Raw genomic sequence first — 70,671 nt, 5'->3', positions numbered from 1 at the left:
TGAGTATATCCAAATTGCCGCGTTTGCATATGGAAGGGGATAATGGAATACTACAGGGATAACGCGGTGATTATTTCTTCTCAGATGTGTTGTATTGGAGGGCAGAGCCAGAGTGCATGAAGGTAGTCACCAGTTGTGTTAAGTGTACAATGAGTGCATATGTCTGATCCGGTTAATCCCATTATACACATCTTGTGTCGTGTGATGTGTGTTCTATGAATGATCTTGTGTTGGGTTAGCCTTACAGAGATTATTGTGTTTAGCGACAAAGGGAAGAGAACTATTATAAATGAACAACTCAAGTCTCGAGCTCTAAAAACCAAAGACCAAGTCTGAAATCTGGGTCTTTTAATAGACCCAGATCTCACATTCACCAGCCATATCAAAGCAATCACTAAAACAGCCTTCTATCATCTTAAAAATATAGCCAGAATCAAGGTTCTGGTATCCCAAAATGACCAAGAGAAGCTCCTCCATACTTTTATTTTCAGTAGAATTGATTACGGTAACAGTCTCTTAACTGGTCTTCCCAGTAGTTCCCTGCTAGTGGAACGAGTTACCAACTCCATTCGATCTGCTGAGTCCCTCTCAATCTTTAAGAAGAAGCTAAAGACCCAGCTCTTTCTCGAACACCTCCACACCTGATGGTATTTTTAAAAAAAATTGCTTCTATGCACCTTTGCCTTTGTGCACTGCCTGTTGACACGTGTGTCCTATCGGACTTCAGTCTAGTTTTTTTTTTACACTTAATTGCGTTGTTACCTCCTGACTAGATCCTTGCTTGTGTTGTATTAACTCTCAGATGTACGTCGCTTTGGATGAAAGCATCTGCTAAAGGAAATTGTAAATCTGTAGATTGTATTAAAGGTGATTTATTTGCAGTGAAGTCTGGATGCCATATGGATGTTTGTGTAGTAGGTGTCATTGTAGTGTTTTTTATTGTATTGACTTTCCTCCAAGCTGTCAGGAGTTGTGGTGATTGCAGTGTTGTTGAAGCAGTTCTGGTGTTTGACAGTGTCACTGAGGAAGGGTAGGTCTGAGATTGCTGTGTCTTGGCATTCGGTTTGTTCTATATCAAACCTTAGGTGGTGGTGATGGGTTGCGTGGATCCATTTGATAAGGTATTGCAATTCATTTGCTAAGTAGTAGTGTTGGTACTTGTGTGCTTCTAGGCCTCCCTGGTGTTTTAGTTGTTGTAATGTGGTTAGTTTTATTCTAGGTTTTTTTGTTTTGCCAATAAAATGTTATTTGTGTTTCCAGTGTGTTGAACCATTTTGCTGTAGGTTGGGATCGTTGTGAATAAGTAATTGATTCTTGGTAATACCATCATCTTTATTGTGGCAATGCGCCCGCCCTATAATGGAAAGCGGCATTGTCATCCTTTGATTTAAGTAATCTTGTATTGTTTTTACTTGTGCAGTGAAGTTAAGGAGGATAACTCTGACAGCTTGGGGGAGAATTTTATACCAAAGTATGTGATGTTGCCAGTAGTGAGTGGTAGGTGAGGGATTTGTGATACAGCATGACAGCTATCTCCATGTATTGGTAGGGTGGTGGATTTATTCCAGTTTATAGTATAATCAGAGCTGTTGGAGTATGTATTGACTTCAACACAGTGTGACTTCAACACACCGCTCTTGCATGGTATGTTGAAGTCATATATGTGTCCCTACATGCATGTTTCCATATGTAAATCAGTATGAATCTAATTTTCTTGCTAATTTCTAATTTTGTGGTATTCATCAAGTGATCTAATTATATGAGCATACTACTACTATGATTGTATTATCTTAATACAATTGTAATAATACAATTGTATAGTATTGTATATGTGAGTGTATGTATGTAGTGTATGTCTGTGGTGGTGGTAGTAGTAGTAGTGCGGATGCCTGTGATATTGTTGATTTAGCGTATTGCTGCTGCTAATATATAATATATACGTATAAATTCTTTACAAGATTTTACTTGACTCACTGGATTATTTTGCTCCTTGTTTGTTGAGCACTTTCCCTACCGTTGAGTGTTTCTTTTAACAAATGGGGCGAGAGCGAGGGGGGGGGGATTCTGGTGCTTTTATCAGTGCAGTGGGCTATTTCGGAAATTTTGCACATGAGAGCACTGCACAACCAAGCTTTTACATGAACATTTTGTTTTCATTCGCCTTAACAATTTGGCTCACCTCAAAATTCTCCTTGATCCGATGGGGTGTTGCAGACTTTGGAATGACAACCACATTCCTCTGAACATGGAACCGGATAAGAACCTGGCGAGAAAAAGTTTTGGTAGTTAGAGGATGCTCACTAAGGTAAAAAATATGTGTCAGTAGCGGTTCTTTACTGGTGAATTGCTTCTGTGCTAATAATTGACATGAGAGCTGCCACATGCCAAAAGGCTAGATGGGGGCTTGTTTCATGGAAGCTTTTTCTCTATGCCCCATGGCCATGTAGTCAGACCAAATTTTGTTGTGCGTCACCCGTTTCCAACTTTGATTGACCACGGTGAAGCCTGACGTGGAGCCTCTCAGCCCTGCTAATCTGTTTTTCTGCCAATCGTGCATGGCGTTTGTGTCAAGCTTCGTTCCTCTAGATCAGTGGTACTCAGACCACCGCTCTTTGATGAATATACTGCAGCTCTTGTAAGTCTGCAATTTTGCGTTGTCTAACTCTTTTTAACCAAATATTTTACCAGATATTGTCTGAGACACTTGCAGTAGTAATGTTCTTTTTCTTCTGAGGAATTTGTGGCAGACTACACATGTATTGCTGCCCTCCACAGGTCATTTGTAGAACTCCATTGAATGAGCTAAATTCTGATGTAGAGTCCAGTGTGATGGAGAAAATTAATGACAGTTCTTGTTGTTTCACAATGTTCTGCACCTGGTATTGATTTCAAAGAATGATCTGTAACTCCATTTCCTGACAGCTCTGCTTGCATGAGGCCTCTGTCTGTGCGATAGCTGGTGCATTGCATCAAAGCATGAATCAGAGTTTCCAGCAGTAATGTTAATAATCCTATTTCCCAATAAGAGCAACCTTTGACCCAGCAAAGGTCGGGTGAGGAAGCATATTTTTTTAATGTGACTCTTTCAAAAAAAATACTGTCACTGTGGCATCTGAGTTGGTCAGGTCTGAGTAAACAGACCATTTTAGTGATATGGCACTCCGTACTTACCCCCCCCCCCACCTGATTACCTCTATTCTGAACATACACCATTTGTGCTTTGTCTTGCATTCCTGGAAAGCTAACAATGCTAGAGATTAAATAGACACTATGGCCTCACCCAAAAAATACAAAGAGACTTATGGTATTCGTTTTTTGGGGGATTTTTTTTCTCTCTCTTTCTCCCCAATTGTATCTGGCCAATTACCCCACTCTTCTGAGCCATCCTGGTCACTGCTCCATCCCCTCTGCTGAGCCGGGGAGGGCTGCAGACTACCACATGCCTTCTCCGATACAGGTGGAGTCGCCAGCTGCTTCTTTTCACCTGACAGTGAGGATTTTCACCAGGGGGATATAGTGCATGGGAAGATCACACTATTCCCCCCAGTCCCCCCCCCCCGAACAGGCGCCCCGACCGACCAGATAATGTTTTAATGTTGGACAAACAATATCGTACTATAGTTATAATTACTATATAATTAAAGCATTAATATATCATCATTGTTGGGCAAAAACCACATATCTGTAAATTTGGCAATATTCTATTATATAAACTAATATATATTTACCCCCTCAAGGTTTGTGAGGGCCTCAATTTGAAGGTCAGGCTTAGCCCCAACATAGGCGGTGACAAGCCTTGAAGGGGTAATTATACATATTACATTTGGTTTATATAATAAAAAGAACATTGTTAAATTTGCAATTGCACGTTTTTTGCCTGACAGCCACTAATATACATATATATTTGATATACTCTATAATATATCTAATATAAATTAATACTAAAGTTGTGCTTTAATGTCACCTGTGCTGGCGTCTTTTTGTATTTATTAGCAATGGCCTTTATCTTGGGATCTTCGAGCAAAGATGGATCATCAGGTGTCGCCCTTTTTGAACAGAATAGAACAGAGCAGATCAGAGTATTCTGTAGTTAACACCTGTAATACATAGTGTTGCTAAAATGTACACAATACGTGTAGCCTCCTGCTCAAAAAAGGGCTGACTGTCCCTCTTTGGCGTGATGATGAGAGATGTAGTACTATTGCCTCTCACCAGGGTCTGTTAGGGGAGCCCAGGGGGCTGTAGGCCATCACTGAAATGCCCTGAGAGTGGCAGTAGTTGATGAGCTTCTCCTGGGTCAGGTATGGGTGGCACTCAATCTGGAGGAGCATACGAACATGCATACACTAATGTATTTGCACACGTACACACAGAGTTTATCTGTATACAATTATAGTGAAAGATAAAGGTACACAATAAAGTGCAGTAATAGTAGTACCTGGTTGGTGGCAGGCTTGTACTTGAGGCCTGGCTTGTTCAGGATGGCCTCGATCTGTTCCTTGTTGAAGTTAGAGATGCCAATGGCCTTGACCAACCCAGCATCCACTAGCTCCTCCATAGCCTTACCACACATTGCAACAGTAGGTAAAGTACTGTTACTTGCTTTAAAAAGGTATTGTTTCCCTAAATGTGACATTATGCACAAATACACTGCAGTAGTTTTAAACCTTTTCATCTGTCCACACATATAGACAGACAGCTTTTTTCTCACTCACACCACTTATATTGCCTCATGCTGTGAATCCTTCAGTACGTCCCCCACCCCCTTTTTCTACCTAATTGTATCTGGCCAATTACCCCACTTTTCCGAGCCGTCCCGATCACTGCTCCACCCCCTCTGCCGATCCGGGGAAGGCCTACAGACTACCACATGCCTCCTCCGATATATGTGGAGTCCCCAGCAGCTTCTTTTCACCTGACAGTGAGGAGTTTCACCAGGGGGACGTAATGTGTGGGAGGATCACGCTATTACCCCCAGTTCCCCCTCCTCCCTGAACAGGCGCCCTGATCGACTAGAGGAGGTGCTAGTGCATCGACCAGGACACATGCCCACATCCAGCTTCCCACCCGCAGACATGGCCAATTGGGTCTGTAGGGATGCCCGACCAAGGCGGAGGTAACATGGGGATTCGAACCGGCGATCCCCATGTATCCCCGTGTAGGCAGACAAATGGAATAGACCGTTATGCTACCCAGATGCCCGTATCATTCAGTAAGTTAACAGTAGTAGAGCGATGGTTGCTCTTTACAGTGTTTAAGCAGCAAGCGCATGCTCAGCCCTCTAACAGCTGGTTTAGGTGGTTTAGTAAATGATGTTGCCTTTAAAATGGGCCTCTACATTCATGATGGTGTAGCCTGATGTCCTTTACGGTTACCACTGATACCTTAGCATATTGACTCAGGTCACTGTTTAATACGTTGGTTGATTGTCTCAGCCGATCTTCAGGTGGGAATGCTCATTCTGGAATATGGCACAAGGGTGGTTGCACTCTGTTTATCAATTTAAAAAAGGGCTCTACTCCTTTTTTTGTACCCAGTCTCTTCATTTACCTCCCAGGTGTCCAAGAAGTTGCTGCCATCAGGGATGACTTTACCATCCTCATCAGGAGGGAACAACATGTCTCCTGGCTGTAGTGGTAGAAAAATAGATACAGAAAACATCAGAGAGATAGTAATAGACCAATGTATGGGATAGCATATTGTTATTTCTGTATATTTGGGGATGCATCACTAATGACAAATGTTAGGAATTCCTACATGTGATAATAATGTATGGATTTACAGCCTCTATCTGTATTCTTTTTTTCTTTTTTTTTTAAATTAGCTTTTAACTTCAGTGTGCCATTTGTTCATCTGGCCAGATACAGCAGATACACATTAGCAAGCATATCCACAGTAATGTCCATAAAATTTGACAAAACACACAAATTAACCTAATAGGATGTAATTATTACTAAATATTCTACTCCAGTTTGCTGTGCACTTTGTAGTGCACTTAGAAAAACAAAAAAGTAAAAATTATTTCTTATGGACCGGGAAAGCATCCAGGTTTGCAGCTACCTGGAAGCCCATAGGGAAGTGTATCAGGTAGAGGTCCAGGTAGTCCAGTTTCAGATCGCTCAGTGTCTTCTCACAGGCTCCCCTGACCAGAGATGGTATGTGGAAGGTGGACCACAACTATTAAGCAGAAAACAGGGCCTTTATAAGACTAACTGTTGTTTATTGTAGGTGTGAGGGTAATTTGGATGTAGATCTGAGTAGCATTTAACAGGACTCAAAGATGGGCAGATGTTCCAGCTGACTTCTCTCAGGTAGTATCTAGGGCATTATTCAGTAAAATATCTATGATGAGATCCACCCACATTTCATTTTAACACCCAAGCCAGGATCCCACATTGGCGCTTACCTTAAAAAGCACGTACATTTATCTCACAGTTTTCTTGTTTCCTATCTGTGTTGTATAGCATCATGCTTGGCGATATTGACAATATCTCTCAAGATAATCATAGGAGATTTTACGCAATATCTGTGTAGATATATTTCACAATATCTGCTCACACATGCAAAAATACAACATTTACGTATCCAACCTGAGGTTTATCACATTGAACTGTTCAGAAATGTTAAGTATAATATCAAACCTAAACTAGTTTTGAAATTATACTCTTCTCAAATACTTCAAACGTCATTTTGAAACAAATCTTGGGTCATAGATTCTTATCATTATTAATTAAGACAACAAAATTGTGTATTACGATATGCCAATATACAGATTTCATCCTGATACAATACCCTGAAAGATAATAAACGATAATAATAAATTATTGCTCAGTCCTAATATAGCCACATCTTTTCAGAATGTCCGTTTTCCTTCCTGGCTCTTCATAGAGAGAGAAAGAAGACTATGAAGTTTACCATAAAAACTAGAGTTGGGTCCGATCCAATATTGATATCAGGTGCCGATACTGACGTAACTCATTAATCGGATATCGGATTGACGTTACTGATCCCCAACCGAACCAGATTCCATGGTCTGATATGTAATAATGCAATTTGAAGCTCATTGTGAAAACGGCATGTTAGTTCAGGTAATATAATAATAAATCAATCTTATATAGCGCTTTTCTAGTACTCAGTGGCTTTACAATAAATGGAGTGAAACAAGACGACAGATGAACATAATACAGACATACAGAACATAACACAGACATACAATATGACGTGTTCTGAGTGCAGGGACGTGGGACATAAGTGCTACGCTTGCCTGCATTGAGAGTAGGGAGCAGAGGATGCGGAAGCCGCTGACCAGGCGGCTGAAGCGGGGGGGAGTAGTGGGGGAGGGGGGTGACAAGGCCGATGGCCATGCGGAAAAAAACGAAACCCAACAAAATATAAACCTGGAGTCTCCTAAACTCCATAGTGTTTTGGAGACTGATTAAATGGTTTTAGATGACATAGTAACTTGGTGGCGCAGTGGTTAGTGCGGTCGCCTCACAGCAAGAAAGTCCTGGGTTCGAGCCCCGGGGTAGTCCATCCTTGGTGGGTCATCCCGGGTCATCCTCTGTGTGGAGTTTGCATGTTCTCCCTGTGTCTGTGTGGGTTTCCTCTGGGGCTCCGGTTTCCTCCCACAGTCCAAAAGCATGTAAGTCAGGTGAATTGGCGATACTAAGCTGTCCCTAGGAATGAATGGGCCTGTCCAGGATGTCTCCCCACCTGCCGCCCAATGACTGCTGGAATAGGCTCCAGCATCCTCGCGACCCTGAGAGCAGGATAAGTGGTTAAGACAGTGGATGAATGGATGGATAGTAACTGTATCAAGAGGCCCAGTGTGCGTGGAGTTGGCGCTGCTGTGTACATAACCTCCCTGCAGCTGAGTCCGAAAGGAGGCACAGAGTGACGGAGAGGAGGCAGCGGTGGAACTACCCACATACAGAGCCAGGAGAAGGAGGATGATGATGTTATCCTCCTCCTGACTCTCGATGATAAGTGATAGGACAGGACAAGTGAAGAATCACATTTACTATCTTCCATCACTTTATCAAAGTTATTGTCGTAATTTGATTTAATTGATGCTGGGTGAATATAACCTTCAAACACCAGACAGTACACATAGGTAAAGGTTTCAGGGAACAGGGTCAGTGCTGCTGGGCTTGACAGGGTGTATATCACCAGACATCTTAAGACCAGGTTAGTCAGGAGCAACATATTTCCAGATGGTTTTACAGATCACTGCTCAATCAATGTTGTTTTATAGCTTTCATCAACAAAACAATATATATCTTTCTGGCACGTCAATGTGAAATGACTACAGGATGCAAATTTTTGTAAAAGAAAATTTGAATTATTTTGGGTAATTTGGAGAGGAACAAAAGCACAGTTTGACTCTGTAAGTCAATTAACACATTGAAGGAGTTGCCATTGCAATTTGCACTCCTACACTTGTACTACAGTTCAAATAAATTGCTTTGGAATAAATTTAAATGTAATGCATTTTTGTATATTTTTTGCTCTTTTAATAAGAAGTGCTATGTGGCTTACTACAGCCTCATGTAACCTTACACAATATCAACAACCACAACAATAATAATAATAATAATTCCAAAAAAAAGCTATTGTATCATTATCGGTATCTGCAGATATCCAAATTCAGATATCGAAATCGGATCGGAACTGAAAAAAAAGTGGATCAGTGCATCTATGTGAAGGCAATTTGTCTGCCATATAATCATACATGGTGTTTTCTTACTTTTAATATTTGATCATATATGACCGATACTGCGTTTAACTTTGGTCTATGTTGCCTAGATAGATGTGTGTAGCAGAACAAATGCAGTGTTATCAAGCGTCTTCTCCATATGAACAAATAAAGGCCCGTTGTGAAGTGTTTGCCGATAGCAGAGGAATGTATGGAATTTCATTTGAGTCTAACACGGTCTGAAGGAACGTTCCTGGAGAATTACAAGCTGGAAGATTAGGACAATAGGAGACCTGACCTATGAACTCTTTGAACAATACGCAAGTTCTGTTATCCCTTAGGATGTCAGTCCAGCTATAAAATCAGCTTCTCCCTCCAAACAGGATGAGGTAGAAATTCTGGGTACATACCGTTGTGACCGTTACTCAGACTTGTTTACAACAAGCATGACTTGGCAGTTTGTGCTCCGCCCCCTCTGCCGATCCGGGGAGGGCTGCAGACTACCACATGCCTCCTCCGATACATGTGGAGTCGTCAGCCGCTTCTTTTCAGCTGACAGTGAGGAGTTTTGCCAGGGGGACGTAGCGCGTGTGAGGATCACGTTGTTACCCCCCAGTTCCCCCTCCCCCTTAACAAGCACCCCGACCGACCAGAGGGGGCGCTAGAGCAGCAACCAGGACACATACCCACATCCGGCTTCCCACCCGCAGACACGGCCAATTGTGTCTGTACGGACGCCCGACCAAGCCGGAGGTAACACTGGGATTCGAACCAGCGATCGCTGTGCTGGTAGGTAATGGACTAGACTGCCACGCCACCCGGACGCCCCACTCTAAGAGATTTTTGTCTCACTCCTCTTTTATTGTCAGTGTGGAATTAAATAATTGCCACGACAATGTTTAATGAAAACCCCTGATTCTTTTTTTGGGGAAGGGATTTTTCCTCCCTTTTTCTCTCCAATTGTATCCGGCCAATTACCCCACTCTTCCGAGCCGTCCCGGTCGCTGCTCCACCCCTTCTGTCAATCCAGGGAGGGCTGCAGACTACCACATGTCTCCTCTGATACACATGGCGCGCCAGCTGCTTCTTTTCACCTGACAGGAGTTTTGCCAGGAGGACGTACCGCGTGGGAGGATGACGCTATTCCCCCCAGTTCCCCCTTCCCCTTGAACAGGCACGCCAACCGACCAGAGGAGGTGCTAGTGCAGCGACCAGGACACATACCCACATCGGGCTTTCCACCCGCAGACAAGGCCAATTGTGTCTGTAGGGACGCCTGACCAAGCCGGAGGTAACAGGGATTCAATCCGGCAATTCCCATGTTGGTAGGCAACGGAATAGACTCAAGGTTATGTGAGACTGCACTGATTATGCAGAGTAGTTAACATGATGTGCTATGGAGAAAGCAGTGACAATGTCCCATGACCCTTGTCACATACCTTGCTGACAATGAATAGTTCCTCTCTTTTTACCACTCCTTGGTCAATCATGGCATGGATGCCAGCTCCAACTTCGTCTTCGTTCTGGTACACATAGGCGCCATCAATCTGTTTGTAGCCAGCAGAGATAGCCACTTTGACAGCCTCTGCCACCTTCCCTGGATCAGCCTGGGAGGAAGGAGCCGATTCAGAGGAAGGAAATTACACAGATAAGGATCTCAGATATTTAACATGTTGTTTATGCATATGCTGTTACATATGCTGTTTTGTCCTAGTGCCAGTGAATGGTCAGCTTGTAGAAAGGAAAATAAGGCATATCATGATGTGAGCACCCTGTCTACAGGTGTCTCTATTGAGAACAAACCCAACATTGAACATGCAAATATACTGTACTGTGTGTCACCAATATAAAGCAGTCTTATCAATCAGCATTGTTTCTGTTAAATTCTCAGCTATTTGGATAACTTGTGCTCATCAGTTCATACAATTAAATAACCAGCTGGACTAGTTAAGCATTACTGCATGCACTTATTGCAAAGTTAACATTGAACATAGCTCACACATACTCCGAACATACTAGCTCCTGTACGTCTCTGCCTCCGTCTGGCAAGAGGTACTGGAGCATCAAGTTTCGGACCAAAAGGTTTCGAGATTGCTTCTATTCCCCAGCCATAAGACTCAAACTAATTACTCACTGCTACGGGCAAAAATTTACTTTTTACTTTTCACATTGTACTGTTTACATTGTGGTTGCTGTCACCGACTGTGCCATCTGTTATTTTCACTTTTAATGTTACAATACCTGTTTGTTAAGGTTACTATTACCAACTGCACAACCTGATATTTGCGCAAGTTTACTATTCAAAATATCATTGCGTATGTCACCTACAGACATTCTGTACTATAGCACTCTGTCCAACAAGTGTTTTTTGTACATATTTTTTATACATATCCCGTTCTTGCACTTTGACTTCTCTAATTACTCTTATAAGTACTTCTATTTCCCACGTGTGTGTTGAGCCAGCAAAACAAGCATTTCATTATGAGAATAAGTGTAAACTTGCTTTCATATATGACAAATAATCTTGAAAAAACCTTAAGCCTATTGACAGTGGCTGAACAACATGTCATGCATCCGGCAGAGTTGAATGAACACGAGACCAGTGAAACACGTGTCATGTTTGAAAGAAGATAAAAGAGGTTAACAATGAAACATCCGGTCTTACATTCCATGTCCCCAGGCCCACAATAGGCATCTTGGCTCCAGTGTTAAGCGTCACTGAAGGCACTGTCATGATGATCTGTAGGTGGTTCAAAGCAGCAGCTTCAGCACAGGCTGTCTCTCTGTGCTTTCAGAGAGGAGGGTGAACGTAGAGGTCTTTGTGCGGAAAGCTGAGCTTTAAAGGAGGGGCCAAGGAGGGAGAGAGAGAGAGAGAACGAGAGAGCAAGAGAGAGAGAGAGAGAGAATTAGTAAAGGGCTGTAACACGGGCAGGGAGAGCGTCTGTGTTTGATTAGCTGGTTTGTCTCCTGCCCAATGGTTCAAGTCCAGTGACAAGGAAAAAAGGGAAGAATGACTCAGCATTTCAGCCGTGACTCGGCAGTTGAATTGAACACATGAAATTACATTTATTCTGTAGAAATTGTTTATTTACACACTTTCACATCTCCGCTCTTTGCTGAAGAATTTACTGTGGATTTTAGTCCTGTGGACCTTAAAGGGGGGGGGGGGGGATTATTGTCATGTGCACTGCTTTCTTTTGACAGAAAATGTGAACGAGCACTCTGCCTGAGGGTGATTTTGATGAGGGCGAACAGAACAGTCAGATTCTGTGTTCAGTTGAAGAATTTTCAACGATTTTAGATAAAAGGTCACTGGAGCCTTCATTCGTGTACACTGATGAGCCAAAATATTATGACCACTCACAGGTGAACCAAATAACATTGATCATCTCCAAACAAGGCCACATGTCAAGGTCTGGGTAGATTAGATGGTAAGCAAACAACCAGTTCTCGTAGTCAACGTGTTGGATGCAGGAGAAATGGGCAGGAGTAAAGATCTGAGTGACTTTGACAAGGGCCAAATTGTTATGGCCAGAAAACTGGGTCAGAGCATCTCTGAAATGGCAAGGCTTATGGGGTGATTCCGGTTAGCAGTGGTGGGTACCTACCAAAAGTGATTCAAAGAAGGACAACCGGTGAATCGGTGACAGGGTTATGGGCACCCAAGGCTCATTGATGTGCATGGGGAGCAAAGGCTAGCCCATCTGCACCAATCCCACAGAAGAGCTACTGTAGCTCAAATTGTTGAGAAAGTTAACGCTGGCTATGATAGACAGATTCAGAACACACAGGGCATCGCAGCTTACTGCATATGGGGCTGCGTAGTCCCAGACCGGTCAGAGTGTCCATGACGATCCCTGTCCACCACCGAAAGCGTCTACAATGGGCACATGAACATCGGAACTGGACCTTGGAGCAGTCTACCTACCAACAATAGTCGGAGGTGGGAGACAAACCAACAACAGGGTGTTGGGCGCCCAAGGCTCATCGATGCACAAGGGCAACAAAGGCTATCCCATCTGGTCCAAACCGACTGAAGGTCTACTGTGGCACAGGTCACAGAAAATGTTAACGATGGTTACAGGAGGATTGTGTCACAACACACAGTGCGTTGCACCCTGGGAATACTGTTGCCATGACGGGGTGTACTTGGTGTGCAACAATGTTTAGGTAGGTGGTACGTGTCAAAGTAACATCCACATGCAGGAACCAAGGTTTCCCAGCAGAACAATTTTCAGAGCATCACACTGTCTCCGCCGGCTTGCCTTCTTCCCATAGTGCCTCCTGGTGCCATCTCTTCCCAGGGTAAATGGTGCACACATACATGGCCATCCACGTGATCTAAAAGAAAACAGGACTCATTGGATCAGGCGACCTTCTTCCACTGCTCCAAGGTCCAGTTCTGACACTCCCGTGCTTATTGTAGACACTTTTGGCAGTGACCCACTCGTCTAGTCATCACAATTTGGCCCTTGTCAAAGTTGTTCAGATCTTTATGTTTGCTCATTTTTCCTAGTTCCAACACATCAACTTCAAGAATTGATTGCTCACTTGCTGCCAAATATATCCCACCCCTTGACAGGTGCCATTTTAACAAGGTATCAGTATTATTCACCTCACCTGTCAGTGGTTTTAATGTTATAGCTGATCAGTGTATCTTACTGGTACTAGCTGCATAGATAGTTCAGATAAACAGTCTTTAACCACTGACTATAAAGAAAAATAGTGCTGCCTATTAAAAATGGCCAAGTGGGATATTTTCAGTATCCGCAAGGATCTGTGAACTACCAGTATTTTGGGGCTTCCGATGTAGCTGCTAGCTGCTCGCCTCCGTTTCCGATGAAGACTTCCTCTTCCATGTGCCCGTCATTGTTTACAGTCAGATTAGCAACTTGAGACGCGAGAATGGAGTTGAAGTTGAGAGACGACGTTTACGACTGGTAGTTGACATAAATCGAACGTTTCTCCAAACAATAAACCAACATCAATAGGTCCAGATGACATTTCGGCCAATGCTTTTCGCTTCTTTCGCTCGTCACATGGATGGTACCAACATGCAACAAAAGGGGGCGTCCGGGTAGCGTGTTGGTCTATTCCATTGCCTACCAACACGGGGACACTATGGGGATGGGGATCGCTGGTTCGAACCCCCGTGTTACCTCCGGCTTGGTCTGGCATCCCTACAGACACAATTGGCCATGTCTGCAGGTGGGAAGCCGGATGTGGGTATGTGTCCTGGTCGCTGCACTAGCACCTGTTCTGGCCGCGGCGCCTGTTCAGGGGGGAGGGGGAACTGGGGGGAATAGGCTCGACGCATTAATGTCGTGCTGTAGAACTTCCGGGTGTGTCTGTTTGCATAGGAACTTCCGGTACAACCGGATGCTTACGTCCTACTGAATCATTAGTTAGCTGCTAAGTTGTCTGTCCAAAAGCTTAATTTCATCCAAAAAAATCAATGACTCAAACAGGGCAAAAAGGGGCGTTCAAGTATCAACGCCATGAATCAGGCTCCACTGAGCACTGTTGTGTGCCACAGTGTGTGAATTTTGGTCAACCAAATCATACCTTCAAATACTGACTCTTGTCTTTTCGTCATTGTTTGGGGATGTAGAAGAATGAGGGAAGGAAAAATGAGATATGTGAGTGCTTCGCAATTGTCAGTTATTCTTTTTTCCCCCCAAGATTCTTATTTAGGCTAGGATGGGCACACACAGCACTTTTATTACACAATATTACAGTTTTTCTCAGTTGCTTAAATCCAGTCCCTGAAACCGTCAACATTCTCAAAATTGTTAAGTGCAATCCCTAGAACAGTTAATTTGTTTAGCACAACACTAAGCTTCACCTGCAAAAGTCCCCAATACGGTCAAAATGATAAATTCATGTTTCAAAATTGAATAAATTTGTCAGAGTATAACAATATCACCACATGGTAATGTGTCTTCATCATTACATAAACAAAGACAGTCAATATGCAAAGTATCAGCATCATTATGACATGGTCAACCCTGAATACATTTTCTTTTACCTTATATTACAAAGACCTGATGATCACCAAATTGCTGTTATTAGTCTCTTGACTACTGTGTCTAGTGTAGCCATTAATAAAGATTGTTCCGAACACAAAAATTCTTCAAAAGTATTACAGTATTCAAAACCGTGTTTACGAACTCCTGTAAGGTTAAAGGTAATACGGTTAAGACATTTTAAATTCGACTTTAGCATCGCACTGGTAATCCAGTCTCTCCTCTGTTTGGCCACAACATTTCATCCACATTACAGTGTCATTGTACTGAAAATTTGGGATGTTGACTGTAGATATAAGTTAACAACATTAGCTGACTAATAAAAACAAAGTAGCAATGTAACGTTAGTTGCATGGCAGCCAGCTAACATTAGTTAGCTAGCTAGGTAGCGCTAGCATAGTTCTAATGATGCTGTTGCTCACCCTCGTAGTTGTCAATGTAGCTCAAAATATACATCTTAAACCATTGTTCTTTTTTGCTTGTCTGAGCTACCGTCGTTGACTGTGATTTAGGGAGGTCTTGCAAACAGTGAGTGTAAAACAATGCCATCTCTTCTCTCAACAAACCAGACCGGAAGTTCTTATGCAAGTACTCGTACGTCGGAAGTCGAACGACGCCATGTTACGCACCCAGGCTATAGCGTCATCCTCCCACATGCTACGTCCCCCTGGCGAAACTCCTTACTGTCAGGGGAAAAGAAGTGGCTGGCAACTCCACATGTATCGGAGGAGACGTGGTAGTCTGCAGCCCTCCCCGGATCAGCAGAGGGGGTGGAGCATCGACCGGGACAGCTCGGAAGAGTGAGGTAATTGGCCGTGTACAATTGAGAAAAACGGGGGGGGGGGGATTCACAGAATGTCACAGATGCGCTTTATTGTCATGTAAAATGACCTACGTACAAGCACAATTTTTCCCCTCAACGTGACATTTTATACAAAAACAGATCTATGTTTTTGTTTAGAAATTTGTTTGTAAGGAAGATTGTTTTGGTGGGTCAGCAGCTCAACTCACAAGATCATCGCATGACTTACAGTGAATTCATCTCCCATTTTAATTTTACATTATCGACTAAAGGATATAACCTTTTAATGAGAGCAGTGCCTATTACTTCTGTGGCTCTATTTAAAGGTGTTTCTTATCCTACTGAAATCTCATTAAATCACCCTGTTGACACTCCTTTTGGTAAAAACCTGTTTTGCACGATCTAAAAATAATAGGAACTGTACTTTCCTTATTTCAACAAGAGTGTTTATATTCTTTGTCACCGCCGACTTGTAAATTTTGTAAAAGATATGTTTCATGTTCATTTTGATCTACACTCCCTGAAACTGTGCCTCGTTTATTTTGGCATTGTTACAACACAAAGTCTGTGGCAAGAGGTTTCTATGTTTATTAGTTACATTTATGGATGATTTTACTTGATTATATAAACATGCTGTTTGGGTTTTTTTTTACGTTTCAACAGAAAGAATGAGAAATAAGCCAACACCATCAATCTTATTATTTTAGTTAAGTTTTATATTCATAAATGTAAGTTTATGAATAAAATCCTCTGTTTTTCATAAATATGAGCTGTACTTAGACTATTAAATCCCGCACTAGCAAGAAGGCTGTAAAAACTGTTTGCATGTATATTTTAATGTCTTTATTTAACTAACTTGTTGTTTTATTTGTATGTACTTATTTTTGTATTCATTATTTTGTTAGGATTCAAACCTGAAGGGCTTAAGTTCCAGGGGTGGGCAATCTTATCCAGAAAGGGCCGGTGTGGATGCAGGTTTTTGTTCCAACCAAGCAGCTACACACCTGTGTTGCCTAATCAAGTTCCTCAGCAAAGGCTCTACTGGTTGATTAGTGGGATCAGGCGTGTAACTGCTTGGTTGGAACAAAAACCTGCACCCACACCGGCCCTTTCATGGATAAGATTGCCCACCCCTGGGCCTTAAACCCTATTTTTTTGGGCTGGTTTATTGTTGTTGTTCAGAAATGTTTGCACAAATTCCCGTTAGATGGTTAATGGTAGTGACATGAGATTTTGCCCATTGATTGGAAGTTTTGTGCAAGTGCTGCCCAAGAAATATGACCCCCAATCAGCCCGATGGGGGCGCTATAACTAAAGGTCAACGTTTTTACATTTGAGAAGTCATAACTCCTACATTGTAAGTCTGATTTACAAGAAACTTGATAGATATTCATCTTTCCGCACTCTACAAATCTGCCTCAAGAACCACTAAAGTCCACCTGAAAACATTTTCCGCCATTTTGAATTTTTTCAAAAAGACATTTTGACGACATCTAAACCTGATTGCTACCAATTTTTCTGTGGCTCATTATTGGGCCACGATTAAAAGCTTTTTATATCTTATTTAGTTTTCAAGATACTGATCATGAATTTAAAAAGGGCATGGCTCAGCACATAAATGACAGTAGACAACCGTTGGGCCAATCGGCACAAAACTTGCAGGAAATGTCCACGCAAGACCTGAAACATACCCTGAAGTTTCATTCAATTTGACCACTAAGGGGGCGCTACAAATAAAAAAGACATCCCGAGGAGACGAGCTTAAGATAACCAAGCGTTAATACATTAACTTTTGTTAACATATAGTTATACGAATACTAATTTTGCAAGCGTTAAGACCTTAATGTTTATGAACTGATAATGTTATGAATATGTTTTTGTATAATATAACAGGAATAGAGAAGACATACGTTCTACATCAGCTATTACCAACACAGTCAATTCTACCTCCTATCGGCACTGTAGTCATGCCAACATCGTTGGACAAGCCTTCACGAGAGCTAGCACAAGCATGTCTAACATTTATACTTTCATATCAATAAAGGTAGACTACTGAAGGAAGGAGAGGTGAGAGAGGAAGAAGAAGAGAGGATGAAGCTATCCCAATTAAGTGGTGTCGTATTTGCGAGAAACAATATGATTTGGAGATACTGGAGCATCTTGAGGTTAGATGGCTAAGAGTAACTCACTGTTAAACACAAGTTATTATAATTATAATCACAGTCTGACCATGCATTAGCCATTTTGTATTGAGGTATGATTTTACAAGGAAAATAAAGGACATTTCTCTCAGGTACATGGGATTAAACTCATAGGACTGACTTGACTATGTATACACTCTACTTTGTTCTGCTAAAATAGACAGCTATTCAAAGCTAGTAAAATAGACCATTATTATACACTCACTGGCCACTTTATTAGGTACACCTTGTTAGTACCGGGTTGGACCCCCTTTTGCCTTCAGAACTGCCTTAATCCTTCGTGGCATAGATTCAACAAGGTACTGGAAACATTCCTCAGAGAGTTTGGTCCATATTGACATGATAGCATCACGCAGTTGCTGCAGATTTGTCGGCTGCACATCCATGATGCGAATCTCCTGGTCCACCACATCCCAAAGGTGCTCTATTGGATTGAGATCTGGTGACTGTGGAGGCCATTTGAGTACAGTGAACTCATTGTCATGTTCAAGAAACCAGTCTGAGATGATTCGAGCTTTATGACATGGTGCGTTATCCTGCTGGAAGTAGCCATCAGAAGATGGGAACATTGTGGTCATAAAGGGATGGACATGGTCAGCAAAAATACTCAGGTCGGCTGTGGCGTTGACACGATGCTCAATTGGTACTAAGGGGCCCAAAGTGTGCCAAGAAAATATACCCCACACCATTACACCACCACCACCAGCCTGAACCGTTGATACAAGGCAGGATGGATCCATGCTTTCATGTTGTTGACGCCAAATTCTGACCCTACCATCCGAATGTCGCAGCAGAAATCGAGACTCATCAGACCAGGCAACGTTTTTCCAATCTTCTATTGTCCAATTTTGGTGAGCCTGTGCGAATTGTAGCCTCAGTTTCCTGTTCTTAGCTGACAGGAGTGGCACCCGGTGTGGTCTTCTGCTGCTGTAGCCCATCTGCCTCAAGGTTCGACGTGTTGTGCGTTCAGAGATGCTCTTCTGCATACCTCGGTTGTAATGAGTGGTTATTTGAGTTACTGTTGCCTTTCTGTCAGCTCGAACCAGTCTGGCCATTCTCCTCTGACCTCTGGCATCAACAAGGCATTTTCGCCCACAGAACTGCCGCTCACTGGATATTTTCTCTTTTTCGGACCATTCTCTGTAAGCCCTAGAGATGGTTGTGCGTGAAAATCCCAGTAGATCAGCAGTTTCTGAAATACTCAGACCAGCCCGTCTGGCACCAACAACCATGCCACGTTCAAAGTCACTTAAATCACCTTTCTTCCCCCATTCTGATGCTCGGTTTGAACTGCAGCAGATCGTCTTGACCATGTCTACATGCCTAAATGCATTGGGTTGCTGCCGTGTGATTGGCTGATTAGAAATTTGCGTTAACGAGCAGTTGGACAGGTGTGCCTAATAAAGTGGCCGGTGAGTGTAAGTTGTTCATTGTAAATTTGTGTCAAGACATTTATGTTGATTTACTAAAATTATATTTAATCTCTTTAAACAGCAACTTTTCCCTGAAGGGCATGAACCCAGTGTGTGTTCTCACGAGCCACCGGAGGGGGGGAATTTCAGGGCCTCCTTGAAACTACAATTAAGCACTAGGGGGGAGGTCCAGAGATGGCTGGAAGCCTTTGAAAGGTCATCCCAGATTACCTGGAGGGTGGCAAAAACCTGTCCTGCTACTGGGGATTCTGCTCGCCACAACAAGTACAGAGTAAGAGCATTCATGATAGATGAATGTTGTTTGTTTCATGATTGTTTGAATAGTCAAAAAGTTTAATGAAGCATTTGTATGTTCTAAGGTTGACTTAAGATGACAGCACAACACACGGCATTCGTCATCTACAAAAGAGAACACATTGTGTCCAGCTGAGCTCTACCGTGTACTAAAAAAAATACTTTCAGTCAAAACAGATAGTCCAGGTTAAGCATTAAGCATAGTAATAATATCATAATACCATATCAATCATTTTGAGATTGCATACTGTTTAATCAAGGTAACATGCTCATGTTTCAGTTCCGTTTTTTTGTAGATCTGGTGATTGCCACAATCAAGAGGGGTTTTTGTTCCATGTGACCATTAAAAGCCAGCATAACCACCACTTGATTTGTGCTGAGGCCTTGCAGCACCGGGATGTGTCAAAAGAAACAGTAGAGAAACTGACCAAATTGTTTGAAAGTAGCCACTCTCCCTCTTCAGCACTGAACACACTCAAATACGACCTTCAGGAGGAGCAGGGTGATTCTTATGTGTATGCCTCCGCAGATCGCTCCACCTGCCCTGATGTGAAGTTTTGTTACAGGTTAGTTTCATGAATATTGCTCCTAATGTATTGCTTATTCAAATACAATCCCAAAATTTATCATGTGCTTGAAGTGTATCAATAGAATTCAAATTTCCCCGTTCTTTTTCCTTTAAAATACCCCTGACACAATTCTGTTTCATTGCCAGCTGTCAGTTCATACTTAATACAACTAGTAGTGATCATCCTATGGACATTAGTTATTTACACTAAGCCATCCTAGTGGAGATTAACCCATTTTTTTTGGGGGGGGGGTGAAATCTAAAGAAGCCCAAACATCAGAACTTCCGGCAAACAGACCCACCTGGAAGTTCCACAGCACGACATTAATGCACCGAGCCTATTGTATCTGTAGGGACGCCCGACCAAGCCGGAGGCAACACGGGGATTCGAACCGGTGATCCCCATGTTGGTAGGCAACGGAGACCACGCTACCCGGATGCCCTTGGTGGATTTTTCTGATTATGCTGTTGAAGCTTTCAAATTTCAAATTCTAACGGTGTGTGTCGGCTTGAAACTCGGAACCGCTGCTTGCGGCTATATTGCTCTATTTTATTTTATTTTTTAATTGAGAAATATTTTCATTTCAATTTGACAAAAAGTAGGACAGAAAAAAAGTTTTCATACATTGGTTGTTATTGCTCTATTGTAACGACCACGAATGACTAGATTCGCTAGCTCTTGGTGCAGGAGACTCGGGTTCGCGTCCCGGCTGCCCCCTGAATTCGCTATAGTATGTTAGGGCCTCCTCGAAAACGAGATGGTTCATCTCAAGGGGTTTATCATAATTTTAGTTTGAATGCTTACATTTTACAGGATTGTCATTGTATTCATCATGGTTGCTATCGAGGTTGACATTTTTGGCATGGAGATGAGGGATAAGGATTTTTTTTCTTTTTCATTTTTTATAAGCTTTGAACAGCTTTGGTTTTCACCAAAGAAGTTTGGAAATTTTTTAGGCTCATCAAATCAATGCAGAACACACCAAGGGAAATCCTGGATTGGGTAACTTTTGCAGTGTACAACAAAGGGCAGAGGAAAGGCCCTAAAGCGGGCTATAGGGTTGCATATTGAAATAGCATTTTCATAGCAATCCTAAAAAAACATTTCCACTCATGAGTGTTGTTTTTTTACAAGTTCCTTATTGTACAGAAATTGCACAGCTGTTTAGCTGTTCCTGCAAAAAAAAAGATCACAAATGGTACGAGCTTATAAGTAGATGATTTAACAGAACGTCTAAAGTGTACCATCTATTTCTGTATGCCTTATACACAATTTTTAAATTGAGACCATGGCAACAAACTGAATAATTCAAGCTTTTGGCTGCTAATGAATTTGTATGTGAATGTATTTGGTTTTGAGGGAATCCACTGACTCTGCATGTAGCCCATGGTCAACATTTAAACATGCGTTACACATGAGCTCAATTGTGATTAACATATTAATCAATCATGTTAAAGAAACTTAGTTTCAATAGTTTGCATTTCTATTAAAAAATGAGTCAGTATTTTTGACAGTATTAATTTATTGTATTTACCAACCAATCAGCAATTCGTGTGCTCCCTCTCAACACTCTCACTCACACACACACACAAAGTGCAGACATTAGACAATTCCATGTTTATGGCACTGTCTAAGATAGGCAACATAAAGAGCAAAGGTACTGAATATTGCACATTACAACCAATGTAGGAAATAACTTCACTAGATGAACAAACTGGTGTCTTTAAAAAAAAAAAAATTCCCCAGCCACTCCCCCATCAGCATTTTCCTCGCTTTTTAGACTAGAGCCGGGCCACCAAATCATGGTTTGTTGTATAATGTCAAGGCTGGTAATGTTGATAAACTTACCAGTCACAGACAAATTTACTTTCATTTAGCTTGGGGCTGGTGTTAAGTTTCCCACTTTGAGGTAACAGTTGATAAAGGAACCCTTAAATGTTTCAGATATTATGAACCTTCAGTCCAAATCCAAGTGCTCTTAATTCTTATGTGAAAAGGTTTAAAGATTTATGTGTAATCCTCACCCTTTCAAGTAAATGAACACTTGAAGGAAACAAAAAAAAAAAAGTCAATGACAGGGTGCAAATTCCTGTGCTCAAATCCAAAAATCTTACGACATCACATCCCTTGTACCAAGAACATCTGATGTGTCGTCTGTTTGGGTTTAAAAATCATAGTCTTATCCATGTTAGGGGCAGCAAAAACAAAACATTAAGGTAGGGCCTTTGTGGCTTCAAAATGAATGTCACTGCTTACAAAAATTAAACTGCTGTTAAACAGTAAAACATTAGGCCATACCTGAGAATGGTGGATTTTTGCATAAGCACAAGATGCCCTCCCCCCTACATGTAAACAAAATGACAAATAGGAAAGCCCTAAATTTGGAACGGCATCACAATGAAGTCCTACTATATATTGTGGGCTACAATGTATACGAGTTATTGCTTGGAAACCGCCATAGTTTCTAACCAACTCAGTTATTTGTTCCTAGCTGTGTATATACCAGTAAAATCACAAAGTTTGCATCAAGCGATAAATTAATATTTCAGTTTCCATACCCACAATTGAAAAGCTCAAACCCCAACAGTGTCCAATCATTTGGGATGAGTTTTATTTTCTATGTTCCGCTGGTCTCAGGAGCAGTCAGTAAAGGTGGACACCATGTTGCCCCTGCGCTGGGTGACTGTCCTGCAGTGCCGTTTGCCTGGGCCTTGGAATCTTCCCTCAGTCTGAGTACTGTGTGCGTTGAAGGTGAACATCTTCTCCAAGTCCTCGAACACGTCGTCAAAGAGTCCTCTTCCAAATCCCCCTTGCTGAAACTGTCTCTTGTGCCTGTTGAGGGACTCCTGTTGGGCCGGGAAGTGGCTGTCAAAGTGTCTCTTTTGATGTGTCTGGGAATGGGAGTGGTGGTGGTGGTGGTTGTGATGTTGACCAAATGGGTCAAGGTCTTTAAAAATGTCGTCAAAGTTAAACGACTGGAAGTGCTGGTGGAAGTTGTAGCTGCCAGCTCCACCTCCTCCATGACCCTCCCCTGGTGAGGGACCATGACCAAACTGGTCATACTCGAGCCTTCTCTTATTATCTGATAGCGTTTCGTATGCTAGGAGAGAGGAGGGTGGAGAGAGACACACACACACAGGCATCACTTTTTTTATCTAGTGACTGAACAGGTTTATACATTATAAAATGTTTATTCAGATTCTTCTTTAAGGGAAGGGAATTTATGCCAACAAGGCATAATCTGCCTTCATTAAATCGACAACACAACTCACTCACCCTCTGCTATTTCTCTGAACTCTGACTCGGCGTCCGGGCTCTTGTTTCTGTCAGGGTGGTACTTCATGGCCAGTTTACGGAAAGCCTTCTTGATCTGGCGATCAGGAGCATCTTTAGGCACCCCCAGTATGTCGTAGTAGTCTCTCGTTGCCAGGATGAACTCTGTGATCAGTAGAATATACACCGCAAGCAGCAACGCCGACTGTGCTGTGGTCATGTTGGTGGTGTAGCACCTTGCCCTGTGCAGAGAGCAGAGTTTGGAGGGCTCGATCAGCAATGTCACACATTGCGGGGAGGAAAAAAAAACAAAATTGCGCACTTAACTGCACACGCGCGTGCCAAACTACAAATGCCAAACTACAAAAGTTTGGCATTCTCATTCTCATTGGCAAGCTACCATCACCGCACCGGTGTCGATATGTGCTACCAAACGAGATGTGAAACTTAACGGTTATGTGCGTGGTTAGGAGAGGTTAGGGTTAGACTGCTATCGACTCGAGCGTAGGTATCATTTTCGACAAGGCAACGTTAATCGTTAGAACACCGGATAAATTAGTTGAATAGATTAGCTGAGACATGAAATTCAGACAAGCGACAAGTTTCGACGCACAAGAAAGAAACGACTTACGGATTTTTTTATTTCAAAGCATTGTAAGATACATACTAAGGTATTGCGCTGGGGGGAAATGAAACAACTGTGACAAAACACGTCTTGTCTCGAATAAAACATATAAAGAGTTTAATTACCTGGTATCACCGTGACAAGCAGCCGCCGACTAACCAACTGTGAACGGGAGCGACAGCTATCAAAACGTGGATTTCCGCATTCCTCAGCGGGGAACACCACGACTCGTAACGCCATTGGCCAAGCGCCTCATCCACTGACTCTAATCTCTGTGATTGGTCGACGCAAAAAGCACGTGGATACTGTTGCTGCGTTCAGCCTGACGACATGTCCGCTCCCATTGCTCCAACCCGGAAGTTGCGGTTACGCTTTTCGTGGGACATTTCCTACACGTTTTTTTTTTTTTACCCTGTTCAATAGAAGTGCGCTCATGTAGTTTCGCGGTAGACATGCCAAGGTACTGCGCGGTAAAAGTTTGCAGGAACCGCGGGGGGACTGCGCCCAAGCAAGAAAACAAGAGAATCAGCTTTTATCCGTATGTTTCTCCACCCTACCCTCTTACCCTCTCTTGCGAGCCCGGGCGTTGTAGTTCGTAGTGCAGTGGCGCGCTTGCTGTTAGCTGTCCAGTGTTAGATATTAATTGCTGATATGTTGAATAACAGGTGGGTTTAATGCCACAGAGAGAGATCCCTGGCAAATGCATGGCGACTCCCAACAGCGTGTTGATATTAAGGTTATGGCGGAATGGGGAGCGTGGGAAGCGAGATGAACTGAAGCTTATTGAGTGTATGCGCCAGTTTAATGGTGACCCACCAAACAAACCAATAGTGCGACATTCAGATTCTGTCTACTCTGCAGGAAATTTTGAACGGTTCGATTTTCAAACCAAATGGCCAACTACTTTGCTTTTTCTTCTTCTCCCAAAGATTCCCCTTGCAAGACAAGTCTAGGTTACAGAGATGGGTGGACAACATGAAACGTGAAGAGTGGACTCCGAGCCGACACCAGTACCTGTGCAGTGAACACTTCACAGAGGATTGCTTTGATATCCGTTGGGGGATTCGCTACCTTAAGAACACCGCTGTACCCACAATTTTCCCTTCCACCCAAGATGTAAGCAACAGTCCTCTTATTTCTACTCCCACGTAGGGCTGTCACGATCATTAAATACAAATAATCGCGATTAACGATTGAATTGCCCCCCTTTTTTTCTTTCCCCAATTGTACTTGGCCAATTACCCTATTTTCTGAGGCGTTCCGGTCGCTGCTCCACCCCCTCTGCCAATCCAGGGAGGGCTGCAGACTACCACATGCTTCCTCCGATACATGTGGAGTCGCCAGCCACTTCTTTTCACCTGACAGTGAGGAGTTTCGCCAGGGGAACGTAGCGCGTGGGACGATCAACCAATCAAGTTGCATTTTATATAGAGCTTTTCTAGCTGCAACATCACGCTATTTCCCCCAGGCGCCCCGACTGACCAGAGGAGGCGCTAGTGCAGCAACCAAGACACACCCACATCCGGCTTCCCACCCGCAGACACGGCCAATTGTTTCTGTGTTAAATGAATAACTCACCAGAATTAGACTGTGTTTGGGGTTGATGGCCTCAGTCTGTGCCTTTCTCAGGTCTCTCTTCTTTAACCAGCTGAGGTTGAAAGTGTTGACCAGACTTCTACACAATCCCAAGGCACAAGCTGTGCATTCCTTCTCACTTGCTATGGCATTTGTGACAAGCAATTTAGCCATGGCCAACCAAGTTGCCTGTTGCAGCCACAATGTTAGAACCATTATCTGTGGTTATGTAGGACATTTTCTGCTCCTCTAATGCCCAATCTGCCAAAGCAGACTGAAGGCATTCTGTAAGTGTATCAGCTGTGTGGTTCTCTGGTGTTTATCTTGTTTCTTCGACTGTAGAGTCCAGTCAGTGGTGAGGTAATGTATTGTTAAGTTCATTATGGGGTCCTATTTGAGCTCGACCAAATGTCTGTAGTGGCTGAGGAAAAACCAATTTCTTTTAAATCCTTGATAATATCATCCTTCACTTGGTTATATAAATTGGGTATTGCAATTTTGAAGATGCATGTTTTTCCTGGTAATTCATATTGCTTGTCAAACTTTTGCAGCATTTCTTTAAATGCTGGTTTTTCAACCGTATTGAATGGCTGCATTTCTTTGACTATATACTGCATTGCACTGTCTGTTAACGTGCACCATCTGGTACGGCCACGTTTATATTTAGACACTCGTCCGAAAGCTTCAGGAGCAGCCAATTGCCAGGATGGAACTGTGGCGGTGACTGTCTTTCCAAGTACGGCAAATTGGGTGGGGTGCTGGCTCCGTAGATGGTTTTTTAAATTTGTGGTGTTAGCGCTTTTGACCGCCACCTTTTTGCTGCAAATCCAACAAATTGCCTCCTCTGAGTTATTGGGCTCTCCTTTTTCACTTGGCTTAAAACCAAAATGTGCCCACAGCGGTGCTGTGGTGTTTGGCTTTGGCTTCTCAAGATAAACAGTTTGTTGGCACTAAGTCACCACTCGTGCCAGGGGCTTAACAAGATAACATCATTAAAAGAGCGCCAGTCAAACAACAAACGGAAAACAACATGGAAATACTGATAGAAATATGTCATTTCTGTTAGCTTCATCCAGCTATTTTTATACAAATGAATGAAAACAATTCTAACGATTATGCAAAATGATCACAGTTAGGTCAAATAATCGCGATTATGTAATAATTTTGACAGCCCTACACCCTCGTTCATTCCAGTCTTGTAACTGACATGCAGCCGGCTGTAGCATAGTGCTTATTTTGTGTGAACAAAAACAATATTCCTTCATCATTGCTTTCTTTTGTCCCACAAGGATGAGAAAAAAGCCACTTCCAGCAGAAGGACTCCTAAGGTCAAAGCCAGAACATGTGACGCTGACACCACCTGGAATGACTCTTGTTCCAACAAAAAGCCACTCATTCTGACCAGGGCAGTGAAGGCAAGCCAGTCAACCAGCACAACTAGAAACCCTCTCTGTGAAGACCAACAGACAGTAGATTCCATTCAAGTTGGTCTCATTGAATTACCGCTGGCTTCAGATCTGAGTACCTGCCCTGGCAGTATGTCACTTGATGGAGCCTTACAATCAGAGTTTCAGACTCTTGCCTCCTGTGAACTACAAGGTGATAATGGTTTGCCTAAGACGTCCTGCCTTTCACTGTCCCATGGTGACGAGCTCCATCCTCAAAGCAAAGCCGACTCCACAGTGACAGTGTTATGCTGTGAATCACTGGGTTCTCTCTCAGATGGTGAGGCCACCTTGGACATGGCCGCCCTGCAAGCAGAATCGGGGCAAGCTTTTAGCTTTGTTCCCATGGAACTGATCAAGGGAATATCTGTAGATTGTGTCTTGGAAGGCAGGGGACACAATGACGGAGAGCATGTTTCTGTGTATGAGCACTCATACTGCAGACCTGACACGGACAAAGAGCAACTTTGGAGTAAGATCGTGAGTTTGCGCACTAAAATCTTGGAACTAGACCGCAGGGAGGAAAGCACTGTGGCAAAAATCCGTGCCCTGGAGAATGAGATAGTACACCTCAAGAGGGACAGTGCTGTCTTTGAAGAAAAGCAGAAGGTATTAGAAGATTATATATCATCAGTACTACTCTGATATCACAACTGATGAGACAGTTGTGGACTGTGCAGTTTATTGGTTTGTCTATGAAATGAAAATAGAAATCTCAAATTTTTGTTGTTTCTAGTAATTACATTAATTATTAATCACACTAACATTGATAGACATAAGACACATATCCAACAGTCCTTTGAATTCACACGAGCCCCCGTAGATAGTCAAGTCCATTTTACTTGTATAGCCCAATATCACAAATTACAAATTCGCCTCAAGGGGCTTTACAGCTAGATAATGGCACAAAGTGCCATCTGACTGAGCATGCTATTTTTACAACAGCGCTGTTCACACTAACAAACATTTGATTCCATTTTTGCAAACGTGTCTGTGCTCGTTTGCTTATCTCCACATGGTGGCGCTGTACAGTCATCCTTGTTACAAATTGTTTGGCCGTCTTCATTTATAAAGCCCTTTGTGTCACTGTACTCACCTACCTGTCTGAGTTCCTCCAGCTCCACTGGCTCCACTGCCCCCCCCCCCACTCGCTCTGACCCTGGCCTCCTTCCTGCCCCCAAAACCAGCCTCCGCTCCCTGGGTGCCAGTTTTCTTTTCTGCACCCCGGTCCTGGAAGGCCTTACCTCCCCATGTCAAAGTTGTTTACACCACCGACTCTCATAAAACATCTCTTAACCTTCACTTTTTTTAGACGGGCTTTCAGTCTGTGATGTTTTGATGTCGTCAAATTTACTATTCTGTCTCTGTATATTTGTTTGTTTGTTTTTGTTTTGATTTTTACCCTGGAAAGCACTTTGCGATCTTGAAAAGCCTCGTACAAATAGAATATATTGTTGTTATTGTCCTATTACTCATGAAAGAATGGCTTTACAGAGGCTTGTTGTTGTTGTTACACATCTTGTTTGTCCACATTTCCTTCATAGGTCCTTACACTGTCCTGATAATTCAATCTCAGATGTTGTTGATACGTGTTCTTAAATTATTCATTGTTCTTTTGCTGCGCTATCAAAACCACCCTCTGGCAGTCAGTTGATATACTAGTTGCTATCAAATTGTGACATTCACTGTTTGAAGAGTAAATATGCTTTGTAAGAGTTAATCACCTTTTTACGTTGAAAATATGGACATTCAGCTAGTGTTTTTATCCGGCGTCCCAGTGAGAAGTGCCTCGGGTCACTTTGACAGGAGACGTGACTGTGTTAGCTCTTGTGGAGACCGGCCCTGTGGCTCATCCGAGAAAAATCAGATTCTGTGTCTGCTGCCTCCACAAACAAACCTGATGACTGTTTCTGGTGAGCAGGAAAATGGACCGTGTAGTCACAGGAGAAGTAATGGCATGGCACGCAACAATTTGACATCAGACTTTTCCTTTTCGTTTTGCCGGTGCAGTTTCCCGTCTTGAGCAGAGTGGCTGCAGCTGAGGGCGGCCCATGGGGCCGTGTTTGTTTGGCCCAAGTGAATCTTTGTTTGTCTGTCTGTGTTTATCTTGAACGTCACTGTGTGTTATCTTTGAGATGTCATGTTTTAATCTCTTCATGTCCTGTCATTCTCTCCAAGCCTGGGGAAGCCTGAAGTGCAGCAGTACTCTCTCTCACACACACACACACACACAGTGTCACTACGTGTCATGTTGATCCTACTGATTTTTTTTTTCAAGCAACTTCAGCTTTCTGACGATGTTAAAACACCAACAACTGTCTACGGCTGTAATGATGGCGAGATGGCGGCTGCAGGGTCATGGAACCGGCAACGATCGTCATTTCATAAGCCCCGGCTCGTTTTATTTCCATGTCTCCATTTCCCATGCCACGTTATGGGTTTGGGTGAAAGTGGTATGGTATGTAGGGACTGTTTAGTCCCAAATATTTAAAGAAAATAAAAAAACAACATTGAAATATGATGCAAGGTAAAGCCTTCTATTTCTTTATGTGGTTGTTTAATCTCTAAATTTGCTTTCACAACATTTCCTTTTTATCTCAATGTAACATCCAATTAAGACAACAAACAGGACCAGCAGCATCATTTGTGTGTCTGTTGTTGTTTTTACATGTAATTGGTTATTCTGACTCAGTGTGGCTCTGAGTCATTAGTGTGTTTGTCTCTAGCTGACATGAGTGATCCTGTTTGAAACTGCTTTCCAGAATGCAGAGGGCTATGGGCTGTCTTTGGGCCAGTGCAAGCCAGATGTAAGGGTTTGTCTGGTACAGCGTGTGGTGGGGAGCAGCCAGATAATTCTTTAGATATGCTCAAGCGCTCACGCTTCTCACAGAAATAGTTTTGTCATCATCACAAACTGAGCTCTGCTAACGTACCACACACTAGAATGAATGTGAGTCGTTTACTTGTGAAGTGCATCTGCAAAGAACAAGATGCACCATGTCTACCTCCGCATGAAATCGTGTGCAGGATTAGTGTCTCTTGCAGTTTAAATTAGTATGTCCGGTGTCTACACACAAAAAAGCCTCTTGTTTTCAGGGTCATTCTTTTATGATAAGATGGCATTAAATTCCATGACTCATAAAAACAGTCAGCCTAGCGTCATGCCATTGCCTTAGATGTAAAGCTCTAATGAAAAGTGGAATATTTTGTAATTGCACTGCTTTTATAATGGAATTCCTGCATATGCTTATATAAAGACATCTCTTGTTACCCACTTTTTGCTATTATTTAAACAAAGGGAAAATGTTTTAATGAACCAGGTGTGTGTGTGTGTGTGTGTGTGTGTGTGCGCGCGCGCGCGTGCATCCGTGCGTGCATGCATGGGTACACACAATGGGTAGCGTACTAAGGCATCCCATAGACCTCCTATGATGAAAATATTAACAGAAACACTGACGAGAAATGGCCCTTTAAATTTACAAACATTATCTTAATGAAAGTTGACGTGTGTGTGTGTGTGTGTGTGTGTGTGTGTAGTTTGCAATTGTGGGCCACCCTTGTGCAACTTAGAAAATATATACATAAGAAAATGATTTGGCAATTTACATAAATGAGTGGATAAATCCTTTGCTTTAACATTACCAGAGCTTTCAAATTGTAAATCAACATGTTATTTCCCTGGCGTTGAATAACACTAGGTTCTATGCACTGGTTAGGTTTTATTTTAAAGGACTGTGTGTTGAAGTCATGATTATGACTTCATTGTAAACTCTTTAGCTCTGCATGAGTCCTAACGAAAGGTGAATAATGAAAGGCCCCGGGGTTCAAAACCCCGGTAAAGGATGAGCACACAGGTTTTACCTACAGTATACTCTTTAATTAAAGCTCAATACCTGCCCAACATAACAGAAATACAAAAAACAACAGTTCAGAGTGTATTGTATATATTGTATATTATGCACAAAATGAGTTCTTTCGTTCTCCATTGGTTCTTGCATCTTCATCTGTTTCATGCATGCAGACTAATGCAGCATCATAGATAGCAACCCAACTATCATCCTGTCATCCTTTGCTGTTGTCTGGATGACAATGACAGTATTCAGCTTGTATTGCAATACCTCATGATGATAGGTAGGTATCGGCACGGTGTTTCGTTATAATATCCAAACTTGAAGAAGGAAAAGTCCCTTTTCATAAACTTGTTTAATGGATTGCATTCATCCTGAAAGACGGTTGAAAGCAAGATATGAAAACATTTATTTTCTCTGATAGTTTTTTTCCATGTTTAAATCGGTGATTTAACTTCTATAATTACACGATAGGATAGGCAACAATACTGTCAGTTCATTTCATCACAACGAGATGCAAAACATTGACTTAAACACTGACATTATTCTGAATTATTTTGGTAATTGTGTTGGGGTTTTTTTCACAGTGAAAATGGATATTATCAACACCACCCAAGCTGTTTACATGAAGTAATTAAAGCAGCCACCATCTGACATCTAGTTTCATGGCAGAGCGTTGAAGCCCATTAGCTGTGTAGTTGCATCATTTCTCTCACCGTGCCCGCTGTTGGTCCGGATGGGAAATGCAAAGTGAAAGTGGAGATTGGATCTAGTGTGCACCGGGCACGCACGGCTCCTTGATGAACGGATTGTGACATTTGCGTCATCAGGAGATTAGACTCGCCGCAGGTGTACTGCTGCACCCGCCGTCTTCACGTCGCCTCTGAATTGTCATTAGGCTGTACTGGGATGGTTACCTCATATCCATCTCTTCTCATGCAAGGGGATTTTTGGTTGCGATTGGCGATAGTTTGCAATACTTAACGTATGTATGTATGTATGTATTTACATGTGTATGTATGTAGAAATATGACTGGAATTGCTGAACAAAGAGCTTGTGTCATCTGTCCACAAATACTTTCGCCAGCCTTAATAACAGCGAGCTCACTGTCTGACAGGTTGTTATACCTCTGTGTCAGTACAGATTTGTCCATCCTCTGATCCCCTTGGGTTGCATCATCAGTGATGTAACCAGCGTTCACTGAGTGTTTTGGGTGTTTCAATTTAGGATGCTGTCATCCAAGTGGGGGTGAACTGGACAATTTCCTGACAGTTGAATTGCCATTTCATTTGTTATGATGCACCCAGGCTGCTGCTGCTCTTTTAACTGTAGTGGAGGTATATCCATGGGTTAGTTCAGCTGTTGAGACCGGCAAGTAACATGATGACTACAGACACTGGCCCTAAGACAGGCGAGGGGAGGGAGGGAGGGAGGAAGAGAGTGAGTGAGGGGGAGAGAGAGTGAGTGAGTGAGAGAGAGAGAGTAAGTGAGTGAGTGAGTGAGAGGGAGAGACTGAGTGAGGGAGAGAGAGAGCGTGAGAGCTCAAACACACACAACACGTGGAATAAAACATGCAGATTTTTAAGGGAAATTTTAAACGACACAATGCCTTATTCTACCATGATTTATTCTAATGAATACTCAGTTCTATTTAACGTTTAGCTGTAATGGGATGGGAAAGGTGACAGCTCCAGATATTTGGGAGATAACATCAATTTCCGAGTCATAGCAGTCAATTAGCGTTCTACGATAAGAAAATTAAGTTAGCAAATATCACACCAATCTATATCATTAATGGCTAGTGCCATACAATACATCCATCCATCCATCCATCCATCCGTTATCTGAACCGCTTACCCTGCTCTCAGGGTCGCGGGAATGCTGGAGCCTATTCCAGCAGTCATTGGGTGGCAGGTGGGGAGACACCCTGGACAGGCCACCAGGCCATCACAGGGCCCTCACACACACACACACACACACACACACACACACACCTAGGGACAATTTAGTACGGCCAATTCACCTGACCTACATGTCTTTGGACTGTGGGAGGAAACCGGAGCCCCCGGAAGAAACTCACGCAGACACGGGGAGAACATGCAAACTCCACACAGAGGACGACCCGGGATGACCCACCAAGGTTGGACCACCCCGGGGCTCGAACCCAGGACCTTCTTGCTGTGAGGCGACCGCGCTAAGCACTGCGTCACCGTGCACAATACACCAATATGTTATTGGGCTGACATGGTGTGGTCAAAGTGGGATTAGGTGGGACATTTGACTCATCCCACAAAATCAAAACGTCCAACTCAAGTGTAGGGGATGAAACCTTATTGGGACCAAATGAGCTCGTGTGATGTTTCTAAGCCTGAAATATCCATTATTTGGTGACCCATGTTCTAAATGATAAATTGTAGTATCCTATAACCATAGTAGGTGAAAGGCAGACTTACATATGGTATCCTATGCTGGGAGGAAGTAGGTCCTCTTTTTGGGAAAAAAGGCCCATACCATTTTTTTTAGGAGGCTGACTAGAAATACTGTCAGCCTACTAATGAAGAAATGTTTCTGTAACATAAGTGGATATTTTATGAGGGGTGAAAATTCTGCAAAAAAAAAAGAAAAAGAAAAAAGATGACATTCGGTTTTTTTAGGGTTACTCTCTCTATTCCAGTTGTTGTAATGCATGTGTCTCTATTCAGGGTTACTCTATGTTTTGCAGCACCATACTGAATCCTCACAGTAGTTGCTGCCTGATTGACTGGTGTTGAAAAGCAACGTCAATTCATAAATCATATTTGAGAACTAGACCAAAAACTGTATGTGCACCCTGGTCATTTAATAGCATAGTTACATTATCCCCACCTGTCTGTTCATGTGGAGGCTGCAAGCAGAGGTATCCTTCTCTAACACCATCTGTTAAAGTGTGTTGTTTCCTTCTACTAATGAGACTTTACAACTCGTTTCAACCCCTCTGGGCTATAAACTTTAATAATAACTTCAGCACGTAAGGTTATACATCATGCTCGGTCCGTTATTCCAGGTGCAACAACATAAACGACCCCTGTGTAAACAAGGAACTAAAACAATGGTTCCTAACAATAGTTCCTATTGTTACATCCTTTCTCTTTTCAGAGTTTCTTCTTTTTTAGAACCTTTAATACATTTTTTTAATTGTCTATCGCTGTAAACAATAAAATATAAACAAAACTCTTTGCTACTAACAGTGTACGAATATCAACATTCAAAATGTTTTTCATATTAACAATGACATATATTTATCAGTTACTTATAGCTCCTAATGAAAATGAACATTATCAACGACTGTGTATCAAAGTGCTATGGCTTCTCTTCACAGTTTAACATAACCAATGTTTAAATGAATACCTGAACTTGCAGATAACCAGGTGAACAAGAACGCATGTACACAACATTTGTGATTCACTTTTTTTTTTCATTCCTGCCCCCCCAAAGTCCATTAGCGCTACAAATCCATTCATCTGTGTGAGGTCACAAAGTCTTTGTATCGCTGCGGCTGCACAACAGAGCGGCCTGATCTGGTGGTAACAGGGTTAGCCCTGTCACCAGTGTCCTTGGTTTTGTTTCCTGCTAAGACACTGCGAGAAGGAACACTCTCTGAATGTCCGGGTTCAACACTCTCTGGCTGACTGGGGCTGCTGATCTCCATGTCCATAGTGTCAGTGAAGATTGCTCCTGGTGCATGCCTGAGGTGTCTGTGATTTCTCCTGATGACACCACCCGTGTGCAGTTGGACCTCATAGGATCTCCTATCGACCGGCCTCAGCACCTTCCCCACTCTCCAGCCAGTGTGGGGTGCGAGAGGCTGAACTCTCACACATTCACCTGGGGCAAGCGTGTCCAAGTCTTTAGCCGACCTGTTGTAGTATGCCCTCTGACGTTGTTGGTTATTTTGTAAGTCCTGTTTCACCTGCACAACTTTCGGCTGTAACAGGCTTGCCTTGGTTGGCAGTAGTGTTTTGGTACGGCGACTGAGCAGCCGCTGTGCTGGTGTGGTATCAGTACCCTGTGATGGTGTGTTGCGGTGGTCCAGAAGGGCGAGATAAGGATCCTGTCCAGCAGCCTTGGCTTTGAGCAAGAGTCTTTTTGCTGTCTTAACGGCTGACTCAGCTCTGCCGTTGCTTTGCGGGTAACCTGGTGATGAGGTTTTATGTTGAAATCCCCAGTCGACTGAACTTCTGGAATTCTTGTGACGAATACTGTGGGCCATTGTCCGAGATTACAATATCTGGGATACCTTGGCAGGCAAAATGAGCTTTCAGCTTCCGTATCACTGTGGTTGACTTGGTATCTGCCAGGTAATCTATTTCCCAAAAATTTGAGAAAAAATCCACAATTATGAGGTAGTCTTTGTTTTCAAACATGAACAGATCCGTGCCCACCTTTGCCCACGGCCTGCTTGGCACATCATGTGACATTAGTGTTTCTTTTTGTTGCTTAATGTCCATTGATCTGCAGATGTCACACTTTGCTATATATGATTTTATTTGGTCGTTCATGCCCTGCCAATAGACACACTCCCTAGCCCTCCGTAGGCATCCTTCCACACCCAGATGTGATGCGTGTAGGCGGCAAGTGAAGTCTTTCCTCAATGCATCAGGGATGACAGTGCGCTCACTCCTGAACACTATTCCATCTTGGTGGCTTAACTCCTCTTGGAATGAGAAGTAGGGCTTGATTTCCCTTGGTGTTTTTGACTTATCATCAGGCCATCCTTGCTGCATCATTTTGATGAGAAGCTGCAGTGTTTCATCCTCTTTTGTGGCAGATCGTATATCATGTAGCCTGTCTGCTGCGATAGGTTAAGTGTTGTGCCATGTTGACAGTCTAGTTCTGCATCCGGTGCACTCTCAGGAAGATAAGCTCTGCTCAGAGTGTCTGCTAGCAGCATGTCTCTACCTGGCACATATACTACATCTAGATCATACTTTTGTATGCGCAGCATCATTCCCTGCAGCCTTTTGGGTGCACTCAGTAGAGGTTTTCTCACTATTGTTTCCAACGGCTTGTGATCACTTTGCACCGTCACTTTTCGGCCGTATGTGTACTGGTGAAATCTTTCCATGCTAAAAACCATTGCTAAGAACTCCTTTTCTATTTGTGCATACCCACGCTCTGTTTGAGTGAGTGCTCTGCTTGCAAATGCTATTGGCTTACCCATCTGCATGAGCGCTGCGCCTAAGCCTGTGTCTGAAGCATCACACTGCACTGTGAGTTCCTCATCTGGGTTGTAATATTTCAGTACTGGGACCTTTGCTATAGTCTCTTTCAGTTTGAGGAAAGCCTCCTCGTGCTGTGCTGTCCAGTTCCACTCCCTGTTTTTGTGTGTCAAATCTCTCAACACTATGCACTGGTCTGAGAGGTGGGGACAAAACTTGGCTAGATAATTTACCATACCTAGCAGCCTTTGCACTCCTTTCACATCAGTCGGTGCCGGCATCTTCTCAACGGCAAGCACTTTCTCTGGATCCGCCCTGAGTCCATCAGCCGTCAGGCGGTGTCCAATGTATGTGGTCTCCTTTTGTCTCAGCTTGAATTTGTCTTTGTTCAGCTTGATGTTCTTTTGTCTGCATCTTTCAAGAAACAGTCTCAGTTTTCCATCATGGTCCCGCTCAGCTTCCTCCTGTGTTTCCCCTTGGCCTGTGATCAGTACATCGTCAGCTATAATGTACAAGCCCGGTACACCGTCCAACGCTTGTGTGAGCTTTCTCTGAAAGATTTCTGGGGCCGGACTTATCCCCATTGGCATCCTCAGCCACCTGTAACGTCCGAATGGAGTGGCAAATGTTGTTAAATAGCTGGACTCCTCCTCCAGCTGCACATGCCAGAATCCACTCTTGACATCACACACTGTGAACACTTTTGCTTTTGACAAGTCCGGTAAAATGTCCTCAATGGTTGGCAGTGGGAAGTGACTGCGCTTTAGAGCTTTGTTCAAAGGCTTGGGATCGATACACACTCTTGGTTTCCCACTTGGTTTCTGTACCACCACCATTGCACTGATCCAATCTGTACTGCATTCCACAGGTGTTATGATCCCTCTTTGCTGTAGGTCCTGTAGCTCGTCCTTCAGTGGTTTCATCATGGCGACTGGGACCCGCCTCTTTGGCAGCTGTACTGGTTTCACTGTGCTGTCCACCTCTATTTTGTATTTTCCCTCGAGGCAGCCATCGCCAATGAACACATCAGCATACTCATCTTTAATTTGTCCCATTGTCCACTGTCCTGTTGTTGTTTCTGTTGTGACAATACTGTCTATTGTCATGATGTTTTCATATTGCACTTTTATCAATTTCATGGCCTCACTGGCTCTCCTACCCAGCAGAGGCACTGTACCGGCTGCATTCACCACCTGGAACTCTAAGCGATATAGCTTGTTGTTTCTCGGGTTTCTTATTTTCACTTTACATTTTCCCAGTGGTTTTAATTTGGTTTTATTGTACATTACTAGTACACTCTTCGTGTGTTCTAATTTGGCATCTGGATTCAGCAGGTTAATTGGGATGATATTGCAACTGGCACCACAGTCTATTTGGAATTTGATCATGTCCTTGCCTAGAAGCATGCCAGCATAGAGAAGCTGAGTTTTCTTCATTTTCTCAGTTTCTTTTATATCCTTTACAGTCTCTGCATGCACATCTTTCCCTGTGTCAGTCTCTACTGCATCCACAGTTTTTGTCTCAGTTTCAGTGACACAGGTGATAATATCTTCATATTCATCACTCTCAGATTCAGTTGTTATTTTACTCACATATTTCTTTTTCCTTAGTTCCGGTTTTGCTCTGCATTTTGCTGCAAAGTGGTTCTCTCTTCCACACTTTGTGCACTTCTTCCCAAACGCTGGGCACTTTTGTTTACTTTTCTCATGCGTTTTTCCACAATATCTGCACTCCACAGTGTTGCTCGTCTGTTTCCGATACTGTGCTCCTTGCACAGCATGTACCTCTTCCACCATCGATGCCGAGATGGTTTTCACATTGTCCTTTGAGAGCTCAGCGGCTCTGCACAGCTGCAAACATGTGTCCAGTGTCAAGTTTTTCTCTCGGAGCAGTCTTTCTCTTATGATTGTGTTGTTACCTCTACACACAATCCGATCCCGAATGAGCGAGTCTCTCACTGTCCAAAAGTTGCATGTTTTTGCCAACACTCTCAGTTCCATGACATAACGGTCTATATTTTCACTGGTGCCCTGGTTTCTTGTAAAAAAAAACGATAACGTTCCACAGTCTCGTTAACGCTGGGGTCGCAGTGATCATCAAACTTCTTGATAACGTCATCTAACTTCCATGCATCCTTCGGTGTGTCGCCCAGTAACGTGTCCATCAATTCCCTGCCGCTCTCCCCGACAAGATAGCTGAACAGTTTCACCTTCTGTTTGTCATCGGCGTCAGCCATGGCTAAATCCACATACAGAGCACACTCGTCCCTCCAGGCCTTCCATGTCTTCGAAAGGTTGCTTGAGTCCAGACATAACGTTTGCGGTGATTTTAGCCCATCCATGTCACACTAGCAGCTAATGCTAACATATACTGAACGTTGCTTAGCAACACTAACTGCTCTCCCGCTCCTAGAAAACCTTTCCGCACCAAACTTCAAACCGAGTCGTCCGCCGCTGCCACCTTGTTAAAGTGTGTTGTTTCCTTCTACTGATGAGACTTTACAACTCGTTTCAACCCCTCTGGGCTATAAACTTTAATAATAACTTCGGCACCTAAGGTTATACATCATGCTCGGTCCGTTATTCCAGGTGCAACAACATAAACGACCCCTGTGTAAACAAGGAACTAAAACAATGGTTCCTAACAATGGTTTCTATTGTTACACCATCCGACTTTTTTTCACAGTTTATTGCTAAGCAAAGATCTCAAGGTGATTTATTCTGTTGAACTGAAGAAGAGTAGCCTATAGGCTGTAATGTTTCAGTAAATTAGATTTTCACATTAATGCTCGTGCAAATTAGTTAGCGTTAGACTCTTTTGCACTGCTCATTTGCAGAGACGGTAAATGACTTCATTTAGGTCCATCGGCTGGCCAGTTGCGTCTGGGTTGAAACCAAAATAATCCCAAATAGGGGATTTTGTGTTCTTTTTCTGAACGAGCTCTTCCAAGCTTCGCGAATATATCGGGCTGACGGTGACTGGTATGATAATTTTGGCATATCCCCCGACCCTAATGTAGCCCCCCGTTACTGAGCCTCTCTCAGTTTACATGTATGTGTTTCGTAGGAGAGAGAGAGCATGCGCATGCGTTGACATGAGTAAAGCAGATTTGGGTGGGGGGCCCATTCACTGGACCTTTTCAGGGGCCCAGTCATTTCTGTGGGCAGGCCTCAGGAGTCACATCTTGAGTCTGCTCCAAAGGTCATACAGGGTTAAATAGCACACTGTAAAGAATCATCCAAATGGAAGATGTGACTTCTCTGAACAAACAGAAACAGTTCAATATGTGTTATTTGAATGCAGAAAGTATCATCATCATTGGTGGTCACTCGGGGTCGAGTATGACCGTCCTCTCTCTGGGTCCTCAGGTGGGCGTAGAGGCCGATCCTGGAGCCGCATAATGGGAGGACGCATGTGCATGACAGCTTTTTACGTGGAGAGGCTGATGCGCCTGCAGCCACCACATGGTCCTTGGCAGGGGGTTGACAGAGTCCAATGGCATGGAGAACCAAGACGATTGGGGACCACCCTCTGTTGCAGCCTTCATCCACCTTCACTGCCATTTTGACCTGGAGACATCTTCCGCCAGTTCCGCCATTGAGGTCTTTGTTGGATTGCGCTTCATCTGGAACCCCCCCCCCCCCCTGAACCTGCCCACCTTGGGTGACCCTACCAGGAGCCAAGCTCTGGACGGCATAGCTCTTGGGATCATTGGTACACACAAACTTCTCCACCATGACAAGGTGGTGATTCAGGAGAAGGTAGAAAGTATAGGAAGATATTAAAGGATTCTTTGAGAGGAATACAGGTTAATATGAGTTTTGAAGAAATATTTAAATGGCCTTCAGGATCTACGTGTTTCAGTTATTTATTTCAGTTTTTAAATGTGACAGGATTGCTAAGTGCAGAGAGCAGGTTTTTTGTGTTTGCTTTTTTTACACATATTGACTCGTATTCCTGTTCAGTTGGTTGTGGTAATGGACCACAAAGTTGTTTGCCATAAAACTTAAAGAGGACTTGAAGAAGACTTCTGGTATCTGTCAATACATCAGTGGATAAATATATGCATGTGGCGTTACACTGTGAGAGTAAATAAAATGCTACACCCTATGATTAACCATTTTTGAAGTCATTTTTGCTCTTACAGAAAAATGCAGTCAGATGTTTTGTCAAATTACAACAAACTTTACTCTGACATAAAGACTGTTCGGTTCTTTGTACATGTCATGCACTACAGTCACAACTAGGCACAAACTGAATTCCCAGTTTCACCTTTTGCACCGTGAAGCATCTGTGATGCATCTGCAGAGATAAATGGCCCGTTTTTGGGTGCATTGAGTTCTTTCATAGATAGATCGAGAGAGGTTATTTGAACATATGTCTACATAGGCTTTGTGCAGGTAAGTGTTTCACCACTCTGAAACTCCATGCAAGAGGTGTTCTTGAAAAGCCACATAGCTGCTTGAACACACATCAAGCTTTATCAAGGCACCCCATGTAACTGAAGCTGTGTGTGTGATACATATGTTCATATGATGAACCCTGTGGCTTTCCAAGCGCTGAAGTGCATTGGAAGGTTAGCCCACGTAAGCACAATAAGTGCTTTTATAATACACACTTTATCAGACTCCGATGTAAGCGGTTTCATCTTACCTGCAAGACGATAGGTATATGCATAGCTGTGCATCCCTTCACATTAAGTTATATACTTACCTATCTGTGCCCCATTTTCATAATAAGATAGCTTTGTTGCAAAATATACTTTCTAACCTTTTATTGACACGTGCATTACACAATTGGAATTGAATGAATGACCTAAGTGTGTGTGCATGTGTGTGTATGCATGAATGAATATTTTATATGCATTTTCATGTCCTGTCTTTAGAACCATCCCTTATAGAATTAAACAAAAAACAAAACAAAACAAAAAAAACCCCACCAAATGTATTCATTTGCTGCAGTGGAAATCCAAAATGTTCACAGGCATCCTGCTATAGAGTCACATTGTTTCAGAGACTTTAAAACCACTTTTGAGATTAGATGTTAGTCTCTCTCTATGATGTATGTCACAGTTATTTTTACATGTACTTATCAAAATAACAATGGACAAAAGACACAAGCAACTCCCATGCTCCAGTTAATAATGTCTAGCCATGTGGATGTATTGATTATCTCAAACTAGGAACAATTCTGCCTCAAATATTGAAGGCCTCACAGCAAGAATGTCATGGGTTCGAACCCCAGGGTTATCCAACCTTGGGGGTCGTCCCGGGTCATCCTCTGTGTGGAGTTTGCATGTTCTCCCGGTGTTTGCGTGGGTTTCCTCCAGATGCTCTGGATTCCTCCCACAGTCCAAAGACATGTAGTTCAGGTGAATCGGCCGTACTAAATTGTCCCGAGGTGTGAATGTGTCGGCCCTGTGATGGACTGGCAGCCTGTCCAGGGTGTCTCCCCACCTGCCGCCCAATGTCTGCTGGGATAGGCTCCAGCATCCCGTGACCCGACTTGGGATAGATGGCTTGGATAATGGATGGATGGATGGCTATTGAAAGCCTAAACATATTGCTATACAGAGTAAGAAGTATGGTTTTCTGTGTTGCTTAAGTATTTCACTTGACGATTTTCACTGAAAACTTTGAGACTGATCTCAGATTAAGGGCTGTCACTGTCAAACATACAGAATATTACTCTCACTATAGCACAGGAACCCGGGCACCCCCCCCCCCAAATCTTCATTCAACTCCCATCTGGTCACAGGTAGATAGTCTGGAAAAATGCATGCTTTAGCAGAAGTTTTGTCCCCTCTGTCATCACAGCTTTGAATAAAAGTACCCTATTAAATGGCATGCATATTTGTATGTAGTATATGGTAGTTCCAGTGAAACCACTGTCTTTCTGTATGGAGGTGTATATATGTGCAAATGTGAAATTGTATTCGTATATAATTAACTTGTTTTTTGATATACAGGCTATGGCAACACATTTCCACAAATAATACAATACATTATCTACCTGTCTATTGTCCTGACTGGATAATAGATATCAATATTTGAATTTTCAGCCCTCTGCAATACATCATCATTTGTGATCCTCATGTCAGGCCTGATTTTGCTGACATCTAGTGTAATAAATAGATAATTTTACGTCATCCAGCAAAAAAACAAAACAGCTACGTCACTTCCGTCCTTTTTCCTGTCTGGTTATTCCAGTCAACAAATGGGCAGTGCCAACCTGAATGAAGCGCTTCATCATGGGAAAGGTGGACTTTATTTGATAGGGTAAGAAGCATTTCTCAATTTTAAAAAAAGGCGTGTGTTTCACGGATCATTATTACGCAGGAGTGGTGGTTTATGTATATGTGTTTGGCCTGCACTGGAAAACCTACTGTTTTACTGCGCTAGCTAGCCGGATTGCTAACGAGCGACAACCTGTTTTTATAGCGGCTTCCAAAAGCAACTGTTTGGCTGAGAAACACACACCGTGTGTTCGATGTGCCCCTTTACAGAGTCAAACCCAGCGTTTAATGAGAGATTCATACTTGAAAAGTCCCAATGAGTTTAACACGACTTGTTTTAATCCATCATGTTACGGTTAACTGGGCTGCGGGTTTCAAACATGACCGGGTCCGTTTAGAAATCGATGGCGGCCCGGAGTAACGTCTTGCTCTCGACGACGTCTTTCAGCCATTTCTCCCTGAATCTGGATTTACCGGCCGCATGCACCGACCTGTTCGCCTCTACCTGGAAATTAACCTGCACAGGCAAAGTTTGGTCTCTGATTTTGGAGACGTCGATCACGAAGTAGACGCAGGCCGTCGCTTTGGGTATGGGTGTCCGGGGAGTAGGGATGCTCCAGCGGGACCGGTAGTGGTGGAGGGTGCGGTACCCCTCGTCCTCCGTACGGAGGAACTCCAGGCTGAACAGCCAGCTGGGGTGCACCTCCCAGGTGCGGATGTACTCCGCGATTTGATCCTTCCCCACTTCGACGGTGAAGTCTTTGCAAGCCACCCAGCAAACATCAGTAATCCCCTGGTTGGTGTTAGAACCCTCTGAGTCGCCATTCACCACTTGTTTACATGCGAAACTCAAACTGGGGGACAGCCGAGCCTCCTCCATTTTCCCCCCTCGTTGTTGAGCTGTTTGCTTTATATTTTGTCTGAGATCCAGTCGAGAGATTAATGGAAATATTATTTTTCAGCGCTGTCGTCAGTCGACAGGTTCACGTTTAAATATTGAGCGTCAACATCCGCTATGTTGTTTTGATAGGTTACTATGGTCACCACGGAGGGGTGGAGTGTATTTTAATGGCAGGACTGAGCCCTCTGTTGGCTGTCTTTTTACCTACAGTGTATTACATTTATACATACATTGATGAGCCAAAACATTATGACCACTCACAGTTGAATCAAATAACTTAGTTAGATGGTAGAGTAGATTAGATGGAAAGCGAATAATCAGTTCTCGTAGTCAATGTGTTGGATGCAGGAGAAATGGGAAGGAGTAAAGACCTGAATGACTTTGACAAGGGCCACATTGTTATGGCCAGATGACTGGTTCAGAGCATCTCTGAAACGGCAAGGCTTGTGCTCCTGGTCAGCAGTGGTGAGTACCTACCGACAGTGGTCTGAGGAGGGACAAACCACAAACCGGCATCAGGGTGTTGGGCTCCCAAGGCTTATCAATGCATGAGGGCTATGAAGGCTATCCAGTCTGGTCCGAACAGACAAAATGTCTACTGTGGCACAAGTCACAGTAAATTTTAATGATGGTTACAGGAGGAATGTGTCACAGCACAACAGTGCATCTCATCTTGCTGCGTAGCCACAGTCTGGTCAGAATGCCCATGATGACCCCTGTCCACCATCAAAAGTGCCTACACTAGGTATACAAGTGTTGGAACTGGACCATAGAGAAGTTGAAGAAGGTCGCCTGATTTGAAGAGTTACATTTTCTTTTAGATCACGTGGATGGCCATGTACATGTGCACCGTTTACCTGGAGGAAGTGATGGCACCAGGATGCACTGTGGGAAGACGATAAGCTGGTGGCGAGAGTGTGATGCTCTGGGCAATGTTCTGCTGGGAAACCCTGGGTCCGGCCATTCATATGGATGTCAATTTGACACGTGCTACCTAAACTGACCAGGTACACCCCCTTCATGCCAATGGTATTCCCTGATGGCAGTGGCCTCTTTCAGCAGGATAACACACCTTGCCATACTGCACACATTTTTTGTGAATGGTTTGAGGGACATGCTGATGTGTTCAGTGTGTTGCCCTAGCCTCCAAATTATCCAGATATCAGTCCAATTGAACACCCGTGGGATGTGCTGGACCAGCAAGTCCAATCCACAGCGATTCCACCTCGCAACTTACAGGACTTGAAGGATCTGCTGCTAATGTTTTGGTGACGGATACCACAGGACACCTTCAGGGGTCCTGTAGAATCCATGCCTTGGTGGGTCGGCGCTGTTTTGGCGGGACATGGAGGACCAACAGCATATTAAGCCTGTGGTCATAATGTTTTGGCTCATCAGTGTATATATTTGTACATTTCAGTACATATGTATATCTCCTCTATGTATATATGCATATCACATTTGTATATTTATATTTGATGGATCTCTGGGTACATATGTACCCACTATGTAACCACTATGTGGTAATAGCTCATACTCTAATACTTTGCTCATACTTTGGGGTGACTGGCAAAGTGAAAGGATGTAATGTTAATTTATTAAATTATATTTTAAGCCATGCAAGGTTTGCTGTTAAGCTAAGGAGGAATATAGCCCATTATCAAAAGAGGAAAGCTGAGGTGTGGAATATTTTTAAAAGTATTACAGAAAGAGATGTTAATTGTGGAGGGGAGCACTTTTATTGTGATTGGAGGATGATGTTGGATTTTGGTTAAATAGTGTAGCGTGAATGGTTGGTATATGTGTATTTTTTTGTTTGATTTCTTTGATTTGGTGGAGAGTCTGTAGGCTGCAAGTCATGCCAAAGCCTGCAGGTTACCACACTATTTTTCTGTCTTGTCTACCTGTGTTTTAATTTTTAATTCTTATCCTCTTTGATTCTGTAGAGTTCGATGGGTTTGTGAAATATTTTGTTTCCCTATTGGTTTAAAATATGTATGTTGTATTTTGATTGTTTTTTTTCCAATAAAATAAAATAGAACAAAAAATAGTTCATACTCTCTGGGTACAACCAGAGTATGAGCTATTACCACGTAGTGGTTATTGCCATTTGCACATTATCTGCTGCCATGAAGATATGGCCATTATACATGTGCATGCTGTGTATCCTATATATAATTTGTGTATTCTATATCCATAGCGCTATTGCTGCTGTGACATTGGAATATTTTCCTTTGGGACTAATAAAATGTCCTCTTTATCGTACCTCACCTTGGTTTCCACATTTTTATTTCTGTTCTTTTTTTACATTTCCCGTGCTTATTATAGCTTGAGATACTTTTTTTTCATTCCTTTTTCTTTCTTCTTTTTTGTCCAGATATCGTTGTAACATGGACCAAAACTTTTTGCCAACTAAAATGAAGAGTCCACAAAAGCAACTGTAACCCATGGCAGGGTGTCTGTCAGAATGGCACATTGGTGTACATAGGCCCTCTCAAGCCTAGACTGTAGGCCAGACTACTGTTGAACACTTTAATAGCCACCATTGCTGTGCCCCGTGAGCTAGCATTTCATATGTCGCGGATCAGGACCACGCTGGACAGCGTTACCAAAGCGGTCGGCGGTACAGACCTCATCTCCAAGATCTCTCGCCTCAAGCCTGGCAGTTCTGTAGTTGGTGCTGCCCATGTGGACAAAATTCTGGTCAAAGCAGAGCCCCCAGCCTCCAGTGACACGGCTGCTGCCATGCCTGCTGCGGAAAGCAACACGGCCACTAAACCAACAGAGCAAAACCAGAACAAAGCAGCTGAGGAAGAGCCAGACAAAAAACTGCATCCGGATGCAGAGAAGCCTTTTGTTGCCAACAAAATATCCAAGTCCAATTTAGCATCTATGGCTAGTGAGTCTGCAGCAACTTCTTCCTCCACTGTGGCCAAACAGACTCTGCAGCTGTTCCACCCTGCAGCCCTCTCAACCAACATGGATGAGACCTACAACACACTGGCTCAGCATGTCAACAGCTACTTTGGCACCGACACACACACACAGGGGGAAGATGGCAGCAGCAGCCAGTGGCAGCAGCACCAGCAGGAGGATGAGAAAATCCCTGTTGATGAGCCTATCCTCAACCAGGGTCCTCAGAACACCGGAGAGCACCATCTTCATCTGACACCTGTGGCAGAGGCCAAATCTGTGGAACCAGCAGCTGCCTCTCCTCTCCCTCTGCCTGCCATGGAGAAAGTCAGCCCTCCGGTTGGAATACCCTCCCCAGATTCCACCACAATCGAAGGTGTGGCTTCTTCTGCCCCCCCACCCTCTGCTTCTTCTAAGAAAGGCTTCACTCACTATCTGTCCTACCCTCGGCCCAGAGTTCAGGCATTTGTGGGCAGCTACATCGTACCGCTGGTCCCCAAGTTCAGGGGGGACTCCAAAAACATCACCAATGAAAAAGACAAGTCCTCACCATCTTCCCTGGAAGAGGTCACCATGGCCAAGACAGGGGAAGTGGTGGAGAGCGAGGAGGAGAAGGCAGAGGATAAGGCCAAGAAACTGCTGCTGACTCAAAGGGAGAAGGTAAGATGTTTACAATAGTAAATAAAACGATTCAGTCTAAAAGTTATTTTTACAGTGATAAAAAAGAATTGGATCTATTGAAACACTAATAAAATACATAACAGAAAAATACAGAATCTCTGCAGGTGATTAAAAAGAGGGTCTTGTGAGAGAAATTCTCACAACAACCAAGCAAGTGGCTTTGCTTTGGTGGGGAGTCTGTAGGTGGCTCATTTCTCGTTCAGATCATTGCCAGGGTGAGTGTGGACAACAGGACTAGAGCTCTGGTGAAAGGCCTGCAGAGGGTCATCGACATCAGGCTCCTCACCAGTCGAGTGGAGGAGCTCAGCTACCATCTCCTGGAGTTTCCTGAGACACGAGGTGTAGCCATCAAGGTCGGTGTGTGTGTGTGTGTGTGTGTGTGTGTGTGTGTGTGTGTGTGTGTGTGTGTGTGTGTGTGTGTGTGTGTGTGTGTGTGTGTGTGTGTGTGTGTTCATTTCTGTGTATTTATTTGAGCTGCATAATACTGACAAAAATCACAAGCCTTTACAAATTGGAATTTATAAAGCTAGTATAGTATTACCTTCTTAAATTGTACATGAGAAAAAAAAATACCCTGTCATTGCAACTACAGTAAGAAATGCTTATTTCCTTCCTGGTGAATATTAGCTACTTATGTTTTGCCTCTTTACACCCTGTCAGTCTTGTCTGTATTTCCCTCCTCCCCTTGGGTGAACTGGATGGCAGTTGTTGATGCAGAGCAAATTGTGGTGTGGTTGGATAAAGTGAATTCCTCTGTGAAAAAGTGAATTTGTGGATTGGAGGATTTGATCTCACTTGCTTAATTTGTCTCAAAAATCCCTAAACAAAATGCAAGCCAAATCCACATGTGATTTGCTATTCACAAATGCAGATTCAAAACTTTGACTGCAATGTAAAGATATTATTTGCAGAATAATATGGTTTAAATTTAGAAATTATTTTCTTCAGATAGAAATTGATAGGTAGCCTGTTTGTGTCTAGGAAAAGATATTCATAGTTTACCGTACTTATAACACATGATGATACAAATGATAATCTCTTGCATTTATTCATTGTTTCTCTGTATTTATTTATTCTGGAACAAAATTGATTTCCCTATGCCACATGGTACTTCTCAAATTTATCAGTGCATTATAACATCTTTGCTTCATCTTCCTTGCTATGCATCTCACTAGGAGAGAGTGCTACCCTGCCTGCTGCGTCTGCGCCAGGCCAGAAATCCTCCTCTCCAGGCTGCCGTCAGAGAGGCGTTGGCCCTGGTGGGTTACAATGACCCAGTCAAAGGCAGAGGAATTAGGGTCCTGGCCATCGACGGAGGGGGAACAAGGTAAAGTCACACTGGGAGGGGGAAAAAAAGGATACAACTCCATTTAGAACGAATGAAATAATCTCACCCCATTTGCAAACTTGTTTCTATGCATCTGAAGAAAAAAAGGACAAGTAAAAGTCTATTTTAAAGTTTTTTTGAATCGTGAAAGTCTACCATGTAAGACCAACACTGGCATGGCAAACAGGCTCTAACCAGAGTAGAAAAAGAAGTGGGAGGCCGCGTTGCACAACTGAGCAAGAAGATAAGTACATTAGAGTCTCTAGTTTGAGAAACAGACGCCTCACAGGTCCCCAACTGGCATCTTCATTAAATAGTACCTGTTAGAGCCTGTTTGTGCTGTCCTCTGAAGGGAGTAGTACACACCGGTGTAGGAAATCTTCAATTTCTTAGCAATTTCTCGCATGGAATAGCCTTCATTTCTAAGAACAAGAATAGACTGTCGAGTTTCAGATGAAAGTTCTCTTTTTCTGGCCATTTTGAGCGTTTAATTGACCCCACAAATGTGATGCTCCAGAAACTCAATCTGCTCAAAGAAGTGCCCATCCAACCAATCCAACTTGTGGGAGCTGCTTCTGGAAGCGTGGGGTGCAATTTCTCCAGATTACCTCAACAAATTAACAGCTAGAATGCCAAAGGTCTGCAATGCTGTAATTGCTGCAAATGGAGGATTCTTTGACGAAAGCAAAGTTTGATGTAAAAAAAATCTTATTTCAAATACAAATCATTATTTCTAACCTTGTCAATGTCTTGACTCTATTTTCTATTCATTTCACAACATATGGTGGTGAATAAGTGTGACTTTTCATGGAAAACACAAAATTGTTTGGGTGATCCCAAACTTTTGAACGGTAGTGTATATATAGTCCACTCATACTGGCTCTGTAAAGCCGTTTAATGTATTGCATCTTGGTTGCAGGGGACTGGTGGCCCTGCAAACTCTCCATAAACTGCAAAACCTGACCGGAAAACCTATACACCAGCTGTTTGATTATATCTGTGGTGTCAGTACAGGTAATTGCTACACCTTTTGATGCTTTTTTTCCTGTTTTTATTCTCTTTTTTTATTTTCACATAGTCTGTGCCCTTATCCTCCAGCCCCAACCCCATATTCCCCTTGAATTGGTGCAAACAGCAATTCACATGCACATACTAAACATAATTTTTGTGCAGAAATATGCACAGATCATCAACTCGAAGGTCTGACATTTCATTTGGGTCAAATTCATTGAGGGTAACTGTAGGGAGTGAAGATATGATTTTACTCATCAAGACGCTGTTTTTTTTCCTTTTTAAAGCATCATACTCCCCATACACCCATACCCATTTTAAGTATGGGTGTCTTTTAGGTATGGGAGCATAGTTGCTCAGGTGTGCTTAGCATCTATGCTCTTCTTGAACATTATGCTGCTTCACTGATACAGTTACAAACATTCAAACCTGGAAGTTAGCCAGTATAACCACAGTACTCTGTTGTTGGCTACTGAGCAGATGGTTCAAGTTCAAGTTTATTTGTCATATATGACAAGTATACACTTACACTTATTCTTGTAACAAGCTACTTGTTTTGCTGGCTCAACACAAGTGGAAAATAAAAGTACTTAGAGAAATCAAAGTGACGTTCTCAGTGATGTTACTGCAAAAAGTTTCCCTTTCTACCCTCTAGACCCCCCCCTCCCCTGCCCAGTCTACAACAAGGCGATTTTCCAAAATATTGAATAGGCCAGTCACTTATATTGCCACTCAAATCACCTGCTTGCTAATTTGTGTTTTACACACACTGTTCTCTCTGCTGTAGGTGCCATCCTGGCGTTCATGCTGGGGGTGTTCCAGATCCCCCTGGAAGAATGTGAGGACATGTACAGGAAACTGGGCTCAGACGTCTTCAAGCAGAATGTCATCGTGGGAACAGTCAAGATGGGCTGGAGCCATGCCTTCTATGACAGTGAAGTCTGGGAGAATATCCTCAAGTCAGTCAGCGGGACACTCTTCCCACCCTTCTCTCTCCCTATTATGTGTTTTTTCTGTTTCACTTTCCTAATTTTTTCCATGTTGCCTGTAATTTTACACCTCTTCTTTCTGTGTTTCTTTTCCTTTGTCCCGCCATCATTCCTCCCAACCTACCGTTCTTCATTCCCTTCTGGTGTTGGTAATAACTAAATCATAGAGGAACAGATGATACCAAATTTGTTTCAAGTTTCTCCTCGGATTCTTTCTAGGGAAAGGATGGGCGAGGGGCTTATGGTGGAAAGTGCCAGAGATCCAAACTGCCCTAAAGTAAGCCCCCCTTTTTTTCCTGCTCCACAATACACAGACAGAAACATGCACAAATCTTAATTCAGCATGTTCTTTTGCCAATGTTCTCAGAACACCTCATACAAATGTGTTCATCAGTCCCATGTCTTCAAATTAATAATGTATTAATTCCCAGCTGCTTTTATCTCTTCTTTTGTCTTAATTACCCCCTGTCCTGTCTTTGGAAATACACCAGTTTGAAAAAAAAAAACCTTTTATAAAGGGGAATGGAGACATTTTACCTCATTGTGCTTACCTCATCTGGCAACCAGGTGTCGGCAGTGAGCACTGTTGTGAACAGGGGTCTGCCCCTGAAGGCTTATGTGTTCAGAAACTACAGGCTGATGCCGGGGGTGAGGTCCCACTACCCGGGCGACTGCAAACACAAGTTGTGGCAGGCCATCCGGGCCTCCTCTGCTGCCCCAGGCTACTTCCAGGAGTTTGTCCTGGGCAAAGACCTCCACCAGGTATAAAACAGAGCCTAGAGACTTGGGTTTATTAGGCTGGGTTTCATGTAGTCCATTTTTTGAGTTTCGTTACCGTTTGCAAACTAAATGACAGCAAAATAATGTTTTTTAAGGCAGACAATGACAAAATAATGTTTTGGTTTTGTTTGTGATAGTCTCTTCCTCCTCTGAATACCATTTGAAAAGTAAGCTGTGATACCAGATGTACAATGATTATGACACCAGCTTTGGGCTGATCACATGGCTGTCCCCTCACTGTGTAGTTGGAGCGATAAGAAAGCAATGTGAGCAGTGATGCCACAAAAATGTGATCAAAACCCTCCTCTGTGTTATTAATATGAACTGTGACTCAGATCGCTATTTTGATCTCCACAGCCCATCTCTCAAAATGAAATACTGTTCAGACCACTGGAGTTTAGCATGAAACAACCATATCCTGGGAATCAAACCAATCAATACACATCCATTATGTAGCTAGATTTCCTTAGAGGCTATGCCAAGACCAGATGCCATTAATTTTGTTGTGTGTGTGTGTGTGAGTCAGTATCAGAGGACTGAAGTGGATGGATGTGCGCCTCACACTGTTCAAATCTCTCCTAACCTTGAAGGCAATCTGTTAATTGGTACAATTAGCTCCGCAAGGAATCAGGATTTTGTGTGTGTGTGTGTGTGCGCACGAGAGCCCATCACCAGTCATTTACCCTGCCAAAGTGTCCATAAGCAAGACACTAAACACCTACCTACTCCCCCATTTTTGGTGACGCCTGATGAGTGTCAGTCAACTAACTGATGTAAAGTTGGCCTGCACTTCTGGTGGATACGCGGTATGAGATGATGGATCGAGACGATATTAAATTGTGCAGTGCTATGTTGAATAGCAGCCTCACTGGCCATCTGCCTAATGAGCCACACTCCAACCCTTTGAATTTTCACATTGATGAGTGATGCAGTTAATTAGTTAATGGAGGCAGTTTTTTCTCTGTCAAGTCGATATTGACTGGGTAATTTTACCTGTGTTTCAGGTAATTAAAACTGCTTTCAAAAGGCTGCACTTTGTGGTTAAAACCTCTTCAACCAGACTCGTATAGATTATTTTCCTCCTCAAAAATTGCACACGGTTGCCAGTGATAAACAAACCAGGAGAAGCATCAAGAAACAAAGCTTTTTACCCTTTAGTCTTTTATTTTTTAATTGCGTGGTGCTTCTCCATCATACATAACCTTTCTGAACATAGAGGAATACTTGTCGCCAGGATTCTTAGCTTGTTGTAGCTGTGACCCATATTTCTGGCAGCTTGTAATGTTAGCGACAATTAAATTTAAACCAATTCAGCTGTGCTCCCTGCAAGTCATTCTGGTTAAAAGCATCTGATAAGATCCTAAAAAGCAAGATGTAGATATTGAAGTAGGATTATCGTAATTCCCTTATGTATTCCAGTTTATTTGGTACCACTTGGGGTCTGATTGTCTAAAGCCGATGGTCTCTGTGGCAACATTTGGCATTAAGCCTGCCTCAGAGAAGCTTGAATTTGATGACCCCAGGCAGAATATGCCCTTTCCATTCTTCTTTCTCCCCTGTCATCTAATAAAGGACTCCCAGAAGACAGCCTTTGGATTGATATGGTCAATAGAAGATCCTAATCCCTAATCCCATTTTGCCTATTTACTGATTTAGGCTTTGATTTTTCTTTGCAATGAGGATTACGTACAACAAACAGCCGGCTAGTTGTGGGCTTGATAAGCCTTTGACAGCCACACTCCCTCTTCATTCATCCAGATCAGGGCAGGAAGCTATTTCCCCCCCCCCGATGTTATACATCTCCCACAGGCGGCACGGTGGCGCAGTGGTTAGCGCGGTTGCCTCACAGCAAGAAGGTCCTGGGTTCGAACTCCGGGGTTGGCCAACCTTGGGGGTCATCCCAGGTCGTCCTCTGTGTGGAGTTTGCATGTTCTCCCTGTGTCTGCGTGGGTTTCCTCCAGGTGCTCCAGTTTCATGTAGGTCAGGTGAATCGGCTGCACTAAATTGTCCCTAGGTGTGTATGTGTCGGCCCTGTGCTGGACTGGCAGCCTGTCCAGGGTGTCTCCCTGCCTGCCGCCAAATGACTGCTGGGATAAGCTCCAGCATCCCCGCGACCCTGGTCAGGATAAGCTGCTTGGATAACAGATGAATGGACATCTCCCACAATGGTGGGCACAACCCACATTTCCCCAGTTATCGGTACATTTCCAGTGGCGGACAACAGGACAAACATATCAGCCATGAGTCAAATTTACCAGAGGTTGGCTTGTGGCTGATATTCAGCTCCCACTCTGCTCCCACAGCAGTACCTTGGAGGAATAATGGCAGTGGTGCCTGTTACCATTTATAGACTCGTGGACCAGTGCCCTAGCTTAACATAGTGTTACTTTGCCAGAGAAATCCCACCGTCGACAACATCACAAATCTGGTGTTATAGTGAGATTGTTATCAATATGCACATGGCTGTCACCGGTTTGGCTCTGAAATGGGTGAAGTTAGCAATTTAATTCACTGCTAGGCTGTAAGATGTATAATATGCTGTCCTTTGGGCTATTTTCTGTAGGAAATGTAGATATAAAAAAAAGGTGGAAGAACAAGGGGCCTCATTCATCAACCATTGGTACTTACAAATTTGTTTTTACACACCCATGGAATTTTTTGTAGCTCTCAAGATCATCTGACAGTCAGAAACAAAGCCTGATGATTATTTGTAATTCCTTCCCCCTAACATACGTATATTGTCTACCTCTTACAACAAGCAATCACCCAATTGCTGTCTACATTCAGGGGTTACCCAGGCGCTACACTGGTCTGTGAGACAAATCTCAGGGCTGAAAAATCCCATGGGGGTGTAAGAACAAATTTGGACATACGAACGACTAACGATTGATGAATGAGGCTCATTGTTATTTAAAAAAGGTGTGTGTGTGTGTGTTCCCATTCCGATCTCTTTAAAAAGGCTCTGTTTCCAGTTTTCTGTGTTTATGGAAGGGAAAGGAGACTGGGGGGGGGGGGGGGGGGGATAGAAAATTGGGAGTGTGAGTGAGTTGTGTTGGAGCTGCATTGCCGCCTACCTGTCTCACTCCCACCCCAGTTTTCAACACATGCAGTGGTATTTCTCAGGAGAATTTTGCCATCGCAGTTGATCAACCCCCCCCCCCCCACACACACACACACACACACACGCGCGCGCACGCGTGCGCACAGTAGACTCATTCCCAGATTTTCCATATCAGAGTTGACCTGTTTTTCACTGCACAGTGCTGCCTTGTCATGGCAATACATTGTTCTTGCGGACAAACAAGAGTGTAGGGTACGCACATCCAAAAAAAGCTCTTACAGGTGCTGGATCAAAAATCAAACTAAAGGCAAAAATCAGACAAAACATCCACACACTGTGCCACTGGGTCCCAGCAATTTTAATTGAGCAACGTTTCGATCTGACAGAGATCTTCGTCAGGCATTGTCAAATCACCAACACAAACCAGAACAAGTGATATGTAGACACAAACACATTCATCACTCAGGTGATTATGATAGGCATGATTGAGAGCCAATCTACTCTCAAGCTGGACCAATCAGAGTAGAGTTGGACTGATACTCCCACATGGGAGTGTGCCTCTATTAAAAGGGCAAAAATAACTAGAAACATCAAGATCAACAATAAAAAAAAAGTCTACCTTTTCTATCTATTTTTCTATATAATAGTTTTATAATAGTTACTAGGCATCACAGTGACAAAGTGGTTATCATGGTCGCCTCACAGCAAGAAGGTCCTGGGTTCGAACCCCGGGGTTGTCCAACCTTTGGGGTCATCCCAGGTCATCCTTTGAGTGGCGTTTGCGTGTTCTCACCATGTCTGTGTGGGTTTCCTCCGGGTGCTCCACTTTCCTCCCACAGTCCAAAGACATGTAGGTCAGGTGAATCGGCCGTACTAAATTGTCCCTAGGTGTGAATGTGTTGGCCCTGAGCTGGACTGGCGGCCTGTCCCCGATTGGGATAAGCGGCTTGGGTAATGGGTGGATGGATAATAATTACTTATGTGATTTATGATGTATTTTTGACTCAACTTATGTATTGGATTTAATATGTTCCTGTTGGAAATTGACCTTGATGTTTCTAGTTGTTTTTGCCTTTTTCATCGAGGCATGCTCTGTTCCCCATGTGGGAGTATTAGACAGTCCAACTCAGTTTGAGAGTAGATTGACTCTCAATCATGCCTATCATAAACACCTGAGTGATGAATGTGTGTGTGTCTCAATTCAGGGGCCGCATCCTCTAAAGGATACGGTCTACAAAGGTGTGTCCTTTGTAGACCGCCAAGGCCAAACCGAGCGTTGTTAAAATGAGACGGTCTGGTCTAAGGAGGATTTCCTATTTGTGTCACCAGCTGTTCCCGCCTTTACCCTTGCGTCACAAAGCGCCGCTCCTGTCGCCTAGCAACCTTGACAGCTGCAGTTGACAAATGGTAGTGGAAACAGAACCACAAATTTCAATTTAAAAATTTTTTTTTTTTTAATTGTTTTAACATTTAATGATGACCATTTTGCCAACTTTAGCACCACTAATGTCTAGTAACTTTGCCTGTTATTTTAAGTAAAATTTGAGGTTTTAAGGCCCCTTGTTTTTGTTTTTTTACATTTGTATTAGCAATCGAGTGAGTTGAAACCCAATAGTCAAGTCAAACTTTATTTATATAGCACATTTCATACACAGGGCAACACAATGTGCTTTACATAAAATGACAATACAACTGCAACTCAATCATAAAAGTGCAAATACAGAAAATAAATATGCATATCAGCAGGTGTTGGTGCAGAATATACAAATATCAAAATATACAAAGCAAACACACACACCAAAAACTTAGCCGTAGGCTGTTTTACAACGGTTTGTAACCTGTTTTTAAATGTGTCCATACTCATCATCAGCTGTGCTCCTATGACCTCCATAGGTTACGGAACTGATGATGATGATGATGATGATACTTAGATTTAAAAGTGTAATCGTCGGCCACTGCTGGAGTTGGAGACACCATTTACTTGTGTAAAAAAATCTGATCATCATCAGCGCACAGTGAATGTTGGGATAGGCTGGGCTGCGAAGGAGCCATCCGTTGTGTCCTTAACATTCTGACAAATGAAGGCCGTATTTGAAGGAGTCCTCGGAATGGGACAGCCTTGGCGCGGTCGGAATTGGACAGCCTTGGCGCCGTGCTGTGACGTAATCGGTCTCCAAATGCAGCCTTCGAAGGATGCGGCCGCTGGATTGGAGCGCAGAGTATATATATCGCTTGTTCTGCTTTGCGTTGGTGATTTGACAATGTCTGATGGAGATCTCTGTTAGATCGAAACCTTGCTCAAGTAAAATTGCTGGGAGCCACTAGCACAGTGTGTGGCTCTTTTGTCGAATCCATTGTTCTTATACCTTAGCCTGACGTCCATTGGTTTTGTTTCTGTCGGAGGGTGCTGTATGATAATGTTTACAGACTTTATAAATCTGAGCTCTTTGACGTGTACACACACACACACACGCACACACTCTCTCTCTCTCTCTCACCGGATGCATACACACAAAATTGTAAGGAAGGACCACATGGGCCAGAGGTGTAAATGGTGGTGAAAGGATTTAAATGTGCCAATATGAGTACATGCACACGCTTGGGTAATCATTGCATGCTACAGACAAATAAGAGCTACAAATACAAACAAATAAGAGCTAGACTCGAGTCTCTAGCTCTTATTTGTTTCTGTGACATTGTGTTGCTCTTTGCGTGCTGTAAATTGTGTTGTATCTTTGTGTGTGTCTGTTCGTTTTGATTTTTTTTTTGTGTGTGTGTGTGATGTGATTGGAGTCGCTGGGTTGAGGGGTCAAGGGTCAGATTAGAGGAGTAGCGGGAGAAAATAGTTTACCGCCTTTACAATTCCGACTTTGTCTCAGCTTTACATTGGGCTGAGTTTGAGAATAAAATGAGACTTGTTATTGTGAAAAGAATGAAATGGGTGATGTTGACCAAGGTCAGCGGGATAGCTGTCCTGTAACTGAATGTCCCATGTGTGGAGAAAAACCCCCACAAAAGGACAGCGCCTAAAGAGGCTCTTAACAGAAGCATCAAAAGAGCCTCCGGATGTTTTGTCAGTGCGCAGGCTTCATCTTTACACATGGAACAGTCTGTTTCGGCCTTATGCACTCGTACTACTTTTTGGAAGCCTCATATTAAAAGCGCAAACAAGGGGCGTCTGGGTAGCATGGCAGTCTATTCCGTTGCCTACCAACACGGGGATCCCCAGTTTGAATCCCCGCTTTACCTCCGGTTTGGTCGGGCGTCCCTACAGACACAATTGGCCATGTCTGCGGGTGGGAAGCCGGATGTGGGTATGTGTCCTGGTCGCTGCACTAGCGCCTCTGCTGGTCAGTCGGGGCGCCTGTTTGGGGGAAATAGCATGATCCTCCCACACGCTACGTCCCGCTGGCAAAACTCCTCACTGTCAGAGGAAAAGAAGTGGCTGGCGACTCCACATGTATCGGAGGAAGCATGTGGTAGTCTGCAGCCCTCCCCGGATCGGCAGAGGGGGTGGAGCAGCGACCAAGACGGCTCGGAAGGTAATTGGCCAAGTGCAATTGGGGAGAAAAAGGGGGAGAAATCCACAAAAAAAAGCGCAAACCTTTCTGCATCGTTGGCTGTAACTGACAGAGCATGAATTTGAGCAAATTATTTGATCGCTACCTTTTCACCCATTAAGAGTCATTCCAAATGAACAAAAAAACTAGCTAACTTTTTAAAAAATGTTTAAAAAAATGGAGCTCTGTATTGAAAATCTAAAAAATTTTGTTGACTGGTATTTTGGGCTGTCTTATTTTGACGTTGGAGATGTTTAAACTGGCAGTTTATTTCTTCCACCTCCCTGTGGAGGAGTTTAAGTGTCCCTTGCCCTCTAGTCTGTGGGGGTGGTGAAGAAATCTTCTGTGCCATACTCCCTCCCACAGATCCCCATGTGTACATTATTGTTTCAGTAGTCTAGTCTTGGCCAAGCGCAGCCCGAATTTAAAAGCCTGTCAGTGGTCGGCTAAGCTCCAAGACTGGACTTCGGAGTGACTGAAAGAGAACGGAGAACACTAAAGTGGTCCGAACATCTATCCAGCCCGGTTTCTTTCATCCTTCCTCTGACGTTTGTTTTAACATCATTTACGCTGGCACTTCTCTCGAGCATTTAATCCAAAATATTCTGCAAAAAAAAAAAAAAATATATATATATATATATATATATATATATATATAGGCCTAGTGCAAAAAAACACAACATCCCCCTCCTGAATTCAGATTTACTTGGATGGAAGTGGGGCGCTCTGGGTGAGCGAGGTCGAGAGGTTTTGGCAGCGCTCCAAAATGACCAGTGCCAAGGTTTAGGGTCCTCTTGTATCTACTATAGAGAGGTTTGCCAATGCAGCACATCTCTGACCCAGAAGCTTCCATTACTCTAACCAAGCTTATGTGGCCCTGTGTCCGCCTAAGCCTCTTACTGCTGCAGTTGGCACCCACAACAAGTGAATTCAGTTTAATTGAATTCATTTGAATTCTTTTTTTTTTACGGCAGTTTTAAATGGGATAAAAATATGTTTTTAGCAACAAACACTATGCTACAAACAAATTCTACATATGGAACCGTTTAATGCATGCATAATTGTAACCACTTTATGAAACGTGATGTCATCTATCTCACGGTTTGTAAACCCCTTGATGGAAAATACAATTTGTGCTTTCACCGTGAATAATTTCATTAGCATGTGGGTGTTGCTGGTGTCATGATAATATGTATTTAGCCATCGGGTTATAGGTTGTTTTTAATATCGCATAATTAATAGCAGTGGTTAAATCATGTCTTTCCTCCTTCCCTGCCATTGGCATCCTAAAATATAAGGCATTTTAAGACGTATCGCCATCACCCAAATGCTAGCGAACTTTAACTTTGGTTGGAAAGTCCACTCCACTTGATATTATTTAAATATGTGAGTAACAATACTCACATATTTAAATAGTATCAAGTGGAGCATTTTCTTTTTATTTCTTTATCTTCATTTAAGTCGGAAAAACAAATGTTTTTTTTTTTTTTCAAAAAGCGCAAAAATCCTCTCCTCTCCTACAACCCCTTGACCTTTCTCCCTCCCTCCCGTCTCCTCTAGGATGGAGGTCTTCTGATAAACAACCCCACAGCGTTGGCCATCCATGAGTGCAAATGCCTGTGGCCCAACACGCCAGTGCAGTGCGTGGTGTCTCTCGGCACAGGGCGCTTTGAGACGGGGGGGAAGAACAGCACTACCTACACCAGCCTCAAGACCAAGCTCACCAACGTCATCAGCAGCGCCACCGACACCGAGGGTAGGGTTACCAAATTGTACATGTATGATTGTGTTTGTGTGTGAGTGCAAGTGTGACTGCCCACATCTGTCCGTTTGATTGGGATTAAGCTCTTGCACAGTTATTTATAAATCTCAGATTAGAGACATACAGTTGCATGCTGTGTTGCTGTGTTGCCTTTCTGCCTGGCTGATGCAGTGCAGGGTCTCTAGCAGACCGCAAGTGTTGAGACTCTGGAAAAGTATGGAAAATGAATATGAGTCGGGCCTCAAAGTTTAGAAATTGCACAGAACATCTGTAAAAGTATGAAAAATTGTTGTCCTTTGCAAATACACACTTTTTAGAAAATTGTAATTTTACTTATTGTGATTTTTGTCATTGTGATAAGTGATCTTATTCCTCTGTGGGGCATGGCCTGTAGATACGACCAAGTCATATTATCCAGTTTCTATCAGAATACATCCCACTGGTCATCAAGCAAAATGGTTTCACTGCTTTCTAAAGAAAGAGAAAAGTGAAATGAAAAAAATGGAAATTCAAATATGAAGATGAAATAGAAATGCATCTGTAACCCCCTCCTCCCATCCCACTGTCAGAGGTGCACACCATGCTGGATGCTTTGCTGCCTCCCGACACCTACTTCCGCTTCAACCCCTGCATGAGCGAGGACATCCCGTTGGATGAGAGCCGCCGTGAGCGGCTAAACTTCCTCAAGAGCGAGGGTGAACGTTACCTGGAGCGCAACGAGGCCAAGCTGCGGAAGGCAGCCAGCATGCTGGGCCAGGAGAAGAGCGTCATTCAGAGGCTGGCTGAGTGGGCCAAACTCAAGGCAAACATGTACGAGGGCCTCCCCTTCACCTCTAAACTATAGAGCTAGTGCGGTGGTGGCTCGACCTTCAGACTGGTCAAAGTATGAAGACCGCACCTATAAAAAATGCCCCAAAACCCAGGTCTGGTAGGAAATAAATTGAAAAGTAAATAGGAAAGGACATTGGTTAATATGTCTGTTTCTTTGCTATATGGACAGGGAGATGCTCCAGTTGCAATTTGACATCAAAATGACAAATCCCATCCATCACTTTTTTGATCAGCAACCACCCCAAAATGCAGGACTTTTGAAGACACCAATAGCTGTCACTGGATTCCCAGAAGATGGCGCAGGGAGGGTAAATAAAACAAGGTGAGCTGAGTTAGAATTTGTATAGTATTGGGCAGACATTGTCTCCTTGACAAAATAATGGAGACATTGTTCCATACTTCACGAAAAGAAATTAACAAGTTTGAGATGAGGAAGCATTTATGCAAGTTCATAAATGTAGATTTAAAAATATAAATGAAAAATATGAATGGTGGATTTGTTATTGCGGCATACTAGGAGAGGTACTTGTGGCAGTGACATGCCAGTTTTCACAGAAACTGATGTTGTGATAACCTCTAATTTCGTAAATAGATGCCATACGACTGGTATTTCATTCCCATTAACATAGTACATGCATTGAAGTGCATAGTCACACAGTGGGAACGTCAACATAAATGCCTATGTCTAATGTTTTACTGACAAAAAACTGAATGCACTTTTAATGATAATTGTGTTCTGAACTCACCAATAACAGGTCAGGTGTAAATAGTTTGGTGATTATTCATTGGAGTTTTAAGAATATGGAACAGCATACATACCTCAGCTTTATTTGAGAAGGATTACTGCAAATTCTTCAGGTTTGTAATGCTTAACAGCATTGATGGACTTTAATCCACGGAATTAAGAACATAAAAATCACTGTCGTTATCATGGTAAATGCCGAGCACTGCTGCTGCGATGCTGAGTTAAAGATGATTATGTGTATTTTCTACTGGTTGTGATGGTACAAAGTCCTTTGCACTTCCCTCTGAGCATGGGCAAACTTTGACTCCTCACAGCCCAGGTTATTGGTAATGCCCTGACCACTTCGTAAAACTTGACATGCTTTTCAAATTGTGACATGAGGAACCTAACTGCCTTGATTCATGATTCCCTCAATGCTTGATGGAACATTTTAGAAAATAATAAAAATTTTGTCATGACAGAAATAAAACTGGGTTTTCAAGGCCATTTCAAAAAAAAAAGAGCTCTGTTGTTGTCGTCATGGTTTTTTTTTTAATTTTGATTTTGATATACTTTAATGATCCCCGTAGGGAAATTACGCTCTGCATTTAACCCATCCGAGCTGTGTGGCTAGGAGCAGTGGGCAGCCGTCGTGCAGCACCCGTGGACCTACTCCAGTTCTTCTTGCCATGCCTTGGTCAGGGGCACAGACAGGAGTATTGACCCTAACATGCATGTCTTTTTGATGGTGGGGGAAACCGGAGCACCCAGAGAAAACCCACCGCAGACACGGGGAGAACATGCAAACTCCACATAGAGGAGGACCTGGGATGACCCCAAGGCTGGACAATCCTGGGGTTCAAACCCAGGACCTTCTTGCTGTGAGGCAACAGCGCTAACCACTAGGCCACCGTGCTGCTCATGATAATATAATAATATGATATTATTATTATTATTTTTACCATGCCACCCATGATAATAGTAATGAGGTCAGTTGTTTAGAAATGTAGGACCTTGAAACGTAAGTCAGATTTAATCATACTTAAGCTTTACTGCTGTCACAACTTCCAACAACAAACCTGACACACTCACATACGATGCAAAGACCATCTCAGCAGAGTTGTCTTGAAGGAATGCAGTGTGTCCTTCTATGATAAATTGCTTTTTCCAGTTGCGTACATCGAGTTGTGGCGTTATTGTTTCCCTGCTATTGAAGATCCGGTGGCATTCCACGGCATTCATTCCTGCCATTCACTTTGACGTCACCCCCAATCAACCTGAACAATACGCCGCGAGGAGGCATATCCAGAAACCTCCATAACAAATGGAGTTGTCAGAAAGGTGCAGGGTAGCATGCCAAATATGTAACCGGGATAAATGGATCTGCTGGCTTCAGTGAAGTTGTTTTGTGTGGTTTGATTGATTGATGGAGGGGCTTTACATTTTTCATGCTAGCTTGATCCCGAGCATGATACCCCGGTGGGGTTGTGTGAAATGCTGGAGGGCCACACTAGTGTGAGCACACCCACGTATTCAGGGTCTAGTTTATAACCGTGCTGCCTAGACTTGGCCCTGTTTAAGAATGATCTTCGCTTTTTCAATGGATAAATAAATGGCCGTGCCGAAGCACTGAAATCCTGTGGGTGTAAGTGCATTTGAAAAGTCACTCTTGATGGGAACAGGGCTGTTATTACTGAGACTCTCTCAGGGACTGGTGAGCCCGAAGGAGCTGTTTGGATAATGATAGACCAACATGACATGACAAATGTGGTACACAATGAATGGACAGAAAGGGAGTAGGTAGTGTCATTGTCATGACTTCTATGCAAGTTAATGATGTGGGACTGGTGTTAGTGGAAGAGCAGGAAAACCAAAGTCTGAACATAAACAATTGAATGCCTATAAATTTGAAAGAAGGATCTTTACGAGTGACAAAACAGCTTTTTTTTAATGTTTATTTTGGTCTCCCTGTCTGCCACCCAGTGACTGCTGGGATAGGCTCCAGCACCCCCGCGACCCTGAGAGCGGGATAAGCGGTTTGGATAATGGATGGATGGATGCATTCCCTCCCCCCTCCCCCCTCTTTTTTTCTCTGCCAGTTGCATCCAGCCAATCACTCCACTCTTCCCGAGCCATCCCGGTCGCTGCTCCACCCTCTGCCGATCCGGGGAGGGCTGCAGACTACCACATGCCTCCTCCGATACATATGGAGTCACCAGCCGCTTCTTTTCACCTGACAGTGAGGAGTTTCGCCAGGGGGACGTAGCATGTGGGAGGATCACGCTATTCCCCCCAGTTCACCCCCCCCCCCAAACAGGTGCCCCAACCGACCAGAGGAGGCGTTAGTGCAGCGACCAGGACACAGACCCACATCCGGCTTACCACCCGCAGACATGGCCAATTGTATCTGTAGAGACGCCTGACCAAGCCGGCAGTACCACGGGGATTCGAACCGGTGATCCCCATGTTGGTAGGCACCGGAATAGACCACCACACCATCCGCACGCCCCAACAAACAACTTTTTGACTATAATACACTACTGCATATTGTCAGAGTCTCTTCACTGTATACAGCACAACTTGACATTCATACCCAAACCCCGACGGGACCTGGGACTGACCTGTGGGTCATGTCTGTTTGAGTCTGACTTATTTTAAAAGGTATTGAAGGTGAAGTCCCCCTCTAAGGAAGCCACACATTTATCTCCTTTTCTCTCCAGGAACAAAACCCTGTCAAAATGTTCTCTCCCACGTCCCCTGTACTCAGCTTTTGCATTTCACCCCTGAAAACACTAAAGCTGTTGGGCTGTCCCTTCGTTGCATGAAGAAATGCTGTTCTTCGCAGTTTGTTTGCAGAAATGAACTCTATTTGACACTGATTTTTGGGGATTGGTTACGATGTAATCGGGTCGGGTGTTGGCTTTGGCCGGCCTTGCACATCCCGAGGAGACTAGACAAGCATGGCAGACATAGGAGGTGAACACCAGGTTAATGTTCCGTTCCCCAACGCTCATCCTGTTCGCAATTTCCTGTTGGACTTGAGCGTAGGAGGTCAAAACGCAAAGGTTAAGTGATGTCTGCCAGGCTGTGTTTACACGAAGGAGCAAGAAATTAATAGTGGTGGGCCTGCGTCGTACCATTGCACCATCCATGGATTGTTAAATGTGTTATGAGCCGAACCTCTCTTCCTCCTCCTACTCCTCCGGAGCAAAACAGAGGAGCAGAATTGGATTGTCTGTTCTTATGGTGTTCCCTAGCAACCGTTATATTCCCCCGCTCCGCTTATGCTCCACAATGTATGGCTGCCCATGTTTCTCTGAAACTGTCACTAATCTGGCTGCGATGTATTATGCAATCAGCCTGCTTTATGTGGTGGTTGTAAGTGGGTTCTGTCGGATCAGTGGGTTCTGTCGGATCGGATTCTTTTGCAAACCTTATGAAATTAAGGTCTGAGCTGGCGAAAACAGCACTAAGGTATTAAAACAGTATCCAAACTTCCCCCAGATCCAGTACTGCTATCCCCCTCCCCCTTTTCCTCCCCAATTGTATTTGGCCAATTACCCCATTCTTCCGAGCCGTCCCAGTCGCTGCTCCACCCCCTCTGCTGATCCGGGGAGGGCTGCAGACTACCACATGCCTCCTCCGATACATGTGGAGTCACCAGCCGCTTCTTTTCACCTGACAGTGAGGCATTTCGCCAGGGGGACGTAGCATGTGGGAGGATCACGCTATTCCCCCCAGTTCCCCCTCCCCCCCGAACAGGTGCTCCAACCTACCAGAGGAGGCGATAGTGCAGCGACCAGGACACACCCACACCCGGCTTCCTACCCGCAGACACGGCCAATTGTGTCTGTAGGGACGCCCGACTAAGCTGGTGGTAACACAGGGATTCAAACTGGGACCAGTACTGCTATCTGTCACCTTTCTGGTTTACTCTCGTTCATCAGATCCTTCAGTCTTTAAAATGAGGTGCTGCCTTTGCCTCTGTCAAGGTACTATGCCACTCGCCAAAGGAGAAAACGAGCCCATGTGTATACCCTGTTTTTGTGTTAGCGCTCTTTGTTTCACTATAGTCTGTTCTCTACTTAGGAATGCCCAAGGACCAGGCCACAGCCTGTCTGGGTATTTGCAGGTGCTCAGCACCCCACCGCATATGCTGCCGATATCAACACTGTTGAATAACTTGAATCACCCCCCCCCCCATTGCAACTTATTGTAACAAAATTCTGCCAAAATAAGCCAGATAAAGCCGATGTACTGATGCAACTGTGGGTTTAGCAAGTATTAAGTCTTGAGGGGAGACACGACAGTTTCTGCAACGCGATGACCCACGCAACAGATAGAGTCCCATAGGGGCTGGATTGGAGGAGACTGCAGCCTGCACTGAATGGAGATTTAAGAAATGGCTGGCGATGCATTCGGTGCCGTAGCTTCGAGAGAATCACTTGGTCCTCTTCATCGTGATCCACGTCCATGTCTGCCATGTGCACAGGCTCGTTCTCATCTCGTTGCGAGGATGAGGGTTTATCCTGGTTCACAGCGGCCAAACGTCCTGACCGAACTGGGAGGCAGGTGTCTGGTGGATGTCAACGTGACGTCGTCCCATCCCAACATATTCTGGTCTGTGTAAAGCAGTCATGAGAAACACAGCGGCCTCGATGCAGATGAGAAAAGACAAGCTCAAACCCCTGTGCTACTAAATCAAGAGCTTTTTTTTTTGGAGTCACTTGTGTGTTTGTTTATTCGTTACTCTCTAAAAGCAACCCCATCTTTCTTAATGTATATACTACATCAGATATCACAAACCTCATAGACACAATTCCATAATAAGATAACAGATGACTTAAGTCTATGGTTGAGAGGCGGATAACGCCTTTACGGAGTGGATTCTCTTTATTCTTGAAGATATTGAATGATGACCTTCAGGAAGTGAATAAATTCCCGCCCTTGTAAAACACCATTGGGTTAATCAGATACAGGGAAATACACATCAGCTGTAGGTGTGAGCTCACAACGCACAAATAGTGTGCACGCCTTCAGAGTTAATTTGAGAAGGTAAAGGAATACAGATGTTGTTGATGGCTGTTTTGGACTTCTTCACATCCAACAATGGCACGTCTGTAATGACCCGTTATGAAAAAAGAAAAGAAAAAAACATCCGTCTGTTGTCAAGTCGCCCCATTGAGGAGAAATGATTGAGTGGTTTACATAGTGGTGTGTTTCTCCACAGATCTCTGCTAGTCTGCATCGGAGTCTGCACACACACACACACACACACACACACACCCCGCCTGTCTAACGGACATTCAGGAATCTCGCACATCATTTCATGTCCCCATCTTTGCGAGGTTGTGCGGCGTGGGAACCAGGCCTTCTGGGTACACGTGTATGAGATTCAGATATTGAAAAGGAAGGTCATCGTGTGAAACTAGAACAGCCTATTTGCATAGTTAATTTTCTTCCTTCCCTCGGTCTGCCTCGCAATCACACACACACACACACACACAGAGCAGTGTGTCTGAACTGGGGCGCATTAGGAGCTCTTCCCTTGGGACTTGTCACAAATTACAAAGTGCAACCACACATGACTCAGTTGTGGGTGTTAATGCCCTTTGGGCGGGGTAACACAGGGCCTATACGTTTTAGTCTTTGTAGTGGGTATAAATCGAACACGCATATCTTTTTTTCGCCCACACAATGTGACTGACCTGACCGTCCTCTTGGGTGAGCCAGACGAGTAGCCAGACCGAGGCATGGAGGCCAAGTTGCTTTCCACAAACGGGAAGAAATAGCAACAATTTATCACATGAAAATGAGCACTCAATCAAATAAATACATTCCAACAACTTACTGACAATTAAATCCTGCCAGTCTGTTGTCAGGAATACACACACACAATATTAGGACTATCCTCATCATTTCACTTGCAACGTGTCAACAGCAAAAGAGGAAGTGGACTGAACGAGATAGAGAGAATAGAGATAGATCATTTTCATAATTTATTAATAAAGGTACAAAAAAGATCTCTAAATTTCTGGATGCACTTAAACACAAGCCCAACAAATACATTGCACTTTAACGCTCTGAAAACCCAATAACTGAACCCCGAAAAGAGTCCCCTGAAGCAGCTGGCTCTGAGACTCACTAACCCTTTAACAAATACTAATACTAGCCAACCTCAGGCCAGCACTGCACTCCAAACAAACACGAGGATAAATCAGCTATAAAACATGAGGATAAATCAGGCTATTAAACAAACCAACATGAGGATAAATCAGCTATAAAACAAACCAACATGAGGATAAATCAGGCTATTAAACAAACCAACACGAGGATAAATCAGCTATAAAACAAAACATGAGGATAAATCAGCTATAAAACAAAACAAACCAACATGAGAATAAAGCAAACCAACATGAGGATAAATCAGCTATAAAATAAACCAACATGAGGATAAATCAGGCTATTAAACAAACCAACATGAGGATAATGTTATGCTCGCGCACCAGAACCTGACCCGTGTGGCGAAACCCAAGACAGACAGACACGAGATGACTTCTAAGTCTACAAAGGGAGGTTTTATTGTGGGAGGGAAATGTATGGTGAAAAAAAAAAGGCGTTCTGTTAGTGGGATGTGTGAATAAACTATGTGTGGTGTCCCGTGGTTTGCGTGTATAACTATGTGTGAGTGTTTTTAGCCAATGTGTGGTGCGGTATGTAAATGACCAGGAGGTGTTGAAGAAATGTGCGTGCACCTGGCGAGAAAGTCCAGTCCGTGATCCAAGAGGGGTTGTCCGAGAAAGTCCAGGTCCGAGATCCGGGAAGTCGAGTCCGAAAGGAGGGGTCCAGGTAGAGGGACAAGGGGGGGGAGATCGCAGGAGAGGTCCGGGGAGAAACGTGAAAGTCGCTGGGGACGAGGGAGACGCGGAAATCGCGGAGGGAGAGTCTTGGGAGGAAACAAAGACACGAAGATAAGACACTGGGGAATAAACAGAAAGCAAGGAACGCTGGAGGGCTTGTCAGAACTTCACCGCAGGGTTCAGTACGTCGAAGCACTGAGAGACGTTCTGGGAGGCTTTTTGTAGAAGGCTGCCTGATGGATGATGGTAAACACCTGGTGCAGTGCAGCGCTCGTCTAAGACCGCGAGCCGAGCGCTCGGATGTTTCCGGCACGTCCGAGCTGGGGGAGTGGCTTGAACGTGCCGGGGAGGCAGCTCGGGGCGGTGTAACCACAACAGGACCCCCCCTCCTACGGGAGACACCGGGCGACCGTCCGATGGCGTTGGGGTGGGCCCGATAGAATTCCTCCAGGAGTGCGGGGTCGGCCAGGTAGGACCGGGGAACCCAGCTGCGGTCCTCGGGCCCATAGCCAACCCAGTCCACCAGGTATTGGTACCCACGCCCCTTGCGGCGTACGGCGAGCAGCTGGTCGACATCCCAGACCATGTCACCACCGTCGAGGACCCTGGGGGGTGGCTACCGGTTTGAGGCGCGAGACATGGAAGACGGGATGGATCTTGAGTGAGGTAGGGAGATGGAGACGCACCGCCGAAGGGTTGACGATGCGGTCGATGGTGTAGGGACCGACGTAGCGGGGAGCCAGCTTCCGGTTGAGGGTAGGGAGGGGCAGGTCCCGGGCCAGGAGCCATACCCTCTGGCCAGGTCGATAAGCTGGGGCCGGCACTCTCCGCCGGTTGGCGCTGCGCCGGGCCCGCTCTGTAGCTTGCAACATAGCGGCCCGGGCGGTCTTCCAAACGCGCCGGCATCGGCGGAGATGGGCCCTCGTGGACGGGACCGCTACCTCCAACTCCTGATGGGGGAACAGAGGGGGTTGATAGCCCAGGGAACACTCGAAGGGGGACAAACCGGTAGCCGAACTCTCCATGGAGTTGAGCGAGTACTCCACCCAGGGCAGGTACTTGCTCCAGGAGGCGGGGTTGCTGGTGGTAACGCAACGCAAAGCCGCCTCCAGGGCTTGATTGGCCCGCTCTGCCTGCCCATTGGTCTGGGGGTGACACCCGGAGGAGAGGCTGACCGTGGCCCCAATCCCCTTACAGAAGGCCTGCCATACCTTCGAAGTGAACTGGGGACCACGGTCAGAGACAATGTCCAGGGGAATCCCATGAGGTCGGACGACGTGGGAGACGAGAAGGTCCGCCGTCTCGGCTGCAGAGGGGAGTTTGGTGAGGGCAACAAAATGGACGGCCTTGGAAAACCGGTCGACAATGGTGTCATTGCCTTGGGACACGGGGAGGCCAGTTACAAAGTCCAAGGCAATGTGAGACCAAGGTCGGCCGGGGACAGGAAGGGGCGCAGGAGACCTGCTGGAGGGCGATGGAGAGCCTTGCTGCGGGCGCAGGCTGCCACGAACTCTCTGGTGTCTGCCTCCATGGTGGGCCACCAGAAACCCCTGCGGATGAAGGCCGCCGTTCGGTAGACACCGGGGTGGCAGGCAAGATGGCTGGAGTGGCCCCACTCCAGCACCTGGGGCCGGACAGAGGGAGGCACAAATAGCCGGTTCCGGGGTCCATTGCCTGAGTCGGGATGGGCGCGCTGGGCCCTTCTCACCACTGATTCGATGGCCCAGGTGACGGCGCCCACCACCCGGGCCGGGGGAAGGATGGTGTCTGGGGCGTCAGGGGACCCCTCGGGAAACAGACGGGAGAGGGCGTCTGCCCTGACGTTCTTGGTGCCCGGGCGGTAGGTGAGGGTGAAGTCGAACCGGCTGAAGAAGAGAGCCCAGCGCGCCTGCCTGGGGTTGAGCCTCTTAGCCGTCCGTACGTAGGTCAGGTTTTTGTGATCGGACCATACGATGAACGGCTGCCCTGCTCCCTCCAGCCAGTGTCTCCACTCCTCTAGGGCGGCGTGGACGGCCAGCAACTCCCTGTTGCCGATGTCATAATTCTTCTCCGCAGGACTGAAACGCCGGGAGAAGGCGCACGGGTGGATCTTCTGGTCCTCCTCCGACCGCTGGGAGAGGACGGCTCCGATGCGTCCACCTCCACGATGAACTGTCTGCACGGGTCCGGGTGGGCGAGCACCGGAGCCGTTGTGAACAGCCTCTTCAGGGCCAAGGCGGCGGCTTCCGCCTCCGAGGTCCAGGAGAAGGGGCGGAGGTTGGAGGTGAGTGCAGTGAGGGGGGCGGCCACACGGCTGAACCCCCTGATGAAGCGCCGGTAGAAGTTTGCAAACCCCAGGAAGCGCTGGAGTTGCGTCCTGTTGGTGGGCCGTGCCCACTCCTCCACCGCTCGGGTCTTCCTGGGGTCAGTGCGGACGAGCCCCTTCTCCACGATGTGGCCAAGGAACTCCACGGAGGCGGAGTGGAACACGCACTTCTCGGCTTTCACGAAGAGCCTGTTCTCCAGCAGCCGTTGGAGGACCAGGCGGACATGCTGGTGGTGTTCCTCCTCAGTCCTGGAGAACACGAGTATGTCATCCAGGTACACCACCGCGAACGTGTTCAGCATATCCCGGAGCACGTCGTTGACCAATGCCTGGAAGACGGCCGGGGCGTTGGTGAGGCTGAAGGGCATAACGAGGTACTCGAAATGCCCTAGGTGGGTGTTGAAGGCCGGCTTCCATTCATCCCCTTCCCGGATGCGCACCAGGTGGTACGCGCTGCGCAGGTCCAGCTTCGTGAACACCGTGGCGTGAGTGAGTGGCTCGAACGTGGAACTCATAAGGGGGAGTGGGTATTTATTTTTCACCGTGATATTATTTAACATTCGATAATCTATGCAAGGCCTCAGGCTGCCCTCCTTTGCCACAAAAAAGAAGCCCGCCGCCACCGGGGAAGACGAGGGCCTTATGATTCCTGAGGCCAGGGACTCCGTGATATAATTGCGCATAGCCTCCTTCTCTGGGACGGAGAGGTTATACAACCGACCGGTGGGAAGGGCGGCCCCGGGAAA

General features: G+C 44.3%; 5 protein-coding genes across 11 annotated transcripts in view; 2 read left to right on the top strand and 3 right to left on the bottom strand.

Annotated features, from left to right (window-relative positions):
- Positions 1-11,483, bottom strand: part of LOC130109008 (aldo-keto reductase family 1 member B1-like) — a 14,555-nt gene extending 3,072 nt beyond the window's left edge. Inside the window, exons 1-9 of one of the 4 annotated variants that reach the window (XM_056275696.1) lie at positions 11,361-11,483; positions 10,135-10,302; positions 7,496-7,759; positions 6,061-6,177; positions 5,551-5,628; positions 4,439-4,561; positions 4,213-4,319; positions 3,965-4,046; positions 2,180-2,263 (exon numbers count right to left, since the gene is read on the bottom strand). In XM_056275696.1, the coding sequence (XP_056131671.1) occupies positions 2,180-2,263; positions 3,965-4,046; positions 4,213-4,319; positions 4,439-4,561; positions 5,551-5,628; positions 6,061-6,177; positions 7,496-7,759; positions 10,135-10,302; positions 11,361-11,429 (1,092 nt within the window). In that variant the 5' untranslated portion in view covers positions 11,430-11,483. Of the gene's footprint in view, positions 1-2,179; positions 2,264-3,964; positions 4,047-4,212; positions 4,320-4,438; positions 4,562-5,384; positions 5,519-5,550; positions 5,629-6,060; positions 6,178-7,495; positions 7,760-9,105; positions 9,490-10,134; positions 10,303-11,360 lie in introns of those variants that run through there. The other 3 variants (XM_056275697.1, XM_056275698.1, XM_056275699.1) reach the window with 3 other exon arrangements.
- A 10,041-nt stretch (positions 11,484-21,524) lies between these two features.
- LOC130109653 (dnaJ homolog subfamily B member 9-like) lies at positions 21,525-24,081 on the bottom strand. Its single transcript, XM_056276651.1, has 3 exons — positions 24,044-24,081; positions 23,297-23,535; positions 21,525-23,120 (listed from the first exon to the last, which is right to left on the bottom strand). Exons 2-3 carry the CDS (start codon positions 23,511-23,513, stop codon positions 22,654-22,656), a joined length of 684 nt encoding a protein of 227 aa, XP_056132626.1. The 5' UTR covers positions 23,514-23,535; positions 24,044-24,081; the 3' UTR covers positions 21,525-22,653.
- Positions 24,082-24,352: 271 nt separating this feature from the next.
- On the top strand, positions 24,353-27,583 carry LOC130109680 (THAP domain-containing protein 5-like). Its single transcript, XM_056276676.1, has 3 exons — positions 24,353-24,456; positions 24,848-25,034; positions 26,783-27,583. Exons 1-3 carry the CDS (start codon positions 24,371-24,373, stop codon positions 27,581-27,583), a joined length of 1,074 nt encoding a protein of 357 aa, XP_056132651.1. The 5' UTR covers positions 24,353-24,370.
- A 14,612-nt stretch (positions 27,584-42,195) lies between these two features.
- pnpla8 (patatin-like phospholipase domain containing 8) lies at positions 42,196-61,259 on the top strand. Of its 4 annotated transcripts, XM_056276529.1 has the most exons (12): positions 42,205-42,263; positions 43,943-44,128; positions 45,499-46,694; positions 46,919-47,068; positions 47,891-48,042; positions 48,962-49,056; positions 49,841-50,012; positions 50,262-50,319; positions 50,610-50,804; positions 59,004-59,199; positions 59,775-60,015; positions 60,206-61,259. In XM_056276529.1, the coding sequence occupies exons 3-12, from the start codon at positions 45,696-45,698 to the stop codon at positions 60,360-60,362; spliced, it is 2,415 nt and encodes an 804-aa protein (XP_056132504.1). In that variant the 5' UTR covers positions 42,205-42,263; positions 43,943-44,128; positions 45,499-45,695; the 3' UTR covers positions 60,363-61,259. The 4 variants fall into 4 exon arrangements, with proteins under 4 accessions (XP_056132505.1, XP_056132503.1, XP_056132506.1 ...); XM_056276530.1 differs by lacking the exon at positions 43,943-44,128 and having other exon boundaries at positions 42,196-42,263; positions 49,026-49,056; positions 50,210-50,319; XM_056276528.1 differs by lacking the exon at positions 43,943-44,128 and having other exon boundaries at positions 42,196-42,263.
- akap14 (A-kinase anchoring protein 14) lies at positions 42,615-43,181 on the bottom strand. Its single transcript, XM_056276532.1, has one exon. It carries the CDS (start codon positions 43,098-43,100, stop codon positions 42,615-42,617), a length of 486 nt encoding a protein of 161 aa, XP_056132507.1. The 5' UTR covers positions 43,101-43,181.
- Positions 61,260-70,671: the final 9,412 nt, after the last annotated feature.

The sequence above is a fragment of the Lampris incognitus genome, chromosome 3 (genome assembly GCF_029633865.1).
Source record: "Lampris incognitus isolate fLamInc1 chromosome 3, fLamInc1.hap2, whole genome shotgun sequence".
Taxonomy (NCBI): Eukaryota; Metazoa; Chordata; class Actinopteri; order Lampriformes; family Lampridae; genus Lampris; species Lampris incognitus.
The sequence above is the reverse complement of the archived record's forward strand: the minus strand, read 5'-3'. Positions and strand labels throughout refer to the sequence as shown.

Excerpts from the sequence above, each read along its gene's own strand:
- pnpla8 (XM_056276528.1), top strand. The coding sequence starts at position 45,696 with ATGTCGCGGATCAGGACCACGCTGGACAGCGTTACCAAAGCGGTCGGC. Across the intron at positions 46,695-46,918 it reads TGCTGACTCAAAGGGAGAAG|ATCATTGCCAGGGTGAGTGT; the intron begins GTAAGATGTTTA and ends TTTCTCGTTCAG. Across the intron at positions 48,043-48,961 it reads ATCGACGGAGGGGGAACAAG|GGGACTGGTGGCCCTGCAAA; the intron begins GTAAAGTCACAC and ends TCTTGGTTGCAG.
- akap14 (XM_056276532.1), bottom strand. The coding sequence starts at position 43,100 with ATGGAGGAGGCTCGGCTGTCCCCCAGTTTGAGTTTCGCATGTAAACAA.
- LOC130109680 (XM_056276676.1), top strand. The coding sequence starts at position 24,371 with ATGCCAAGGTACTGCGCGGTAAAAGTTTGCAGGAACCGCGGGGGGACT. Across the intron at positions 24,457-24,847 it reads AAGAGAATCAGCTTTTATCC|ATTCCCCTTGCAAGACAAGT; the intron begins GTATGTTTCTCC and ends CTTCTCCCAAAG. Across the intron at positions 25,035-26,782 it reads TTTTCCCTTCCACCCAAGAT|GATGAGAAAAAAGCCACTTC; the intron begins GTAAGCAACAGT and ends TTGTCCCACAAG.
- LOC130109653 (XM_056276651.1), bottom strand. The coding sequence starts at position 23,513 with ATGACCACAGCACAGTCGGCGTTGCTGCTTGCGGTGTATATTCTACTG. Across the intron at positions 23,121-23,296 it reads GTTCAGAGAAATAGCAGAGG|CATACGAAACGCTATCAGAT; the intron begins GTGAGTGAGTTG and ends CCTCTCTCCTAG.